Source organism: Balearica regulorum, chromosome 6 (genome assembly GCF_011004875.1).
Source record: "Balearica regulorum gibbericeps isolate bBalReg1 chromosome 6, bBalReg1.pri, whole genome shotgun sequence".
Taxonomy (NCBI): domain Eukaryota; kingdom Metazoa; phylum Chordata; class Aves; order Gruiformes; family Gruidae; genus Balearica; species Balearica regulorum.
Genome location: NC_046189.1, coordinates 3,245,002 through 3,306,912, shown reverse-complemented (window position 1 = coordinate 3,306,912; position 61,911 = coordinate 3,245,002). Strand labels below are relative to the sequence as shown.

Here is a 61,911-nt window from a genome sequence, read left to right as displayed (position 1 = left end):
CATGGACTAAAAGTGCAGTGCGGGAACCTCGGAGCTCGTAGTAGCTGCGTTTTAGGTGATATCTGCATATTGCCCGTAATCTTAGGAAACACGTGCTCATTCTCCGAGCAAGGAGAATTATAATTCTCCTCCCAAGGGAGGCTATTTCTTGAAAGAGGCCAAGTCAGAGCATCCTCACAGCCCAGCCCAAAAAGCCCCTTTTCGCCCACTTCCCAGCAGGACGGGGAGGATTAGCAGGGTTCGGCAGCCAAGGGCAAAAGCCTTGTTAGCGCTACAAATAATATCTGCTGTTTGGAAGAGCTTAACGAGCTCTGAAGGGCTCGGTATCGAAGCCAGCTTAATCCTGAAAGGGGGAGGCGAGAGAGGAAGCCAGGCGTCGTGCCTGCGTGGACTCGGTGACGGGGTTAACCCCGGATTAAAGACCCTGACTTGAGGGTTACCTCCCATTTTTAATACTTTTTCCCCCAATCTGACCAAACCTGTATCTGCCCCATTTTTTTTCCCCCCCCACCTCCAACAGGGGCCAGCCCCAGCTGCCTTGGGACAGGGGCGGGTGAGCGTAGGGAACGGGACGGTGACCCTTTCCACATTGGGCCTGCGGCACCCTGCGGCTCCGGGAACCAGCAACCATCCCTGGCACATCTCCGGTTAGCACCCCAGAGGGTGTGTTTTCCCCCAGTTAGGTGCCATTCAATAGCTTTTTTAATCCCTCTAAGGCATCCCTGGCCTATTTAGCACCACCCCCCCCCCCATCCAAAGCCCCCAGCGCGAGACCTCAGTTTTGCCCGTGGGCGTTTGAGCGTGGATTAGGAAGCGACGCAGGACAAACGGCACCTCATTTCCACCCCTCTGCTTCTGCCGCTGCAACAGGCAGCTGCTGGACCGCTGCCTCCTTTTCTTCTTTCTTTTGTGTTTTTTTGGGTGGTTTTTTTTTTTTTAAATTTTATTTTTGGGAATAAAAAAGGCATTTTTGTTTGTAGTCCTGAGCCAAACTCATTGCAAAAGAGCAAGCTGTTCTCTGGTCAGCCCCGCGCATCGTCCCTACAGCTGTGTTCCATCACGGGGCCATCTAATGCCGGTGGTCACGTAAAGATGGGGAGGAGAACAGCCCCCCTTGCAAATTTTCTTTGACAGCCGGGCCCTGTAAGCCGTAAGCTCAGCCCTCTTCCAAGGGGGCTCACGGATTTAGGGCACTCGCCCATGTCCCCGGCTCCCCTCCTCGCAGGTGTGGGCTCAAACCTTGACCCAGACGAGTTTCCCTTGGCAGGGGCAGCTCCTGAGTCGGGGCCTCATCCTGACTCGGTTTGCAAAGCCCCCCCACCAGCTCGCTGTTCGGGGGTGCTGCGTGCCTCGCAGCCGCGCGTCCCACCCGGCCGCGTGTGATGAGTTTCCCAGCCTCAGCGGCCGCGTCAGCCGCGCACCGCCAAAATCCACTGCCTCCTTTCATCGCGCCTGCGCTCCCTTGGCATTTCTCGGTCACGCACGGCGATCACCTGGGTGGTTGGGCGCTGGGGACAGCATCCCCTGCGCGGCAGGGAGCGGCGCGCACGGTGCACGGCACGGAGAGGTCCGAGCCCCCTCTGCAGCCCCCAGCCTGCCAGAGGCACAAAAGTAGCTACGAAAACACGGCCCAGCGGCAAATGCTTGAGGCTCCGTTCTGGTTTACCATGGGTTGAAGAACCCTTTTGCAGGTGCAGACCGGAGAGGGTGAGTGGAAAGGCTTTTGTTTTTTTTTTTTTTCCTGTAGAAAAGGCATCTCCTAAACTGCTGCCTCCTCCTCCTCCTCCCCAGCCCCAGCTCCGTACGTGTCTGTCTGGACCAGAAATCTCAGGAATTTCCACTGCACTGCTCTCAGGAAATCTCGGCATTTTTCACAGATGTGTCTACGAAGGGACACCGATTGCACAAGAAGGTCTGAGCGCTGGGGAAGAGAGAGTACAGAAGAAGAAAAGAGGGGGGGGGGGGGGAAGACAAAAATCCCGAGCAACGACTGCTCGGAAAAAGCAGTCAGAAGTTTGAAGCACATCCAGACCACTGCTCTGGAAATCAAGCTGAAAAATCTTGTGACATCAGGCTCTCTCAGGAGGTCGCTGCTATTTCCCAGCTGTAAAGCCCTGGGAACGTCGCTAGCGGCCCGTGGTGGATTTTGGAAGAGCTGGGAAGACGCTGCTGCGGTGCTCAAGCAACATCTTGCAGCAAGCTTCCCATGGAGCCCCACCGTAAGACTCTCGCAGCGCAGTATTGTAAGCACGAAACGCAAATAATTCTCCATCGGTCATTAATTTGCTCTGAAGGTCCAACACCTGGAAGCTGAACATGTGTCGGACTGGCTGGAGAAGGAGAGGGCATCTTCCAGGCTTCCTTCGGGTCATTTCTTTGCTTCAAAGAGCTCCCAAGGCTTGGAGACAACAGGGGGGCACATTTCTTAGAGTATTTTGAAATAAACCCAGAGCGGGTTTGTATTGCACAGAGACGAGGGCAGCAGGCAGGTCATCCAGACGTGGAGCAAGAGGTGCAGGAGAAGGACGGTCAGGTGGAAAAGGGGCTCAGAAGGGGTTTTCTTTGCCCTATTTTATGTACATGTTGCCGTGTATCGCTACATCTGCGCCTGAGCCAATCGCCCTCTCGCTCAAAGTACTGCAATTGGCATTTTTTTACAACAAGCACACACTATATTCCAAGAAATATTGCTCAAAATTTATGGGTATGTTGGAAAGTCACTTGGAAATTAGTTGAGATGGTTATCCTGAGGGAGAGCGAGCGCAATCCCCAATTTGTCGCTGATCGCATCCCCTAGCAATAACACCCAAAAGTGCCTTACTTTGGGGGTTGGCAACAGGAAAAAAGAAATTTTACATTAAAATATACAAGAGAGCTTTGTCCAGCCTGCTGAGCAGCTGGAGGATGATGGATACGCCACGGACGTGAGTGATAGGATGGAAATGGAGGAGAACACCATCAGCCAAGAAAGCAGTAAGCCTGGACCTCAAAGGGCGTCCAGCTTTTAGGTGGGCATGTCCCCCGCCGCGAGGCATTACGCTGCTGCCCGGCGCCTGTGAGATGCTCTGCGCCTCCCGCGAACCGCTGGGACCCCTCATTGCCCACTGCTGGCCCTGGTAGTCACGGTGGCGTGGCCACCTCAGACCTTGGTGGCCAGGAGGTCCTCTTGAATGTGAGGAGCTGCCCAACTCCTCCCTGGTTTGATTGTTTCGATTTTCTTTTTTTTTTTTAAAGTTTTTGTGAAGGGATGCTTGCTCGCGCAGTTAAAAGGCAGCTTACAGAGGAGAGAGCCGGTTTGCAAACAGCCGGGGCAGCGGGGCACACCGGAGCTGTTCTCTTCCCCGGGGTCCCCCCCCCGCTGTCACCCCACCCTCCCCTTTCTCCGGCAGCTCCCGTCACTTCCCCGGGCTGGCCATTTCGTGCCATCCTGTTACCGCCAGCCTGGCAGGAATTTGGGGAGGGGGGGTTACATCTCACTCAACGCCCTCCCACAGGCTTTACCTCCTCGCAACGGGGTGGGCTTGAGCCAGACCCCAGAGCCCATCACCTCGGCCTCGAGGCAGCCAGCCCCGCTCCCCTTTGCGGGGTGCGGCGATGCTTTTCCCTCGCGCTTCCAGCCAAACCAGCGCTTGGCTGTCTGGATCTGCCCCGGCTCTGATGGCACACGGCAGCCCCACGCTCGCCGGGCTGGGGCCGGACCCCGACCGCGGCCGGCACCGGGCTGAGCCACGGCCGAGCATCGTCTCGCTGCCTCCCACGCAGATCCGGGACCCAGCGGTGAGCTGCATTAGCTCATGGCTGGGGTGCTGCCAGCCTGGCCGAGGAGGGAAGGGAAAGAGGGAAAAGACAGCGCAAGAAAAAGGACTAAAAAGAAAAAAGGGAAGGGGAGGAAATAAAAAAAAAAGGGAAAAGGGAAAATAAAAATATATATGTATATAAAAAATAAATAAAAGCAAAAAGAAAAAAAGAAAAAGCAAAAAAAGGAAAAAGGAAAAAGGAAAAAGAAAAGAAAGAAAAAAGAAAAGAAAAGAAAAAAGAAAAAAGAAAAAAGTAAAAGAAAAAATTTAAAATTAAATAAAAATGACAAAAGAAAAAAGAAAAAAGAAAAAAGAAAAAAGATAAAAGAAAAAAGAAAAAAGAAAAAAGAAGAAAAAAGGAAAAAGGAAAAAGGAAAAAGGAAAAAGGAAAAAGGAAAAAGAAAAAAGAAAAAGAAAAAAGAAAAAGAAAAAAGAAAAAGAAAAAGAAAAAAGAAGAAAAAACCAGAAGAACAGAAGGAAAGAAGAAAAGGAAAGGAAAAAGAAAGAAAGACAATGATAAAAAAGAAAGGAGAAAGAAGAAAGATGAAAGAAGAAAGAAGGAAGATAAAAGGAAAAAGAAAAGAAGAAAAAAATTAAAAAGAAAAAGCCTGAGGCCAAGTCCAGCAAGTCCGGGAGGTGACGAGGGGTGGGACGGGGACCGGGACAGGCCACTGAGCCAAGGGAGCCCCTTCTCTGCCGAAAACAGCCTCCCCGTCAAACCCAGAAATGGGGGAAACTCCTATCAGCCCCAAAGCCTTTTCGGCCCCTGTGGAGCGCTTTGAGCCCCGCGCGTATTGAATACGTGTACGAGCAGGAGGAGGGGGGCACGGGGGGGGGACGGGGACGGCAGCACACGCTCGCGCGACGAGGGGTGCAAGCACATAACCCGCTGGCTGGAGAAACAAGTGTTTTTAAAGACCGTGCTTGGCCGGTCTCCTCTCCGAGCTCGTTAAGACAGGAGGATGATTTGTGGCCACGAATCCCCGCGTGAGATTTGGAAGAGGTCCCTTGTTGACGTTACGGCTGCCGTCTCTTGCTCTAAGGGCCAGACTGGTGGAAAAACAGGAGAATTCGGTCAACAGCCCCAACAACTTTAATATTTGCGCGATCGCCATCGTCTGCTCTGGCTCCTGCACGACCAGGACCATGACGTGGAGACAGGGTCCCGCGGGGCAGCCTGCGGGGCGGCTCGTCCCCTACCTCTGCCCCTCACAGCTGGTCCATCCGGTGAGAAATACCATTACGTTTTTGCAGGGAAAAAAAACCCGCACAAATTCTACAGAAATGTGCTTCAGCCACAGATGAACTCTATCACCCAAACCCTGAGTACTCCTCATGGCTCTGTTTGTGCACAACAGCTACTCCTCCCATCGTCTGGTACCATGGCCATGTGTTGTGCCATCCTTCATGACCTGCTTCCCCAAGTCAGCTTCCTGATGGAAGAAGCATCATTTATTCTGGTACCTCACCTGCACCTCGGATATCCCAGTACTCCTCACCGTGCTTTGTGATAAAGCACTGATAAAGCCTCCTAACCATCCTCTGGGAATCGTAGAAGCATCTACAAGACAGGATTTTATTTGTAATATCCCTGTGGGAGCCAGCGTGGAGGACATCCCCAGGCTGGTTCATCCCCAGCTCCGGGCAGAGCGCAGCGATGGAGGGGGGTTGTACGCCCAGACCCAGCAAACCATGCAAACAAAATTAATGATGCCAACATTACGGCCGTCCCACCTGAGCTGGGATTTTTCTGGAAGGGATTTTCTGAGCAAGGTAAGGCAGAAAAGGAACCTTTCCTCCCAACAGCGAACCCAGCCCCGCTAATCTCTTGAAAAAAGTGTGAAAAGCGAGCGAGGTTCAAGCATGATGGAAGCTGTTTCTCATTAGCGTGGGAACCAGAGGCGCGCTGCAGGGAGCTCAGGGTGGAGCAGGGGGGTCTGCTTCTCCGTGCATCCCCCAAGGAGATGCTACCCTGCCCCAAAACAGGGTGACCGGCGCACCCAGTCCCACCGGGACGGGGCTTTCCATCCTTGTGCAGTAGTGACCCTTCTCACCGCAGTGTCCTCCCCACGCCCGCGGGTCCGGCGGGGACACCCCGACCTCGCAACTCATCACCCGGGGCCGGAGGTGAAATATGGGATCCACAGGCAGCTTGTCATCACTGCCGGGGCTGGGAAGAGTCGAACCCCGTGCGCGGCAAAGGGTCAGGGCAGGACACTGGAGAAGGGAGTGGAGCGGAGATGTCTTGGAAGAGCAGAGAAGAGGAATGAGAAGCACGATATGAGAGCATCGGCCAGCTAACGAGGAAGGGAGACGCACGACCCGGCGCATCGGCCTGTTTGCAATCAGCCCAGAGCCGGCAGCAGCCCGGCCGATGGGGACACACACAGCGAGTTGGGAATCGGCTGGGAAAGGGCTGCAGGGAAAGGCTGACTCAGGAAAAGGTGTAAAACCGCAAACCTAATCCTCCTGACGATGAGTACCGGGTACCACAACCCAGGGAAGCATCACGGTCACGCCTGCACTCACCCCATGCTTGTGGGAGTTAAAAAAACCCCACTTCTCCTGCCTCGAAATCAAGGACAAACTCCAACAAAGAGCAGGGAAATCCCCTTCCTCCAGCGTGTTCCCAGTCCGCATGTAAAACCAGTAAATTACTCTCTGCACAGGAGCGGAGATGAATTAGATTGCAATTAAATTGCCGTGGGGGAGTTTTAGGTTAGGCTCGAGCAGAGGCAGCAGCTTTGCTGCAGTGCGCGTGGTCCCACGTTACAGTGTCGGGCTCCGCGGATGCGGTGCCTCCCTCCCGGGGACCACGTGTGGCACGTATAGATATATAAGAGAAACCCAGGGCTCATCTGTCTGCTGAGGTGTGTTCACAGACCGGGACCAGGCCTTTTACCACCTTCTTGGAAGTAAGAGTGAGGCAAACCACACCTCACAATTAACTCTATCCTTGCCAGAACCAGGACAGCCAGGGAGATGCCGAGGGCTGCACTAGCATCTCCTAAACCTTTCGTAGAGCGGAGCGGGATGAAGTCTGAGGGCAGGAACATCCCTCAGGCTCCGGCCGCAGCGAAGGGTGCGTGAGCCGGTCGTGGTTTTACGCATCAAGCTCCAAGGTTCACCAGAACGAAACCAGCCTGTGAGCCTAAAATAATTTGTTTCTCTATTCGACAGCGAGCAGTGGGAGAAGCGCAACCTCTCGCACAGCCCACGGGGCTGCAGCGAGAGGACAGGGAATCCCCTTTCCTTGGTGAAAAGCCCTTTCCCTGACAAACCAGATGCCGTGCAATGCAATTAGCCGTAATTAGCAGGCCACGGGCCAGTGGCAGGATGTTAGCGCTGCAAGTCACCGTGCCAGCTGCACCACTTCGCTGATGGGCCCAGCTGCCCGTTCTCAGCTCCCCTCTGCCGCGTGTTTATTTTTGTGGTCAGATGTCCTGGGGTTGGGAGAACTTTGAAAAATAATTATTCCACTGTTTAGGATAATAAATTGGTGTCGACAAGTCAGAGAGTAAAACTCACCCAACTCTTACCGACACAATCCTAGACCCAGGGTAAATTGTGTCTGGGTTTTTTTGTCTAATTTTAACAACCTTGCTAGGAATCAGAAGGCAGGAGCAGCTCAACAGTTCAAGTTCCAGCGAGTGCAGCAGGTCTGGGGACCGAGATCTTCCCGTGCCCAGATACCTGCCCTGCTCTGGGGCCAGAAATCCTCCAGGTCTCGGCTCCCATGCAGCCATATATGTGCGGCGATCGAGCAGTAGGAGTGCCACCTGCTGACACTACAGACTATATAGCATCACCTATACATTAATCCCTCCTCTGCTGAGGTCACCTCGCCTGTCTCCAAGGCAGAGCCATCCACCACGTCCAGCCAGCACTTGCCTTAGGGAAACACTGCCGGTGATGGTGATGGTGGTCCTCACCCTCCTGACAGGAGAGGACAACATCAGCTGCTCTGATTTCAGACCCTTTTACTCGTAGCTGGTGGCTTTGTATGTTTTTTGACAATACAGAGAGGCTGAGCGACTCTCTGGAGAGGCTCGAGGGCTCACGAGGCAGCGCTGAAACCCCATCAGCATCTCCCCGCAGAGCGGGGAGAGTAAAGCCTTGGTGGGGTGGGAGCAAGAGGAGGAACTCTGTTTAAAATGGAAAATACTTTCTGGCGCCTTCTTGTAAGGCCAGTTTCTCCTGGAGGCTCACTACGCTAAACCCTTCCTGCGGCCTTTTACAGCTTGAGTTTTTGGAGGGCGATGGCAGCAGCAAAGCCCCAGCCTGTTTGGACCCCAGTCACGGTCTGGTCCTTGCAGGGGCTCTTGGCAGCTGGGGGAGCTTTCGGGTGTCCAAATGCTGGGAAAGGGACGAGTGCTCGGGAGGTAGGAAACCTCCTCGGCCCCCCCATAAATCACGAGTGCCAAGACCCTCCTTGTCCAGCACCCCAAGGACACCCAGGAGATGCACCTTTTCCAGGGCAGCCCAAAGGTGCTTCTCTCTGACAAGAGAAAACTACACTAGGTTGGACTCCGAGCCACTCAGATGGCCATCACTTATTTTATCCAGCCACACGCTGCTTTCAGGAAGCTAATTGCAAAACCAACACACAGTCTTTTAACTCACGGTGCACTCAGACCACCCCAGGTCGTTACCTGAACCGCTAAATGAGCTTTGATACAGTCACACACACTGGATGCCCGATGCAGCCCTACCAACGTGGCTAATCCTCAGGAAACAGTAAAAATAAGCCAATAACCCATCCAGCCCTCGGCTTTGCCATTTTCCAGAAACTCAGGGGTTGCTACCGGCTGATCCAAGGCAAAATTTCTAGTAATTTTCTCCAATTAGTATCTTTTTCCTTGACTTCAGTTACACTACTTTCTGCAGAAAGCTTTAGCACAGCGTGTGGTTTCTCATGTTTTACAGGGACGGCCAAACAGCTTCTTGCAATAGCGACCGGCTGCCCAAGCTGGAGCTTAAAGAAACTCAGTGCTTTCTAGTAATAGGGGAAAAAAGCTTCGAGCTTTACTTTAACTTTGCTCCCCTCCGATTTCCTGGGGACTTTGCCGTATGGAGAGAGACACAGCAGAGCCCTTTGCTCATCCAAAATCCTCCTTCCACCTCCCAGCAGCATGGGGTTGACTGCTGGGCTGAAAACGTGTCCTCAAAAGCTTCGTTATTTGGCTGGTTTCCCCTCTTTTCTTTTTTTTTTTTTTTTTTTTTTCTTCAGGAGAAACGTCCAGGCGATATTTCGCAGCAAATAAAAGCCAGGCGTGAGAGCCTGACTTTCCTGGCAGCCACTCGGGGCGTGAAGCTGGCAGGTAACCGCACGCCACTGGGCTGGGCTGGAAAAAACGTCCCTGTCCCACTTCTGAACTGATTCAAAGCTGAAAACCTTAATCCTCCCTCCCTTAACCCTCTGGACAAGAGAAAGCAAGTTTTTCTATGAAACAGATTAAAAGCAAAAAAAAAAAAAAAATTGGTGAAAGCTTAAATATCCCACTCATTTCTCACAGGGGTAGGAAAAAGCCCAAACCCCGAGGAGAGGGGTACGATGCCGAGCTCCGTCCCCACCACAGCCACAGATAACAAGCAGGTAAACCCCAGCACCCAAGGGTGAAGTAGCCAAAGAGATTCTTGCTTAATTTTTAAAAAACTTCAGGTTTGCACAAAAACACCCTTTTTTGGAGGATTCATCTCTTTGCTACAATTTGCTGGGCTTGGCCAAACTGTACCCCGGCCGAAAGCCTTTTTGCAAGGGTGCACGGGGAGAGATGGATTTATTCATCCCTACAACGTGGAAACTCGACCGCAGGCTGACTCTGGTATCTCCCAAGGAGGGAGAAAAAGCAGAGAGCTGGCACGTGGGCAAAAGGCAATACAGCAAACGCAGTTGGGAAGGGGAGAGATCCGCACCCTCGGGAGCAGCCGGGTTTCCTACAGCTCACACCTGCAGCGAGATGCGGCTTCTTTGGGAAAGAGGACAGCGGGGGGACTTCAGAAGGCACGGCTGGAAACCGTCACCGTTGGTCTAAATATCACCCTAAAGGCAGGCCTCCCTTCCCAGCCTGTTTCATATCACTGCAAAACTGAGTTTGCATTCTCTGGGTTTTGGGACAGACTTAAGCTTGCTGAGCCCAGTTTTAATGTTATCAAGTGCGTAACAGAGCACAACAGTCCTGCAAAGTTCTTTAAAATTCACTAAAATCCTCCTCCCCCTCAGAGCCATGCAGGTGCTGCTGGGTGCCTACCAAGCCAGGGCTGACCAGTGTCACTGGAACACGTCAGGCTTCGACCCAAAATCCTGTGTGAGAGCCCAAGTCTCTCCCCTGACTCTTCTTTTTATCATCCCACTTCCCTATACACCAGCAGCCGCCCCTTCATATTCACTTACACTATCATCAAACAGCAGCAACAATAAAAAGAAATCTATTTCCGTGGGCAAGAGCCTGATGTTATTTTGGCAAGGGCAAAATCACCAGGATAAAAACCAAAGACCCCAGAGAAGTGGGGTGTTGGTCATCGAGGTGGTCGGCTGGAGCCAGAGTTTCCTCAGTGGTCTAAAATCCCTCTGCTGGGGTTTGGGACCCCCAAACCTGGGGTACATCGCTCTTGGGCACACAAGGAATGGGAAAATGAGTATCAGTCAGCCAGGCTGATCACCGAGAAGCCAGCCCACCATTTGCTGTGTATTTTTATTGTTGAGAGAAGTAGCTAGTCCCCATCCCCGTACGTACCCAGCAATGAGCCAGGGAACAAAGTCTGCAATGGAAAAGATTCAATTATTTAATTCAGTTCTTTAATACTCTGAAAATGAACACAGGCTGCCAAATCAAACAGAATTAGAACACTGGCACAAATGGGAGGGGAAAAAGTTAGGTGAACTTTTGATTTATATGCTAGCTGAAAGCCTCTCCCCAGAGACGCCTTTCACTTACGGCTTTTAACAGTTTGTCTCAGCAAGTGCAGACAATAACGACAGTGCTCAGGTGGTGGGGTTTTGGGGTTCCCCTCGGCCTTCTTGCTGGCACAGGACACCACAACCCTTGCTCACGCCAGTGGCGGAGGATCAGGCTCTTGTTCTTAGAGACAGGACAAAAAGAGAAGGAAAAGAGCAAAAAAAGCAAGATGTCCAAGTCTAGACTGACCTAAGCACACGGTGTCTCCTCCACATGGCTCTGTACCTCCGCTTAGACCCACGCAGGCGGCCTCTGCACTCTTGGCAGAAGAGGATGCTCTTTCCTCCTCTGTCCTGAGGCTTTTGGAGAGGTGTATAAATCCCTGCCTCAGGCTTTGCACCCTCCACCATCCCACTGCAGTGCAGCAATGTCAAGCCCTTGGTTTAAAATACCAGTACCTTAGGTACTAACTGCTGTTATAGCACCTTATGGCCCATTTGCTTTTTTCACTTCTTTTTCTTTGGAGATTAATGTTGGACTAAGACACGAGCTGATGCTCAGCCCCTCACTGGCCCGCTTTGCCTTCTCTTTCAGCAAAGCTAGGGAAGCTTTCTGCAGCATTTGCTGCGGCCTGAGCTCAGCTCAGCTAGAGCCAAGCCACTGGAAGCAGCAGAGGTGTGACCTGGTTTAACACGAAAGCCCCAGGACTGCATTTTTTACAAGCCTTCCATCAGTTTATAGGAAAAGAGGAAGAAAAGGCAGAGAGGTCCTGGGCCAGCACCAAGGACTGCTGGCGTGCACCACACGTGCCTCCAGGCATCTCCCAAAGGCCTTTGGAAGAGCTCAGGGGAACTCAGTCCTAGGAAAGCCATCAGGGTCCTGCCTGCAAGTGAGGACACACTTGTCTCAGTGCCTCAGCATTCCCCAGCATGCCTCTCCAGGTACAGCAAGGAGATCAGCAGCTTGGCTTCTCTCTGGGTACCCTATCCCACATGTGTGCATTACCAGGGAAAAAAGACAGCAGGGCATTTTTTTATTTTTCTTTTCAATGTTGCAGCTGGGCTAAGTCTGTCACAAGGGTCCAAGCACAGACTTAGACTGCAGATTTTTGCAGCAGGACTGTCATTCTGTCATTCAGGTTGGTTTCTGCACTGGGTTTGGGGTGCTTCAGTACTGCCCAAACAGCAACTCCCCATTTCCATCCCACGACAGAAAAGAAAACTACATACGGTGAGTGAAATTATACCCAAGGCCAAAACCAGCCTTATTAATAGAAGCAGAAGAAAAGAAAAAAATCAGCTCCACTGACAGCACTGAGACATGCTGTAAGGGAGAGTGATCACTATCAGTGCCTCTAGCAGGCAGCATGGTTTCTGAAAAGAATGTGTATAAGTGCTGTAATTTTTAAATACATATACATGTGTATATACAGAGTTTGTTGACCAAGCAGCTCTGAGAACACACAGCTGACCTGGGCACACTGTGCCAGTCCTTAAACAGCCACCCATCTGCATCTCCCGCGGCTGTCACCCTCCGGCGACGGGCCAGCTGGGGCCGACGGATCAGGGCAGAGGTTCTGGGCCAGCCCAGGAGAAAGGCTGCAAATTCCCTTTGCGTTTGCCCTTTGCTCTTGCTGCTGCTTCTGAACAATTCTGGAAAGCACTGGATGGTTTTCAGCCTGCTGAAGGGTAACAGCTTTTGCCTGAATTTTGCCTGAGGTTGCTCACTTTTTTCTGCAGCCTGATGTGCAAAAAACTCAATTTCAGATGTGATTCTTCAGCATTTTCTTCAGCCCCTGAACCTCTCACACGACTGTGCTGGCACCGAAGCCAGAAAAGTTTAGTCATGGCCTATGTCCCTCCTGTGCCAAGGAGGACAGAAATGAAAACAACCGCGTTCGAAGCTAGTTGATGGACTGAATCCCAGCCCAGAGCTAAAGAGCTAGACAGGCATTTACCCTGGAATTTACCCTAGGCAAGAAAGCATTAGCAACTCTGTCACCTTCTCAGTTAAATAAAAGGACCCTCCGATTCCAAAAAACTTAACCTGTCAGGCCAATAAGTGAACAGGAAAACCCAGAAGGTGAGGACTCTGAAAAGAAGTTTGTGTTATCAAGTATTTCCCAACCATGCAAGAGCTGAGCTCTGTCTCACAGAAATGATACTCCTTCCCCAGAGCAGCCAATGCTGGAGACCTTGTCTCCCCCTGCTCTCATACCCCAGCCTTGCCATCACCCCTCGGGAAGCTACGCTTCCATCTCTGGCTGTAGCCTTTCCAAAAAAAAAAAAAAAAAAAAAAAAAAAAAAAAAAAAAAAAAAAAGATTAGTCAAACCTCAGGAAAATCCTGATGTTACTTTAGAAGTTGGGATTTCTAAAGAAAAATTTGTGTCATCTTTATTTCACTCATTCCCATGGGTTTTAGGGGGTTTCATACTGAAGCTTACTTGTGAATCCTTCCCCAGGGGGACTGCAGACTCCCCACGAGCTGGGACTTCAGGGCAGACCCCAGACCTGCGAGCCGTGTATTAAAAGCAGGCAGCTCCACAATCCTAGTGACTGCTATGGCTTTCACCCTCATTTTTCCTATTTCTGAAAGAAAAAAAAAAAAAAAGCAAAGAAAAACCCATTAAGTGCTTCCCTTGTTTTTAAAGCAGAAATTCCTAGTTTGACTGCTGACACCATGTGAACCATCTGAACCAGCGGACGGAAGTCTGCCGTGGAGCAAGGGCAGCCGAAGTTCAGGTCTCCCAAAACTAAACCTCACTCCTCCCTCCAGCTCCATGCTCAGCTTGGCTGGGTGGTTGTGCTGGAAGACACTGCTGCAAATGTTCCTTGCATAAATCAGGGCAAGACTTTGCCCCTTTTGTCTGCTGAACAACCGCGCTGACTTTATATAATGTGTGCGTACGCATCTACATCTAGATACACATAACGTGTTAACTCATAATTTCAGTAATCAGGGTCGGATGTGCATGAATAACTCCACTGTGGGTTTTTTTTGCTGGACCAAATACCTGTCCCTGATTTTAAAATAAGAAGTGGAACAATAACGTGAAAACAGGCACGCGCTCTTTACTGATCCTTACCTCCCTGCTGCCGCTGCTTGCGTGCGTGCGCCCTGCTAGCAGCAGCCAGACCTGGATTAGATCTGCATCTCTTCTGATCTCCTTGTATTTTGGTCACGCATTCAGGACAGGAGCAAACGAGGACCGCGCAACAGAACGATGAAGCTCGGTGACTTGCTAACTAGCTCTGGTTTAGTTGCACAGCCATGCCCAACACCCCAGTGGGAACATCTGCACGGAAGCGTGACACACAGCTTTGGCTGCGCTGGTGCCAGATTTGGTTCTGAAATTAAGGTATGGAAGGAAGCTGTAGACTGGATGCAATTTTTATCAATTCTGCAGAAAAACTGATTTTTGCAGACCTTCTTTGAAGGTCTTGAAGATCTCCGCTGAGCCCTGTGGATGCAAGAGGTGGGTGATACAAAGCAGGCCAGAGCAGGGCTGACAAACACATGAAATGCCAAGCTGGGCTGGTTGCAGAGGCAACCAGTGAAACTCCGCATGATGCATCACAAGAGAGATGAGTTTTGCCAAAGGGCTCCAAGAAGCTGAGACAACAGGCCCACAGATACCGTAAAGGAGTTTTTGGGAGAGAAAATTCTGGAGACATGAGAGTTTGGGCAAAATCGTAATGGGGGAATGAATGTAGAGAGATGTTAACTACAAAATAAGAGCTTGTAGTGGTCAGATGGTTAAATTACGGGGAACTTCACAAGGAAGGACAAGCAATTCAAGTCCCCAGTCCTTAAATGGATAAAAATGCTCAGATACATTGGAAGCAACATCAAGACAAATGCAGTCCGCAAGCTCTCATGCAGTCTCTGCCTTGCCATTGATAGATAGCTGTGGGCAAGACGTTCTACCAGCTTCATGAACATCTGGAAGGAACTAGTGTCCAGAGCCACTGCTAAACAAATATGCTATCTGGCTAAATATGTTATCTGTAAATACCTTCATGATACAATCTTGCTGCAGCCATCTAAGGAAAAAATAAGAGACAAAACTGTGACAGCAGAACATGACTGGCACTTCGGGCCTCAGGTAGGTCAGGTTGCCCAAAGCCTTGGGAGGCAGGGCAAAAAATGGCGAGAATAGTTAAAACTAAAATCAGAACAGATCTGCAGCCTTGGGATCCCAAGCAGAGAGAGAGAGAGGATAGCTGCTCCTCTGGCCTCGATGGATTGTTCCCAGGGTGAGGAGTTCTATGGTATATTTGGGTTTTTTCCACTGTCACCTACCAGTCACGGACCCTTGACTGCTCTCCATCGTTAAAGAACAGTCTTTTGAGGCTAAACTGTGCAAATAAACTCCCAGTATAAGATTTTCCAAGTTCCCATTTTAATTTGTTGTACTAATAACATGTCCAAAACATTTGTTAAGCCCTAGGGAGTATCGGAGCAATGTGAGCAATGACAGATTAACCAGCAGAGGTTGGATCCCAGACAATAGTATCTTCTTTTCAAGAAAGATACACTATTTAGGTTAAACTTTATTTATTGGCAGGTAGAGTGAAATTAAGGGGATTTTATAGGGTGCAAAGTCCCCTGCTACTTATCAGATCTATGGCAAATAGTGCTGTTCTTCCCTTGAGCACCATGGGGGCCGGCAGTGGCAAGGGGCATGCTGCAGTCACTACCATCACCGCTTGCGGATCTTGCCCCCGAGAGTAGTCCTCTGCCAGGAACAACATATGGGGATATTTCCATTTTAGGAAGTGAGCTGTTATTTCACCACTTCTGGCCAACGCTGATTTATGCAATTTGACACAGATGAGGGACAGAGCCCTTACACAACGCACTCTACTGTCCACAGCAGATTTTCAGCAGATCTCTCCCCGTCTCCTTTGCACTCAGTGATGGATGCTTAGAGCAGTTACAAACAGAAAGGCAGACGCGAGGACTGATTTTGGAACAATCTTTTTCATAGTCAGAGCAAACAATTATTGCGAAGATGTGAAATACCGCTTTGAATCATTTACTTGCTGGTAAGCAGCATGGCTTTGTTCTGAGCTGCGTAACGTATCACCTAAGCAAGCAATCACAGGGCTCAGCATACAGAGAAACAGTCCTTCAACAGGGACACAAAACTCCCACCCATCCCACCAAAGGCTGAGGGACAGTAAATAACACAACGGCAGGGGTGTGTCGGGGCCACCACCAACATGGGCCTCCAGCGGAGGCACTTCTGCGGAGAGCAATAGCAAGCGGACACGCGACGGCAACGAGAGCGTCAGAGAAACGCTGCTTTTCTTCCCCTCAACAGGGAAGGAAAGATTGCTGCAGCACCAGAAATGGTCTAGCAGAGGATGTGGCTTCCAGGCCACCGGGACCATGAAGTATCTGAAGACTCACCTATCACTTCACACACCGATGGGCAGGCAGCCGTAACGAGCTCCAGAGAGCTCACGTTCAGCCCCAGGCCTATGAGGAAGGAAGAATAAAGGGCTGTAACCATAAAGATCAGGGCTGGTTTGAGGTAGGACATACCGACTTGGCCCAAAGCACACTCAAGAGAGCCGCTTTGATTTCTCTTTGAATGCATTAATGTGCAGAGCGGAAATATCTGGCGTTCAGCTGGGACAACATACAGCACAGCTGGGGACCCTGGAGGAATCTGAGGCTTTCTGAACTGCTTCGAACACTTCCTTCTTTTTCTTTTTTTCTTCCCTTTTCTTTTTTCCTCAAAAGTGTTTCTTTTCCCAGGGAGAGATATTAAGTTCGTGATGTAATAACTGTGGTGAGGGCTGTACTTTAAGTAAACAGGGATGTACGGTCACAGAAATATGAAAAATTATGGGAAAAATATCTTTGTTAAAATTAGCGTCCCCTCACTCAGCATTGTGGAAAACTGATCTTTAAACCCAAACTCTGCCTTCAGGTACACACAACATTAACCAAAATTTGCAAGCCTCATTCATATGCACCCAGATAATTTTGCCTGGCTTAAAGCCATAAGTTTTACATGTTTTACTCTATTCTTGTACAGCATTAAAGCACAAACCAGCTGCTCAGCAGCTAGGCGAGCTACTACCAACCCACAGACGTACCAGGGAAGCAGGGTCACTTTATCCTGCCTTGCCAGTGAGAAGACCCCCTAAGAGGTAAAGACATTGGCGCTTCTGGGACTTCTCACAGATACAACTGGGACTTTTTGCGGTGTAACTGAAGACTAAGTTTGGAGTTTCACAAACCAGGGAAGCACAGGCAGAGGCTCCCCCAGAGTGGGACGAGGGATGTCGAGCTTCCCTGAACACTCATCACCCATCCATTCACCCCAGCAGTGGCTCTTTTCTTTCCAACCTCACTCGCTGAGATCAGGAGCCTAAAAAGAGCCTGAGGAAGCTTCCAATGCTCTTTACTTCTCTGCGCATTGTGCTAAGCTGAGGCTACGGTTCAGTCTTTCTGAACATTCATTTGCTAAGCAAGTGCACCAAGCTCCTTTGAAAAGAGAAATTAAGATAATATAGCATCCTACAAAGTTCCTAGAAGTTAAATGCCCACCTAAGCATGCAGGACTCAGGCAGAGATAAGCAGCCATGCAGGGTGAGTCAGTCTGTCCAAAGATAGGTGGGAGGGATGTATATTTAAGCCAGCCTGCCGTTCCCATGGGAAAACAAACCCCACTTTGCAATTTTTTACATTTTATCTCAACAATACAGTAATTTCCAAATGACATTTGCCCTTTTTTGAAACACGTCCAATGTCTTTGGGAGCCTTCTGGAAGAAAGAGCCTCTACCCACGTAGGCCATGAGTCAGTTGGAAGAAAGGGAAACCCCTTGGACCTGGGGAAGTAACCAGTTCACAAGGGCTGCTCATATGTCTGCAAGAGCTGTAGGCGTCTGCAGGCACAGAAATCCACGCGGGGCTGGAAACAGTGACCAGTTAGGTCCTGAGCCAAACCAGGGCAAGACTTCTTGCTCTGTGAGAGTCTGATCATCACGTCTGTTAGCCGAGGGAGGAATGAGGCAAGAACATCACCAGGATGACAGTGATCTAAATTCCTAGCAAAAGGCACAGAGCCAAAGGAGAGGAAAGAAAGGAGAAAGTCCCCTCAGAGTATATCCCACGTACTATTCTCCCATCAGCAAGTATTCAACTGGACATTCAACAGGCTTGGGGTCAGCTCAGGTTTCCCAATATGCTCTTTTTTATCCCTGAAGAACGCTGCAGGCTTCTCTCAATTCAATCTCCCTTGGCAGAAATTGTAAGTTCAGGTTACATGGAAATAGCAGGATTTGAGGTTTCAGGGCACACAGAAGTTTGCACACAATATGTATTTTGCAGGGCTGACAGCCCACACAGTGCCCGTGCCAAGGTATTTCAGTTAGATACAAGACATTGAGACAAAGCCAAATTTGCAGAGGCGGGCTTTTTTTCCCCCACTAAAGTTCTCCCATTTCTGGATAACCTTGCTGGAGGCCTGAAAAACCTGCAAATGGTCCTGGCGAGGTCACTTCTGGACATTGGGAGCAGGCAGGAAGCAGCAGGGAGCAGTGAGCATTACAGGGGTGCTCTGGGGTTGTGGCTACATGAAATATATCTTTGCCAAGAATTAAGCACATGTCTCCACCACCACTGGTGGTCTCCACACTGACTGGTTATTGAATGACAAGAGGTGGAGAGAGAAACCACAGGGCTGGGTGGGCCATGTGAAATGAAATTTCAGCCACAGTCATCTTCCTTACCTCTGTTTTCCCATCGGGGTGAAAATAAGCATGTAACGGCATCAGCTAATGGCTTCCCACGATGTGCTGGATTAAGCAGGAGTGTGGCGGGTCATTGCTGCTGGGTTCAGATGGGTTCCGTTGCGTGCAGCTCTCCTCATCACTTAAGGCAGATGTCCATCTTGGTGCCACCCATCTGAAACTAGGACAGAGATACAGCTGGTGAAAACCTCGCAGAAGAGAGGAAGCCTGCCCAGTGGGTCAAGTCCTACCCGCTACCAATACACAGGGCAGACATCCCAAAGGCAGGCAGCAGCTCCTCCAGAGAAGAGCCTCACATGCGTGACTCCCATATAAAATGTCCGGGGCATAAGTTTTCTGCAAGACGTGGGGTATTTTGCACGCTGGCATTATCTCAGTTACGTGAAGGGGAGGGTGGAAAGTCAGCTAAAAGTACTGTGCAAAAGAAAGCGATATCATGGATTTCTCTCCGGGGGAAAAAAAAACCCAACAAAAACCCAGCAGATTTTAGAAACAGAGGTTCCTTCGGTAAAGATGTAAACGCTTCTTCCTCAGATTAAATACCTCAGACTCCATTCAGACGTGATATATGAACCTAAGAAACAACAGAAAAGGTCTAGGCCTGATGTACTGACTGACATTCACCTCTGTATGAAGCCACAGGTGCCACAAAAGATATCTCCATACTCTCTCAGAAGGCTGCCAGGTGAAAGTAGGCAGACTTCAGGAAGAACCAGTTTTCACCAGCTGAAGTTCTTTTCAATTCACTGAGTTTTCCTACTGCCCAGATGAGAGAGCTTGTATTACCTCAAGAGCTGTCCCATGTAAGTTTTTATTATGTGATAAATATAAACAGTGCCAATTCACCTCATGTTACAAATGATTCTGCTACTGACAGACTATGATGCTGCCACAAGTCTAGAGGACACCAAAGATCTAAATATACTGGTTTGGGGTTTATTTCTTTTGATGGAAAGTATATAAAAAAATAGAAGTTGTCCCTGGATACATTTGGGAGCACTGGAAAGATGAGGATAAATGTGCAATTCACTAGCATGAAGTAGTTCTTTCTGGTTCAAAGAGCAATCTCCAAGCTAAAACTAGTGTTTCTGTCAGGCTAAATTCCTCTTGGCTTTGAATAGGAGCTCCAAAGAGACTGAAAGGTCTATTTACTCACATCACTTGACCTCTCGTTTCTCCCGAGTTTTATTAACAGTATCCTGCTTTGATGGATTTGCTTTGTACGGCACATCAAAAGTGTTGTTAGTGTAGGAGTCAGAACTATATTTGGTTACAGGACCTTGTAACAGGAAACTTTTTTTTTCCTAGAAAGCTCACAGAATGCTAAAAAAAAAAAATACATAAAGAACAGAGCTGGCCTGGCCCAAACATTTGGTAGGTGAGATTTGAATGGAGCAGACCCCTGGCAAGCCGCATGCTATCACACTATCTTAACAGATTGTTTATTCTAAGCCTGGGTAACTGCAACACCATGAAAGGCTGGAGGCTGGACTGTATTTCTCATCTTGTAAACAAAACTAAAGGCAAACCCTTTCCTAAGATCTTTTACTTCAGCATTTGGTTTACATGTACCATCTAATATTTCTGAACAAAGGCAAGACATCACAAAGCATAATTCAGCCCAAAGCGTCCCCAGACTCCTGGATTTCCATGGGAATCTGGAATTTAAACTAGGAAAGCCTGAGGCAGGTTTCCTTGAAGAAATGAATAGCTGTTTAAAAGGCGATTAGAACACTTTGAAATCCATAAACCCCAACAAATCACACTGCAGGGTAGTCTGTCTCCAATCATCCTGTGTGTAAAGCTGTCCTAAAGTACTTGGGAGTGTTGTGCATCTACTGAGTAACGGCCTCTAATACCTTACACAGGACTGTAGGCAAATCTCCAGAGCAGGCAGTCTCCAGCGCTGCAGTCTCCGCTTCAAGCCAGACTCCACTGCACCGGATTCCTACTTCAGCATGACACAAATATTGCAACCCCAACCCTTGTGTTGCAATCTGACTGGCCGGTCCTCGCCATTTCATCCAGTTTCACCCAGATAGAGCAAAAAAGTTTGCTGGCAGTGAAATCAGGCTATCCTTTGGATGAACTGGATTAAAGGCCATACATACGGTGCAAAGATACACTTCTCTACCTGAGTAGGACCGTCAAACAGCAATAATCTGTTTAAGCACTTTATTACTCTCAAGTTTGGCTTTGAAGCTTGGAACAATGCCAGTAAGCCACTAAGTCTGAGCAAATTCAAAAACATGCATGTATTAACCATTGCTCTTGGGATAACCTTCAGAATAATATGAATTTTGGATGGGATGAAGCTGTTGAGAAAATTTTATGCAGGATCATATTGACTGATTTCCTGTGATGCTACAGCTGAAGATACCACAAGTTTCAAGAGAGGGAAGAAAACTGTTTCCTCAAGGACACAGCAAAGTTTTAAACAACAGGACAGAGTGGTTGCTCATGGAAGAGCTTTACAAGGTCTCTAACTACAGAAGGTTGGGATCTGGAGAAACCATCAGCAAGATAGAATGGGAAACACAGGTAGTACCTGCTGGGGGTCCTCTTGCTACCTGGGAGGCCTGGGAGTTCATGGTTTCATCTCCCTCTGACTCCCCGCACAACCATCAGAAAATAATTCATCTCTCCATTCCCAAATTCCCCAGATGTAAAATAGGAGGATTAACAATATATTTCTTGGCTATTTTATGCAATTACCCTAGGCAGGGAGTTAAAGCCCCTGGGTGCTGTTGTAATTCAGGTACATTTAATAACTGATATGAAAGCGGTAACATTAAATTACTGCAGGCTTTATTGCCAGATCACATGGATCATGAAATAGGTTTATAAAGGGACTCTCGCGCTAGTGAAATGAATGCATCCTTATCTCTGCAAAAAGAATCACGCTCAGGCAGGCTGGCAAGTGTAATTCTTTTTCTCTGGAAAGCCCCAATATTTTTACATAAGTTCCTAGAATAAATAAGGCAAATTAAATAAAAGTTGCATTGAATTATTAAAAACCCCAGAAATATCAATACAATTCGCTTTAGCACTGCTGATTTTTTTCCCTGATAACACAAAACCTCCCCTTTTCAATGATGTAGAAATACTTTGTCGCAATAACAGTAAAAGAAATAGAACAGACTATTAATATACTATAAAACCAACACTGTATAGAGCATACTGAAGTCATATTCTACCAAAAGGATCTCTATCAAAAAGGCAAAGTAGCACATAAAAATGAAATGTTTTGATAGTGGCAAGACAAAAGTTCTACTGTCAAAGCATAGGAAACCCACGCCAGCCTAGGAAAACTAAGTTCCCTTTCTTGGCTTCAAACGAAGCATCCAGTCATTTTTATCACAAGCCTTTTTGCCTCCCACTTGAGTCAGACTCCTGGTAACTGATTAAGGAACACAGCCTGATCCTGCCTGTCCCAGAGATGTCAACGGCTTCCTTGAGAACAGATGTTGATGGCCAGTTGCAAAATTGCACGAGCAGAGCACGTCACAGCCCACCCCCGAGCATGCACGGCTGCCTTGCGGGCAGTGGATGATTTGTACATGAGCACCTAACAGCAGCGCTAAGCGGTCTTGCCCCGTACCAGTGCTTCGCTAAGGCTTCAGGGGTGATGAAGTCCATGGAACCCCATACGCTCCTGGTAGGGCCCCGCTTCCTGTCTGGAGGCGAGTTCTTCCTAACCTCCGAAACACTCCTCAAAGGGACAGCATGAGTATCCCAAAGCAGAGTCATTCCACTGGCTTTGGGTCAGATTTGCAGAAAGCAATTGAAATCCAAGGCAAACCCTCGAGCATTTCTTGGAAGAATTCCCACTGGCTTCAGAGGGCTCTCATTTGGATTTTTGGGCTACAGCCCAAAACACCAAGACCTCCAGATAAGAGGTGGGTTTGGGTGACACAGCAACGCCTCCGAGATCCTCTGCTGCAGGCGGAGACAGTCCTATCCCCTGTCTGAGCAAGGAGCTGGAAGGCACCCCTGCGTGGCACACAAAGAAAGGGGTAGTCAACTATGTTTGATTTGCCTTTGTCATGCAAAGACACATCATGTCCCCAAGCGCTCAACAGCTTTAAACAGCTGTGCAGCTTCCTAATGCAAAACCACTGGAAGCCACTCCACTGTAATATTTCATAAAATACTACACCCTGGTCTGTTTTCTCACATATGTATGTATATTACTTGTTTATTCTACGCATTGTATGCTGCAGAAGTATTTTCTGTTTCCTGGCAATCCTGGAAATCATTAATGATCTCAGAGCATAACAGATGGTCTTGCCCTGCTTGTTTTTAAAAAAAAAAAGGAGCAAAATTTGCAACACCTGTTCAGAGTCCTATGGCCAGCTCAGCTAGTGAGAGCCCAGCGGTCCAGAGGGACCCAGCTGCTCAGCACACACACAGCCTGGACCAAGGCATGCTGTGGGCTGAGACACAATTTTCAGGGACCTCCCCCTCTGAGCAGACACTGCCCCATTTGTTGTTTTATTTTGCAAATGTGCCTGGCTAATTTGTGATGTGCAGCAACGCTGTTTAGACATATGTTGGAGAAACTACCGTGGTCCCCTCCAGCGCAGGCAATGGATTTGTGTGAAGTTCAGGGTTGCTTCACGCTGCTACAACACACACTGTGCTTTCACACTTGACAGCATGCACAATTTATTAGAGTCAAATCTTGTCTTCTTGACCCCGGTGCAACTGCTCTGATAGAAAACCCAAAGGGGAAGAACTGGCTGATCCCGAGCACAGAGAGAGGAGGAGATGTGCTCATTCCCCCTCATTAAAAAGGTTATCACAGGGGCAGCTACAGCCCAGACCAGGCATGCTAGATGTACACAAGCACAAGAAGGAACAGCCTCTGCCATAAAGAGTTTACAATCCAAACAGCTAAAGAGAAAAGTACTATCCCATTTAATTGCTGGAGAACTGAGAGAGAGGGGTTTAAAAGGCAGGCTTAGGATCACGTGGAAAAACCTCTGGCAAAGCAATGATCTCAACTCACTGTCCTGAAAGAAACCCAGCATCCCAGCCCTTCACACTATCTCTCTGCCTGACCCCCAGCACAACTCCTGCACCGGATCTCTCCTGCTAAGGGTGCCAGCAATGCTGGGGAAACATTTTGCTGCTGGACACGAAAATAAAGGGTGGGGTGAGATGAGACTGACTACAAGGGAATTGGGGATTATTATTATCATTGTGGGGTTTCAGACTTTTTTTTGGTGTCTCTCCATCTTCAGCTTTGCAGATGGAGAAGCTACAGCTATCATCGCTGAAAGTTTTCCCTGGCACTTTGACTGTTGCCCTGACTCTGACCCCTCTTAGAAGCAGAGTTGGCAAGAGAGAGGAGCCAGCAGCTGCGAGCAGCACAGCCATGCAGCTTCCTTAGCTGCAGCCCGGCAGCAGTCAGAGGCTAAGTGCCTCTTTCTCTGTACAATAGATAGAGGACTCTGCTGACAAGGATGCAGTCACCCTCAGTCCTAAGTTCTGGAGCAGATAAGCTCCTTTTCAACTCGTTAAAACCCTCCTTGGAGAGCCAGCTCCATCTGACAAGGCACCTAAAAGCAGCTAGAGGAGCCTGGCTTTCAGCACCCACATTCAACCAAACCTCCTGTTTCTTTTAGGATTTCAAACTTGCACCAGCCCCTTTAGTTCCATTTCTTATTCTTTTGTAAGCAGTAAGTTTCTTAGGGGCAACAGACCATCCCTTTGACCTTCCTCACATAACACTGGGTGCGGTGGGTGCTATTACTGCACAAATAACTCAAGGAATTTCACAACGGAGCCAACGTCTGCTCCCCCAGATACAGTCCTGCGAGACAGCAATGCCTGTCAGAGCTGCTGGTTGTTACGATTGCCGTAACATTTTAAGGCCTCACCACAGAACTCTTTTACCTCAGGGATGTCACATGTATTCAATCATCTCCTAGTAGCCACCCCCAGTTCTCCCAACAGCTGCACACAGAAGAAAATACCCACAGCCATGAGTCAAACAGCAATAACAGTTCAAAAGATCCCAAAGTCTAATTTTCTCTGTCATTTAGGGCTTTTTCCCAAGCCTGCTGACTGCCTGGGACTCTTCCCACTGGCCTAAAAGGTCAGAGATTGGGCAAATGCAACTAGGCAGGGACTGCACCCCCCACTGAAAAGCATCTGTCTGAAAGGTGAATGTCTTGGGCAGGGTGGACTGGACTAGCTTCTCTGAAAATGTTCACTTTTAAATTAGTTCCCTTCACACTGCTCCTTCTGCCTCTTGATCTCACCAATCGGTCTGTGAATGGGGTCTGTTACCGACATACCGAAACCTGCTTGCGTGTACAGGGTGCAGATCTGCACCCGTTTCACTGCCAGGGGCCTGAGCCCAGCCCTCCTACTGAACACAGCCGAGCTTGCTCAGGCCTGGCTGCCCTGTGGTCTCTGCTGCTGCTCAGCACGCTTCACACGTCTGCTCCTGACATGCTCCTCACCAAACAGCAGCGTCGGCTCAACCTGCTCACTCACCTCCTCTGCTCCAGGGAGCAGCCTCTGGGCAGGGCTTTCAGCAGGCAGTCTGTCCCAGCAGCCCCTCCAACTCCCAGGGCCACCTCTGTTTCTGTAAAACCAGCTCCTTTCTACGAGACCAAGAACTTCCTAAGAGGGAGCAGAAGAGCAAAGAGGTGAAATTCTGGTTTGGGTTAACTCCGTCCCTCCCACCTGCAGTCAGCACTGAGCTTTCATCTGCTTCCCCCAGGCTTTGCAGAGTGATCCTGGCAGTCCCTGCTCTACACTGGGCTCTGCTTACAACATGCCACAGAGTTAATCCCTGTTCTCCCTTCTCCTCCCCACCTTTCAGTCCACACTGCACAACCTAGTCCTCCTCCAAGGCATTAAACTTTTCCGGGGGTTTGGGTTAGAAAGAACCTCAGAAGATTCTTGGTGGTGTTTTGCCTTTTGGGTTTTTGTTTGGTTGTTCAGTTTTTTTTTTTCCCCCCAAAAAAAGAAAAGCCCTCTCACAGTCCTTCACTGCTTATTCTAGCACGGTCTACTCAGAAAGCTGACCGAGGGCAGACAAGCCAAACAGATAAGAGAAGCTGGATCCAAGCGGCAGGTCCTGCAGAGCAGGGGCATCTCGCACAAGGAGCCGCAGGGAGCTCAGCTCTTGATTAGAGGGGAGCCTGCCTTTGGCAACGACATTAAAGCCTGTCCTCAAGAGAGGTGATTTCAGCTCCTGGCTCCAACACGGGCCTCCTGCCTGACTTGGCCAACTCACTTAATCTTTTCCCCCTTTCTCCAATGGCAGCAATATTTCTTTTGCTCTGTCTTGTCTATATATATCACAAGTTTTTTGGAGGAAGGGTAGGGTTAGACATGTGCTTTCTGGGCTTTGCTGAACCATGGCTGTGATTTCCCAGATCTGCTGGGTACGATCCTAATGTCTGCCTTGCTGGCAAACTCTACGTGCCCTTTCAGCCCAAAGATGATCCTGACTCTGCTTAGGGGTTTTTTTTTTAAACCAATTACTTATTACAGACATGTTTCAGATATTAGCACATCATTAATCAACATATCACAAATACAGCAGCTTTTGTGCTGTTGCAGGCCCCTCTCCAAGAGGCTCTTCTAATTGTTGATGACTACTTCACCTATATTCTTGTGATGTGCTTTCTTGCTCTGTGTTTCTGGATGGAATTTTCTCCCACTTGCCTCATGAAAAATCTTGTTTTGTCAGAAAAAGGAAATGCGTTTTTATCAGAAAGGAATTTATCTATATCAGGGAACGGGTTTTCTTCAGGTCCAGGATAAGCTTCCTAGTTAGAAGGAGCACAGCCCAGCACATTCAGTGCTAACCTGAGGAGCAGCAGATTAAATTTTGCTTTATGCTTCTAATGAGATAGAGCAGCACTTTAAAGGAGGTTTTTCCAGATTCCACGAAGGGTTAGGATTGACTAGGGTATTGAGTGTTAGTCTCTGCCTCCATTCTCATTTGGGAGTAAAACAAACCTTTCCAGGAATATTTCTGAGATGGCTATTATTATCATGATATAGAAAAACTGTTCTACAGGCAAAGCATCGTTTGGTGTCAATTAGCATCGACTGTAACAGTACAATCAAGGTAGCATTGCCACTACTCAGAGCCAAAGGGTGCATCCACTCCTCAGAGCAGCTATTAGCATCCCTTCAGAGGGAGATGGCGGCCATCATACTGGGACTTGGGGCAGCAAAAGGAATTAAAGCAGCTGTCAGGAGTTCAGCTCTGTCTCCTCATTCTCTCATCTACTGAGGCTGCTTCTCTGGTTTTACAGTGGAAGCAGCATAAGGTATATTTTGGAAGCATGTTCCACAGCCAGTTTTTCCCACCTGCCTATTGCATCTCCCCTTTATGTTACATTTCAAGCAGGATGTCTGCAGCTTTGACCTCAGTTTCTCTATCCCAGCTGTGGGAAGGAAAGACAAGGATCTTGTTGATAAGTGTGACCTTACACCAAGCAAATCCTGCATCCTTTTCTTTGGAAAAAGAGATTTGGCCCACCAGTTTTCAAGCGGTTACTCCCCTAGTTTTTCAGCTTTTTCCTCCACTTCAGTGTTAAATATCTCATGGTAAATTTCAGCTGTGACCTAAAAAAGAAAAGGAACTACTTTTTTTTTTTTTAATTTATTTCCCTGCTCCTGAGCCAGCAAGCAAAGCTTTATGAGCTGATATTTTTCCCTCCCACCTCCCTCGTGCCCTGAAGGTTGCAATAAGCATTTGCCTCAGGATTTCATGCACTCGGCCCACGAGAGGTGCTTGGTCTCTTACGCTATGTGCATGATGCTGTCCAGGTCTGCACACTGTGATTCCCAAGAAGAGTGAAGCCAAGAATTGCATCTCAGCTGCTGATAGGCAATCAGTTCCCATCAGCTTTCCAGCTTGCATCCCCAGAGAGTGATTCAGGGCTTGAAAACGGACACTAAAAGCCAACGGCTCAAGACAGACAGGAAACAGAGCAGTTTCTATTTAACAAAGAGAACACTCCTGAGACAGGCTGGGATGAGGAGGAGGAGGAGGGAAGGGCCTTTACAAGACTACCATGGAAAAGGAGGAAGCCTTGGTGTTAATAGAGCTGCCTTTCGTCTCCGTCCTCCTTGATTTCTGCAGGTCCTTTTAAGAGAGATGAATGTATGCGACAGAGCCGAAGGCTCTCTGCAGGTTTTGCTGCCCTCATATTTCCGATTCCATCACCATAATCCCAAGGAAATCCAGATTAGCACCTTTTCAGAAGTATATATATTTATAACAGGACCCTTGAGACACAATGCTGCTTCTGCCGTAAAAAACAAGTGTCAGCTTAAGAACAGTTAATTCTATTGACTAGAAGGGAGTAACAGCACTTATTTTTTGTTCGCTGGCAATATCTAACCCTTTAAACGATATCAGATGGGCATGAGTCAACAACCTAGCCCTGAATAATGTGCCGCTCAGACTGCCTATAAATAGATTTTACTTTCCCTCTCACATATAAAGCTAGCTCCTGCAACAGCTAGGCACAGCCAAGGGGTCTGCTGGGGACAGACAGACGCCTGGAACAAGGGGCTATTGAAGTAGCTCCATTCCCTCTAATCTCTTCCTGCCAGAGGGGCCACTAAAAATACAGTAGCCACCGAGTTGTTCTAGCTCTCATTATGGCTGGGTGGTGCAGGAGCAGAGAACAGCAGCCAAATTCTTCGTATCTCCTTAGTCTCGGCTGAAAAAAAGCTCCAAAGCAGATGATAATTAAGCCGTTAATATTTCCAATAGATTTAAAATATTGCTATTTTTACCACCCAGACGTGCGGAGCCAGGAACACACACTGCACACACACAGGGAGCGGCAGCTCTACTCTGCCTGCTTAGACAGCTGGAGTTGTTACAGCGGTACATCTAGGAGATGGAGAACTTAAAGAAAAGTTGGCTTTAATGGAGTTTTCACTCCAACTTCAGTGTTTTGCCAAGCCAGGTGATATTGAGGATACTGAATTATTTTAATCAGCTACAGGAAAAAACTGTATTACATCTTTTTGAGGGGACACAACATTTTCTAGTTGGGACTCAAGGAACAGGCCCCAGGAGCAGTGAAACTAAAGTTCAGTCTTTCTCCAAGAACTAGGTCCAGTCAAACATGCCTAACGGCCCTCTGGGCTAGCTGAGTCAGCCTGGGGTGAATTCTGGTGGGAGTCTAGACCACAGGTTGTAGATACCAGAACCACCGAACTGGTGAATAATCCACCGAAACTACACCAATACTGACCTGTGCTCTATCTAACTCTACAGCCCAATGACAGATCTGAGGGCCAGGGTGGTTACCAGGGATAATTGTAGGGGAAGCAGGTTTCTGCTATAACTAACATCACGTTCTCTACTTTAGGGCAGAGGCCATTCACAAAAAGCCCTTCAAGGCCAAGTTTCATTTAACTCAAGACTACACATTCATCTATCTATCTGACAAGTTCATCAACTTATGTTCAAATTAATTTTTACGTCTGTTTTGCAGAATAAACAGAGGCAGGAACATCCAGGCAACTCCATAAGAGCTCTCCGCTCCTATGCTTTATGCTGAAATGAATGGGGAAAGCTTCATGTTTATTTAGGGTCTCTTGTTGGGATTTTGTCTCTTGTCTCTAAAAAGACTTCCAAGATGGTGAATGCCGAAATCTTGGCTGCATCTGCGGGAGTTTACAAAACTCCTATTGTTCTTACCTTGACCCACAGAAAATCAAGATCATTCACAGCTAATTTCAAGAGAAGTGGAGTTCATAGGGCAAGTGCTTTGGAAAAATCCCATCTTACATCTCACAGCTGCTAAGGGTTTATGAAAAATCTTGTCCCCCATTGCAGGCCATACGTGAGAGATGAGACGTTTGGAAAAATGTCTCATGGAACCCGAGAACGATAAGGAAGAGACTGAGATCATGCAATTAGGTTAGAAACTGCCCATTCCTCATCACATATTAGAAAGCAACGAAGGTCTACCTCGCACCACAGGGCACAGCAGAGAATAGAAGCTGTCAGGGAATTAACAGGACATGATTTTTACAACACACAACAAAACAAGCCCCAGTGAGCCAGCAGAAATCAATCTTTATGTCAAATACTGTATGTACTGGGGCAAGGTGACCAACTCAGCTGGGAGTCTGCGTTTGGTGACTGAGTCATCTCTCAGCCTGTTCAATGGGACTCAAAGGTTTTCCCACTTGGTTTGACAGAAATAGATAGACATAACTGATTGCAAGGCAAATTTCCTTCTCTTGCAGCAGGCAGGGCCAGGTGGCACCACAGAATATTTATCAGTCACAAATTACAGACTGCAGGATTTAAAGAGGTATGGTCATATTTCTTTACATATGTGCTTTTTTCCTGCCTACAGACTGAGTCTGAAAGGCATTTAAGATTTTCTCCATTAGTCAAGGACTTCAGAAAGTATCTGACAAACCTGCACAATGGTGAATGGCGGTTCAGTGAAATCCAGCTCTCGGAGGGCTGTATATATGCCATACAATTAATTCCTGCATCGACAGTAGGTCCGAGCCTTCCACCAGAGGAGACTCATTGCTGCCTGAATGTGCTAGGAAATCCCAGAGCAAGCAGCAGCCACCCCAGGAAGGGGAACCCCCCACATTGCTGGAGATCATCTGGTGCAGCCAAGAAATCCCCAGGGAGGTGCGGTTGGCACAAAATTTCTCACTATTGTCAGCCCTAATAACACAGCTAAAAATGAATGAGCATAGTCCGCTTGTGCAATAGTGTAATGTAACATCACTCACGCAATAACGGTGCTCTGAGACACTGTGGATACCACATGGCGCTCCCACCTGGACCAGATTATCCCACCCTGCTATAGTCTCTCTCCTGCAATTCAGTGCTACATTCTTCCTTGTCCTCCACACTTAGCTACTTTCCACTAGGCACTGCGTGGCCTTCAGTTATAAATTCAGAGACTAAGGCCAGAAGGAAGCATCACATTACCTCAACCAAACACTGGTTTTAATCCAATTATCCTTCATCACGCCTATTTTTCAATCTTATTCTAAAGTCCACGAGGGGTTAAGAATGTACCATTTGGTGAAAAGTAAAAAAACCCAAACTATACACAGTCCAAAGAGTCAAATGCAAATGAAAAGTCAGTGGAAACATCTTGTTTTACTCTGGAGCAAAATCTCCGTCCTTCCAGAATATTATAAACGCACAATTACTTAGGAAGCTGGTAATGCCTGACTGAGATCCACCGACAATCACATACCTAAATAAAGGCAAGGCGTCTTTCAAGTACCTAAGCAAAGGAGAAAGCCTAAAGGAAGACGCAGGAGGTATGCCTGTATAAGGAGGAAGACAGACAGAGCTTTCGGGGCACAGAGCCTGCTGAAGAGAGTTGAGATTTCTGACAAGGAAACTGTTTGTTTCTTTTGAGATCATAGCAACAGGACATCACGTACATGGTAAGTAAATCATGATTTTTCCACAAACACCTCTCTCCAAATAGTATAATCAATTTCACCTCTTAATGGAAAAAACCAACCTATTCGAACCTGCCAGGCCAGAGGGACAACACTACCCTCATCCAGCACATCTTCTGTTTTTCCAAAAGCATTTCCCAGCTTTAATTCCAAGGTGGTGAGTCCTCTCATCCAGATAGTTCAGCAGCCTATTCATGAGATACATAAATCACAGATAAGGAGGTGTCCTAGCCAGTTCTTGGAAACAATACAAATCCCATGTTTGTTTGCTTTCAGCTGCTTCCTCCAGGCCATCCCCATGACTGCTGCTGGGCACTGATCCACCAGTTTCTGACCTGTTTGCAGCTGAGACACAAGCCATTCTCCCACAGCAGCTTTGCAGGTAGCAGTTACCTTTACTCTGGTCTCCCTTACCTGTTACAGTCCAGCAACCCCCTCTAAGCCCAGATTAAAGACGGGGAATTTCAAGAGACTGGGAACTCTCCTCCAGTTGTTGGCTGGTTTCAGTTTCAGGCACACATCATTGGAAAGCATCCCAGGTTACTTCCCATCTTGTAGTAAGGAATGCGTTTCTTCTCTTTGACCATCTTTTCTCCCTGCACAGCACAATTGAAAGTTACTTACATCATAGTATATCTGGATTGCACAAAACTGAAACGCTTCAAACCTGTGTGTTACTTGTGTAAGACAGAAAACATGGCCTTCTCCAACACTAGCAGCAAGGTGGACAAGTAATTGCTCCATGCAAGTGTTTTGTCCTACTAATTAGCGCCTTCATTGATTAGCAATTTCAGCACTGGCTCAAAAGAAACAAAAGCAGAGACTAACCGTAAAACCAAAGATGAGTTGATGAATTGGTGTAAACTGGCACGATTTCTTTGCTATCAGTCCTTCGCTACTGATTGCCAAGGTTCTCACTCATTGTGTTGAATCCAGTGAAGGGCTGGTGTACACAAGGAACAAGAGGCATCACCAGCTATCCTGAAGCGGGCCGACAGCAGAAAACTTCCCAACATGAAGAACAACGGTCACACTCCTGTACACTTCCGTTTGTGCTCCTTTTTTTCCCCAGCTTCTTTTGGCCTTGCAAACAGGAAGAAATCAATGTTATAGCTATTACATTCTTTTTCTTTGTATCATTTCAAGTAGTTCACTTCAAGGGCTTCTACAGAAATCCTTAGAGGTGTAATTCCCCTTACAGACTAAGCAGCTGTGACCCTGCTACATTCCATTATTCCGTACACCAGTGTTTAGCAGCAATAGAGCTACACAGCAACAGAGCTAGGGTGAAACTCTTCATCCTGGGACAATGCATACTAAGTGGTGCCTCGGGTTTTATTATTATTATTTGACTTTTCCTTTTGTTATTTAGAAGTGATTTAAAACACTAAAAAGTTAGTGGCAAATGAATCGGGTCTGTACAGATGTGTCTTTCCAAAGATTCCAATGTCTGAAAGCAGAGGAGTTTTTCCTTAAATTAACTCTCAAGGGGCTATAATTTTTCCAAAGTTGAAGACTATAATGAGATAAAAGGAGGGTGTTAAAAAGATGAGGCTATTTGAGAGCACTAGAAATTTTTTTTTTTAAATTTCTGAAAAAAATTGACAGAAAAACTTTCTATTTCACTTTACAAATACTAATTAAGGAACTGATGCCAACAAAGTCAAGCATGAGTGATGCATTGCAAACTCAGGGCCAGGCACACAGTTTACTCTGTTTCTTTGCCCCCTGATACTTAAGGAAAAGGGCATGCCACAATGCTGGTTTAAGTGCACATTGAACAGACATTGCTCTCTACTTGATTTGTTTGACACGCGCGTGATGGTTGTGAATCAATTGTAGAAGGAGCAATTAGGGACTGAAAAGCGCACACAATTTAACATCCCTAAAGCAATGCAATCTTAACAATATACTTAAATTCAACGTCAGTTTAATTCTTACCTCATCTTCCATCCAAATCCAAAAAAAAATGTAGTTTAGTGGAGAAAGCCTGGATGATTATGTTAAAAACAGACTTCAAAAAGTTTTTTGTTGAAGGTTTCCATACTGTATCCAGATGCTTTCATGACTTTATAAACATGGCAAAACTATGCATGGAGCCTCATCTCTGAACACTCTGTTCTTAAAATAAAAACTTTGAGGAAAGCATCATCTTAAAGAAAATCTTGATTGCTCTTGCAATATCAATGGAGACTTTTTTTGCTTTAACTTTCAAAACTTCAGGTTCTGAAAATCAGAACATACATACCTCAGTAGATAAAGTATTCTTCTAACTAAACATACTGATAAGAACGCATTCAGAAAAGCCAGAAACATTTAGAAGGACTTTTTAATGGCTGCAGTTGCTTTGGGAAGTTAATTTCTTTGAGCCCATTTGTTCATAAACACAGCAACTTGACACAAACTCTCCATCCCCATCCTTGTATTCAAATGATTTTGAAAAAACCTGCATGCTGTCCATTTCAGTGTATCTGTTACTATTTAGGTGCAATCACAGAAAAAAATGACACTTTTGAGTGTATAAAAATAACTGCAGCAAGCGCAAACATTACAGGAGCAGGTTGAAATGATCAACTACGTTAGTAGTCAACACAAATCATTTTAAAAGGGGAAGGCAGGGTTCAGTTGTAAAGAACTTAAGTCTAAGATGAAAACTATCTCTGCACGGGAAAGCTTGATCAGGAACTCACCCTCCTTTAACTCTCATCCACAGATTACAACAGTAGGCTGCTCAAACTTATACCTAACCTTAAACACAGGGTCATTGGGCCCAAGACCAAGATTGCTGCCTTGAGGTATGTGCTTAAATGTCTTGTTAAACTCAAAGGAAAGCTTCACGAAGGGAACTTCTTCTATCGCCCTACCAGCCAGCTGACTCCACCCTGGACCTTTACAGCATCCCATGTTCAGCTCCTTCACTGTGCTTCAGCTGCAGCCATATGAAAACTCAGCATTAACATCGGACGATACCTAATGACTGCAGGTGCCTTTCTTTTCTTTTTGGCTCAGGATCCAGCCTTGTTATTTGGTCTGCTCTTATTCAGCATTCCCATTACCTGTGCAAGGCTAGAGAAGAAGAGAGTTAGCTCTTCCTGCAGCATTACTCAGAGGGTCATTGGTGTCTGAGTCACAGCTGGTTTGGGACTACGGTCCGGGCGTGATTACTCACTGGAATTTGGTGGGAGGCTATATTTAATAGTCCCCTTCACTCCAGAGAAACAGGGAGCCAGAGAATCTTTAAGGACCACAGATGCATTATAAACTCTTTCCACAACCGCAGAAACGTAGCCAGCAAGACGACAGCCAAATTAGCAATAAAGCATATATGTAGGCGGGAGGGCCGTACTGTTGTACCCCTATTCTGTAATATGAGCAGAGTTTTAGCCAAGTACCAGATCTCCCGGCCAGCATCTTCAGCAGCACTGCTGCCCTCTCTCTGTAGGACCACTTACAAGGGACCCTGCAGGCACCGCACACCCTCACCGCCTTCGGTGCCAGACATACTGGTATGAGACACAATCAGATCAGCATCAGAATGGATGTGGAATATATGCCGTTCAGCTGAAGCTCTCCCTGCTCACCGCTCTGTCACCAAAACACAACATAAGTCTAGAGACTCCTACCTCAGTGCTTTGGAAAATTAAATAAAAAGGCAAAGAAAGCAAGAAGTGAAGAGCATGCTGTCAGCATAGCATCAGGACTAAACATCAAAACAGAAAAATGCCTAAAAATCATAACCATGAAACTATGTATCAGTAGGAAGGGAGAGAAGTCACACATGAACACAGGCTCTACTTGCTATTCCAGCACATCTGGATCTAAAGCATCTTTGCTTCCCTTTCTCCCTGACCACCAGCAAACACTTTTGCTAAAAAAGTAAGGGTCTTGCAGCAAACTCAACTAATGCCAAACCTCTGCTTTCCTCTAGCGCTGTCACCAGCTTCCCCCAAGTCATTCCAAGCTAAACAGATGAGGATTATTGTCTGTTCACAATCCAGTTTTCCCATCTGAAAGAGGAGGATAACTGTTACAACTTTTTGCTCCACGGGGGCCACTGAAGACGTAGCTAATAATATTTGGAGATGCTCAGACATAAGACATAGATTGGCCCTTGGCCAAGAGTTACCACAGTCAAAGGAAGACTTCAGTGGACTCAGTGCTTTTAGACCTGAAGATGAGAAAAAGAGATTGGCATCACCAGTCATAGGATTGACGCTTCATAGGAGCTTGATGTCACAGAAGACATGTCCCAGCGATGAAGCTTCTTCAATATTTTAAACAAATTTGAAATGTGTTTAGTCTGGAAGCAATTATTTTGCTTATTTGGATGCATTTGATGTTTGGCCACACACTGCAAATATGGTCAGCTGGCCCAGTTCCAACCATGGAAAAAGAGATCACAGCACCATAACCAAAAGTGCATTACATAGGACTGAATAATATATCCCCACCATAATTAAAATCCCACAATTTAAACTGTGGAGCCAATGTTTTATGGTGGCTAGGATGAGCATGATACATGTTCTCCATTTTCAAATACTGCAGTGTTTTAGGATACATGGGAAAGCAGATGTTTTTAATAGTCTGAACCCTTAAAACAAGCTTATTCTTCCAAACTAACTGCATGCAGTCAGGAGTGAGACACTGCTGCAGGAATGGGTCAAAACATTCAATCTGTCTTTACTCCAGGGGAAAATGTTTATTCTGAGCAACAGATATTTTCACATTGAGACTATTTTCCTCCAAAGCAGTCAGATTATCAATTGGATGCAATTAAAAAAAAAATCTATTTCCTCTTTTGTTTTTATTTATTAAATCTAAAGGTTTTCAAATAACAGTTCTTAAAAAAAAAAGAGATGTGGGGGAAAAAAATTACCCAAATCCTACATTCTCCATCAGTACTTTCCCCTCCTCACTCATCTGATTACAATACAAAGCTGCATATCCCTACTGATACCTTTATCACTCAACATTTATCATACAGTTACCACCTACTATGCCTCCATCCTTTTGCCGTCCTTACCGACACAAAATAAATCCACGGATGCTGCTTAGCTCTGCACCCACCGTGGTGTCACCTGAGGTGGCAGAACCACGACAGACGTATGGAGAACCCACGGACCTCCTGCGTACTAACTTAAATCAGTTTGAGAGAGTCGCTGTATGCGCCCACTGACACGGAGGGCTTTTCTTCGCGTGCAGGCTGGAAGAAACAGTGGACAGGTTAAACCTGAGGAAAAAAAAAAATCAAATCTGAATGTAACGTTTTCTCTGTGGGCTTACATTAAAGGCTTGCTTTCTTTTCCAGCCCGCTGCAGGCATATGGCCCTCAGCTGACTACGTGCTAAAGTCACACATGACACTGCGTGCTGCTCAGGCATCAGTCATCCTAACAGCTGCGAGAGGTTCACGCAAACGTAAGGCTACCAATGAGGATGTGTTACAGCAAACCTAGAAGCATAACTGGAGAGTATCAACCACTAAAGAAAGTGCAGAAGACTATTATGAGCAAGGATCTCAGGAAGCACAGCTTTACAGGCAGGACCACAAGCATTCAACACAGGAAAGCTTTCAAAATAAATGTGGCATGGGCTTAGACCAGAAACTATAAAGCACAGCTGCCCTGATCATCTTACACTATTAAGAGGGAAGGGAAAGACATCTGTTGAAGTATGGCCCCTCCTTGTCACCCAGAGGATACAGGCTGTGCTGAGGATCCTCCCCTCCTGCCCAGCACAGAAGGCAGTGACCCCTCTAGTTAAGCCAAGAGTCATCTCAAGAGCAAGCAACCAGGAAACCATTTCCAAACAACAAGTTAGCTACTCAGAGACCTCTCTGTCCATATCTTCCACTGTGTCAGACCACTGAGACGCCCACCCCCAGCTCCCTGTGCCAGTCAAAAGCCCTACTAGGTGAAGATGCTTACATACTGCTTGCTCTGATATTTTCCTCAAGATCCTGTTTTTCACTGGAGGGGGTTTAAACACACATGGTAGGAGCATGCAGTAGGTACCAGGCAACAGGCTACGAAGGGGGCAGGAAGGCTGCTCTTGGTGCTTTCTCATGCAAATGTATAGAATTCTTATAAAGTCCCTTTGCTGGAGCAGGAGCCCTGCCTTCCAACCAGGCAGGCATTTGAGGTGCAGGGCTGAGCTCTCCCTGCCTCCTGCACACAGCAAATGTTGGGCTGGAAGAGCTAAAGCTGCTCTGCAGTCCATCTGGACACACTCCCAGTGACAGAAGGTTTGAGCAGCGAAGAAAAAAGGCCTGCCTCCATCTCTGAATAAGCTAGCCACCTAATAATGGGAGGATGCTGCCTTCTCTAATGTAGATTTGGTGGAAGACCTCAGCCATAAGGTAAATCCTGTGCTCTGGGCTTGCCTTATTGGGTCCAGTGAGGGATGGAGCCAGGTTGTAGAGGTTTGGGACCTCTTCCGCCACAGCTGCATCCAAATCCTTAAACACTGGCCTCCTTTCCTAGCAGCCGCCGTGCTGGGCACATGCCACAGCAGACAGAAGAGTTATAATGGTACAACATGGAAAGTATTGCAGTCAGCCCATGCTTCTGACATGAGGCAGCTGCTGAACAGGAGGACTTGACAAGGATCTCAGTTTTGTATTCAGTCACTGAAGACTGTGCTCCAAACATTGCAAGCTGCTTGCTGGTAAACCCAGTGCTCCTATGAATGGCAGCTCAGCCACACTTAGGAGGTGTGTTTTCCAGGCATTCGTAGGAGTTGCACAGCTTAGGTGACACAGGATATCTGTACTCCTAAGTGCTGAGAGGATTACACATTCAATTAGGCATCAGGGGGTACTACCAGGTTACAGAGACAGCAGAGAGAGAGTGGGGAGCACTAACAGAGAGCAAATCCTATTTCTCCCCTTTCACAGGTTCCCATCGAGCTGCCCAGTGCCACACCAGATAGGTGCTGCCACAGGTCAGCTCCTTTGTTTCCTTAGGCCAGGGGCTTTGATCCGGAGCAAAGCGTGGCCGGATTACGTAGGCAGACAGCAAGCCGCATGTGGACCTCAGGGGCCATCTGCATCGGATGCAAGACAGATATCAGCAAGGCATCTGTCTACCAAACCTCAAGAAAGATGCAATTGCATTAAGTGAAATCCCTTCAAACGAATTCCCTTGCTTTCCTTTGCAGTGACAGCAAGGAGGGAGGAACTGGCAGGGTCCCTGCTCCCAGCTGCACACTTCTAGTCCAGCTGAATTTTTTGCCATCTTGATTCCCGGAAACATTTGCTGTGGAATAAGCCAAGCCTTTTGCTGCTTCCAACTCCTAAGATGTTTCTTCTGCATCATCCATTTTCTATCAGCTGTTTGAGCTCATGACCAGAGTCAGACCAGAAGCAATACGGGAGAACTACAGGACCTTGACTCCCTTTGCTGCACAAGCAAGCCTTGATGGAGTACAGGCTGCCTCCCAGGTACTTTGACCTTGCCCTCCTTCTCCACACTGATCAAAACTCCTGCCTTTCTCTTTTGGGTACCTCTTCCAGCCCTCAGACATCAGCCAAACTGCTCTGAGTTTCCCAGCAAAGCCCTGGCTTCCCAGAAAAGTCCCAGTGGGCCTCCAGCTCGGAAATACGCTTCCCTCGCCCTGCCTATAGCACACCAGCATGGGGGAGCATCACCTCACCCTCGGATGGTCAGAACTGCACAGCAAGATCTGTCCTTTTCTTCAGCAACATATGCTATTGTAGATAAACTGAGCACTACCATGGGCAAAAGTGTCTTCAAACTTGGTTCATGAGCCCTGCTTGGTTTCAAAATAGATGATACACACCAGGAATGGGGTACTGTAACAGGGACGAGGGACCTAGAGTCACCTTGTAACTCAGGCTATGAGCAACTGGCCAAGCAAATGTAAAGGTAGACAGACCCTCAGGAGATGTGGGCTCTCTTCTCCACATTGCCACTTGCCCAATGAAAGGGCTTACAGAGAAATCAGCACCTTTCTCAGGGCTTCTCCTTCCTTCTCTCTTTTGTTGACATTTCTCATCTGTTTAGCCATCTTTGAGCCAGGACCTAGTTCTCACAGGAGGCAAGATCTTCAGAGCGCTGTCCTCCCAGCTCTTTCCATAACAAAGAGGGCACAAAAGAGAGAACCTCAGGCTTCTCAGGCAGTGATATATCCAGCCAGCTCTCTGGCACACAGACCAGGCATCCCCAAGCTGCTGATGTTACATTCACTAGGAAATAGTGGCAATTACTTTGGATAACGAATTGGAGCTGCTGGGGAAGGACACACACCACTGCTGCTCTGCAGGAAGCAGTGACCTCCCTACAGCAAAACAAAGCAAAGACACACTCTTGCCTACATGATCTGAAAACCAGGAAAACAGACCTGTTCCCCTATCTCCCAGCTACTCACCCCCATTTGCTAAATGAAACCTGAAGTGCCAAGTCGTATTTTCCAGCCCTGCGAACCTAGCTAACCAAAACCAAATAATAAAGGTATGAATTATTTTGTTCCCCCCAGCCCTCACTCCTGAATTTCCACCCCACAGCTCCTCATCAGGCCTGAGGTGCTAATTAGAACAGGCTGTGAAGTTCACTACATCTGTGCAAAACAGCAAGGGTGGACAGACACATGACATGAGCTGTTGTGAAACCTTCAGGTTTCAAAGAACTGACCCATATAATGCTAACCATCTTCAGTCACTTCTTTTTGAGGAACTGCACGATATTTATCTTCCCATGAAGCTTACTAAAATGAAAGAAAAAAAAAAGAGGAGCTTTCAAAAAGATACCCTCCTCCCCTTCAAAAGGAGGTTATTTTGTTCGAAGGCCTTCCATTAATAATCTCCTTAATAAGGGGTTTTATTTGTTTGTAAATGTTCCCTTTCACTCAGTCATTTGATGGCATCCTTGGCAGCGACAGCCCATAATTCTTCATAGCATATGTGTACGTCTGCTGCTTGAAGCAGACCTAATTAAAGCAAGGCTTGTGGTTGAGGCTCTAGCATTTAGTTCAGTGCACAAAAAGGAAATAAGGGCAGCAATCTAAGGTAACAGTATTCCTGTTAGCGTGGTAGCTCACCAAGATGCAGAAAAATCCCAAAAGATTAAAGTCACCCATTCTGCAAAGTAGTTACTCTAATCTTCCTGGAACCACCCCAGAAAACATACAGCACGCACTTGAGTACTGGATTCAAACTCTGACCATAAGACCTTTCTATCCATTCAGATTTGCATCTTTATCCACTCTTCCTAAGCAATAAAACAACTCTAAATTGATACTGGGAAGTAAATACTGCAGTACCTCTTAGAGGCAGATAAACAGAGCAATAAATAGAGCTGATGTCACAGTGATTACACTGGAAAAAGAGTGGGAACCATACCTGAAGCTCCTTGCATATCACAGTTTGGATAGTGAGGAAAAGCATGCCTTTCTACATGGATCCCGCTGACCCCAGTGTGATGCACTGAAACTAGTAAACTGCATCTTAGACACTCGTTGCTTTGGTGCTCAGACTCTCTCTCTCTGGTCTTGCAAAGCCACAGTGGAAACTTCATGGTACAAACAGGGTTGGAAGCTGTAGGACTCTGGACCAGCTCCTGAAGTCCCTCCTGTTCTCTTGGCATGGCTACCTAGGAGGAGAACTCTCTCTCTTCTGGAGAACAGCATCAGGACCCTAGATTAATATTCTCAGGAAAAAAAATTGAGTAGGAGGCTTGGCAAGTTAGTTTTCACTCTCCCTGTGATTCACGAGGAAACCAGACAAGGAATGTCTCCATCAGCAGACAAATGGGCTAGGCTTAGTGGCATCTTTAATGGTGACATATTTCTTTACTAACTGCCAGTAAGTTACTGGAACAGCTTCAGTACAGAACAAGAGTGACTTCTAGTGCAGTCCAGGGATATGGCAAGGGTTATTGCTTGGCATCATCCCTACATGTGTTTGACTTCAGCCTGTGATGCCTAATGTAATTAGACTTGGTCTGAAGCGCCTGTAAAAGTACAGGGGATGTCACTGCCCTGGGGAAAGCCAAAGCCTAGTCATGTTCCATCCTATGGTCATGGAAAGGCAGGGCATCCAAGGTAACTTCACAAAGAGACAGCACACACATGGCTGCTTGTGACAGCAGTAAACTGGATATCCTAACTTAAGAGCTAATTCAGCCTCTGCAGAGAGCAGTCTTTTCAATTAGAAGTGATAGATGTAATCGCAGCCTAAGTTTCCTTACTTACCAGTTCAAGAGCCAAGCATGCTGCCCTCTCCCTGCCTGATATTCCTGAAGCATCCCCTCACCCACCCCACCGACCCTTCAGACCCGCACTGCACCACAGGCAGGACCTGGAGGCAGCCTGGCACCTCCTACACCCCGTGATAACAAGCTGTCTTCACAATCAGGCTGCCAGGCAAACTACAGCCTTGCAGGGAGGAAGAACAGCCAGACCAAGCCGACCTGCATGCAGAACAACCGCTTAACTGTCCTGCACGCAGGAGGTCGTGCAGTGTTCAGGCAAGCTAGTTTACACTGCTGCTTCCACAACCCAGGACCCTCTGCAATTCCCTCTGCTGAAAAAGAACATAAATATTTTCTGAAATCAAAATGAGAATGAATAAACACAAAGAAATCATCTCTGGCTCAGGAAGCCTCCCAGCCACAATTGCTGGAGATTTGGAGAGTATCCGGGAGAAGTGCTGTTACATACATGCTTTATTTTTACGCTCTTTCCAGGCCTCTACCTGGGGTCTGTGCTAGGAATGAGATGCCGAGTCAGGCAGAGCTGTGACCTGACCCAGTAGAGCCATTCTTACGCTCTTAAATGTAGAAAAGCTTCTGCTTTCTCATATTATTGGTTCACATTAATTTTGCTTTGCCATTTTTGAGTCTGAGTAATGGAGTTCACACACAGCCTTTGCAAGCTAATACTTTAATCTAGCCTTGGCCAAGCTGTGATCTGCAGACCTTCCACTGATATCTCACCATTGGTACCCAGAAAAAGTTAGATGACATCAGCCTTGTTGGTTTAAAGACTTTAAGAATCATAATCTATCATCCCCAGCACCACCTTTCAGAGTCCTGCCCTCTCTGCTTGTACACTTAGAGTGTTATGCTGTTTTCAACTAACAGCAAGCCAAAACAAAACCCCAGCACGCTTCTGTTCAGTGTTTTACATAAAACACTAAACAGAGGAAGAGAAGAGAGTAAAATCAGAAGATCAGAGAAAAAGAATGAAGGAACTGGTTAATGCAGTTGCTACTTGGTGTTGCCTTCGTGATGTCAGCTGAAGACTACTGGCAAGTGAAACCAAGAGGGATGCATCTCAGCCGAACAGCGTATACTCACTGGGAAGCAGAACACGTAAGTTGACCATAACCGCATGTGGCTGTCCTGTTTGTACAAGATCAAATTCTTTCCTGTGCACGTAGCGACCTTTTAAGAATCACAGTCCGTGACGTCACCCAGAAGGCACAGTGCCGGATGTCTTCCTTGTGGCTTTTAACACACAGAACCCCCAAAAGAACTGGATGGAATAAAAACATCACGCCTAGCCACTGTCAGTAAAAAACCCCAGGTGCACAGATATCAATGGTGACGTTCTCATCACTTCAGCAAGCCAGGATTTCACAGGGAGATGATGACATCACGCTTGTCTAGGGATCTAACACCACCAGCCAGAATCTCTCTCCACTCACTTGATGTGGACGGAGACCACTCCAGAGGGCAAGGCACAGCAGAAACCTACTCTAGATGCTCCAAACTGCCCTAGCCAGGAACCTTTCCCCACACTGGCCTGAAGTACCTTGGGTACCTGAGGATGACCGATGGGAAAGTTTGATCAAGTTCTGATACCCAAGAGTATTCAAAGCATGGCAGCAATTTCCTGTGATGTTTATATAGCCAGTAATTTAAAAACAGAAGGAAAAAAAACACCAAGCATTGAGCCTGGTCTCTTCAGTCTTGAGTATATAGTATCACCCAGCAGATCAGAATGACTGAGTGGGGCTTTGAACTTTTAAGCGCTCATTAATGCAAGTATACCTCCACGTACCTTCTCCTTTCATCGAAAACATTCTTTGAATCACAGTTGGTTTGAATGCAGGTTTGAATGCAAGACCTGACACTTTTTTAGGGGTGTAAGAGTTACTTAAGAATATTTCACTAAAACGTTGGAGCAAATAGAGACCTCATTAAAAATGAAAACATTCATAGGAAAGAGTTATTCCAGATGAGTGTTAAGTTTCAAATTTCTCAAGATGTTTCGCTGTAACATTTTTCAAGGGAAAAGTTCCAAGTTTAGAGCCTGAAATGGCTTCAATTTCAAACAATGTTTCTTTCTTCTACAGATTTTTTTCCAAGCTCAGCTGTTGAAGCTGAACTGAACTATAAGAAATTTTTCATGTCCTCAACAGTTCCAGTAACATACTTTTTTTTTGTTATACATGTGATTTCTACCCCCTCAGATTTCAAATGGAAAAAGAAATGAGAGCTCATCTTTCTTCGTTCCTATTAAACACCTCTTCCCCTCCCAGACACAGTAAAGATAAAAAAAAGTTTGTACTAGGTGTGTTTATACCTCTGTCTCCCAGATAAGAAAACTGAGTGCCTCCTTCCTTCTTTAATTCAAGTGCCTAAGCTGCCTGACTTTGCCTGGAGCACATTCAGCTTAGGGAACAGAGAGGGTTCAGAGATTTCAGGCAATGGCTAACGAGTGGCTGGTTTGGTTCAGAGCATTTACAGCATTCCCCCATGGCCTTGGTGAGTTCTCTGCTCCCAGGAAGCCTCCAGCAATCGTTGCAAGACAGACCCAAAGCTTTTCCTGCAACGGTAGTAAGTAATGCATTACATCCCACACCCAACATAAGTACTTGCTGTATGTTCCAGGCTGCTGCCAAGGCCATGACTCTGTTTTTCCTGCATCTTTAGCTCTTGGGCAAAGTTACATTTCTAATTTGTACATAGTGTTCAGCTCGATCTCTCGTAGTTTACGGACTTTAACACAGAAGCAATTCTCATTGCCACTGGAAGGAGTCAATCTCCCCTTGTTGCTTGCAAAAAGAAAAACTCTGTCAAGGCAGACAGTCTAGTCTAGCCTTCTTTTCGTAGAAGACAAGGAAAACAAAGCACCTTGAGAACTGCCTTACAGTGATGACAACCAAGTCTCTGGAAACATGGGGTTTATTTCTGGCTCTGCCACATGTTCCCAGTGTGAACTTCTGCAGATTCTTGAAGACCTGACTCTGGCTGAACCAACTCTTTAAAGCCCGAGTAGCCCATCACATTAAATAAAGCTGTGAGCAAAACAAAATGCTGCTCTGTGGTTGAGAAAGAGGCCGAACCACATCCTGAAATTCTCTGTATCTCGGTCTTGAACAAAATAACCATCTTGACTCTGTTTTCTAATGCCAAATTTCTTTCCAAAACAAAGGTTCCTAATGCTTAGTGCCAGCCAAACTTGTCAATGGTTTATCATCGGGTTAGGGAGAAGCTGCCTCACCATGGCCAAGATTCAACCCAGCAAACTGCAGGCATTGAGCTCCACTCCCAGTTTACTCAAGCTCTCTACATGGTCAGACTACATCGCAAGGCAGTTCAGATGTTGATATAGCTGAGTCACCCCCTTTCTGTAACCTGAACACCCTGGAGACTATTAGGCATGACCATAAAGAAAATAACCACCATCTTGGGGGCCAAGGCCAACTGCTTATCCGTCAGTCACTGGAAGGCCACGCTAACCAGCAAGCTCACAGTGGTTGGCTCACTGCTGTGTTTTATTAAAGACCTGAACACAAGCAGAAGCGCAAGGATGTTTCTATGCCTGAAGCCTCAGCCAGAGCCAACGCAGCTAAAATTTCCATGGAAAGCTTTAGCTTGAGGGAGGGGAACAGGGTGGAGGTAATAGTATCAGTCACTTATTTAGTGACAAACTCCTGCCTGGCATTGCCTCCTCAAAGCATGAGGCAGCTGCAGTCACTCTTACCAGCCTTCAACATCAACCACCAACTGAAGTGGCCCTATTCACATTTGAGCAATACTTCCTTTAGCTAGCAGATTCAGCCCTGGGAATCTCTCTGAGGACAAGATGTGCCTAGTGGGATCTGGCCAGTTAACATCCATTCATTTCACTGTGTATCCAAACACCAACTCAAAGTACAGGACAAATACCCTTCCATTACATCTGGGAAGATTAACATGCAAGCAGACCATCTTTAAGTGACAGAAAGAAAAAGGCAGTGGCAACACCACTCTTAGCACCCCAACACATGGGAGAAATGGTTATCAATATCTATACCTTCATGATTAACATTGCAACAACAGGGTTGTTTGTTTCCACCACTTCACACCAGCAAGAAAAACACAATCTTTTCCTTTCCAGGCTCTGCTAATGTCATAAGATCATGAGAGCTTCAGGTGTTCCCTGACACACCCAGGTTCTTCAAATGCTCTGTGCCAGTAATAACACCATTACCTGACTTTTCTCTACACAGTGAGCCCATAAATAGTTACGGAGAGAAGAGAATATCTGACTTGATGCTCCCTTTTTTCTGAGGCTGAGCTTCCAGCCCATGAAATGTCATGGATTCAGACTGGTGCCATGTTCTGACATTGACCCTGTGCCAGAACATACTTCATGTCTAGCCCAGCAGAAGGGTTCGGGTCCACCTTTGTAGCTTCAGACTTGGTGTTTCTAGATTGTGGGTCTCCACACGTCTTGCCTCTAACGCAGATCTTGTACTGCTGCCTCAAATCTCAGTGGTACAAACAGCACCCACCTCACCCCCTCCAATTGCCAAGGGGACACAGAAGAAGTTATCTGACTTGCTTGCTGCACGCTATACAGCTTCACTTCCAACAGTCAGCTCTGTGCAGATCCAGGAAGCACTTTCCTCTCAGACTTGTCCTATGTTTAAGAAACCTGGATTTTAACCACTCACATCAGCAGCACAAACACAATACGATCTGTTACACTGAGTACAATTTTTGTAGCATCTAAGAGTTCAGACAAATGATTGAATGGGTCCTGTCTGGCATCAACACGCATGAATCTTAAAATTAAGCCATTTTAGAGTGCCAGTCAGCACAGGCTTTAAGGTGCCTAAAATAGGCCATACTGCAACAAATCCCTGTTACTACAGGAAATATTTCCTCCTGGGTCTTTATCTTTCCGGCTTACTATCAAATATACATCCAGTGAAGGACTAGCACAGTCCCACTGAAAGCTAGCAGAGCTGAGAAAGCTTCTGAAAGCACCCACTTAAATTGATACTGCTTCTTGTCAAGCCGCAAGATATTTCTACGGCCAAATTGATGGGTAACTCAATCCTCTTTCTGCTGTCACCTCTGTGTTGGTGATGGCAGCTCACAGCAGAAACAGATGAGAACAGAAGTCACTAAGGTAACTGAAATGTCTGATGCAGGCACACACGTATTTATTGCTTCAGGTCAACCATCTGTCTTTTCAGCGAAGCCCCAGAGTGTCTCATCTCCTTTATGCATGACAGCCTATAGCATGGATGGAAAAGATTCTGGAGTAAAGGTGGTATCTGGTGTCTGAGTAAGGGTGAAAGTATTTTGGCTGGGAATTAGCGGGTATGCGAGGGCGTGGGAGTTGTGATTCACAAAATGCTTCCCTTCCCCAGCAGTTCCCCACCTTGCAAAGCGCAAACAGTTGGCGCTCGAGAGCGGTAACTCAGTGGCGAGGCATTTGGCAGCAGCGTTTCTGGAGCAAGCGCCAAGGCTTGAGCTGCGTGTCAGCCAGAGCGTCTCCTCAGAGCAACTCTGATGGAGCATCACTAGGAACAAAACAACATTTCCTGAAACTACTGCAGAGGAAGATAGAAGATTCATCCAGCCCTTGATCCAAGAGGGCCTAAAACACAGGAGGATCATGCTTTCTTTTCAGTTCCAAATAAAATCCCCAGTATAGAAGTGCTGAATAGTCCCGAGGAACAAATTCAGCAGTAGCTAGGCCTGAAACCATTAGAAAACTAGAGTGCAAATTGAGCTGCAGCAGCACAGGATTTATTTCTCCCAGACATTGTGGGCTATCATAGCTATACATGCCCTCAGCATAAGACTGGAAATAATCTCTCCCAAGCACACCGGTGCTTGTCCTGACCACAGTATCCCTGCTAGGGAATGCATGTGTAAGGGGGATGCTCAATGTGCTCCACAGAGAGCCTAGATTTGAAATGCTGGAAAGCTCATAGCAGAGCCATCCCACCTGCCTGAACTTCAGCCCAGGTACGTACTTCTTGTGCAGACAACCTGAGGATGAGCACATCAACATTTTAATCGGACTCTGAGCAATATTCAACATCACTGAATGCTTAGAAATTGGCACAGGGAGCAATAAACCAACAGCATCCCACACAATCAACATTGTCAACTTTTGCAATACCTAATATTTTACTCAAGATGCTGCTCTGGCAGCCATCCTACTTTGTGAGAAAAAAAACCCAGTTAGCTAACTGTTACAGTTCAGGAAGGCCTTGGGAATGGGAACTAACAAGCCCCAAACGATTTAGAAACAGAAGATGTAGAAAAAAGGAATTTTGTTTTAATTTTTCAGTCCTTGAAGTTCTGACTTATGGTTTCTAATCCACTAGGGACCAATAATACTCAAGACCTTGTCTGATTAGACAAGTATCAAAGGCAATGTCAAAGTTAAAGTATCAGGAATCAGCTTTAATTGTTCCTAAGGGGAAACTTCAAGGCTGGGAGGAAAAAAAAAATAGCTCCTTATTAATTGAGGGAATTATCCCATTAAACATCAGTAACTGTGTAGATCACGAAGCAGTGAAACCAAGCAGTCTGAATTGGGAATGATACATGATATGCGCTACTTTGCGCTATTTGAAGTGTAGTCTGTATTTGACTAGACTTTGAGAACTGACAAGTCGTAAATGCAATGTTCTCCTGCTTGCCTTTGGAAGGAAACACGTATCCACTGCTCTATAAAGAAACAAGATTTCTGCAAAACAAGAGTTCACATCCATGTACAAATATTAAGTTCCATTCTCCTGAGCCACTGGCAAAAGGACTAACCTTCCATACCCAAATTACACATTTCCCCTACTGTGCACTCTTACAGTCTAGCACATAAGCAGGAAAGCCACGGACTCAGAGTCAAAAGCAGAACCCAAAGATTTATCTGTGGAAATTACAGCTCCTGTCACCATTATCTGGGAACCAATTCATCTTTGGCATACTTTACTCCTGCAAGGATCTCTGTTGTACAGAGCAAAGGGAGCCTGTGCAGCTTGTGCTGCGCAAAAGACACGTCTAAGAAGAGGGAACAGTACCGCTCTTCCCTGAGCCATGAAGCTATGAGCTATTGAGGCAATCTTCCTTCCTAGGATTCTGGCAAAGCAAGTGCAAGAGCAATCACAGATGCGTCCTGAGCACAGGGCACTCCTGTGACTGGCACTACTCTTCGCCAAAATATTACTAATGCAAGTGTGCTGAGCAACCACAAGCCTTTGCTGGGATTGATTCATGGGTGGGCAGATGCTGGAGGAAACATTCGTCTACATCTATGCAGGGTGGAAAAACCAACAGAAATGTCAATAAGAGCAGGGAAGATCAAACAGGAGAAAAAGTACTTAGATTATTCATTGCTGCTTTTTTTTTTTTTTTGGCCTCCATTTAGAGTTAGGCTGCTAAAGCCAGAAGAAAGATCTCATAGGAAAAGAATCTATAGATTTTAGCATCTGTCCTTCTCTTTCCTCCGAAACACTAACGCAAGATTTTGCTGAATAATAAAGTATTTATGTATAAAATAGGGTTAAATGCCATTATGACCATCACAGGGAAAAAAATAGAGCAGATGGATCTAAATGAAGCATCCTAGGGAATTTGAGGCTGGTTGAGAGACCAGAGAGGGGATGGAGGTGCAGCCCTCCCTTCCCCTCCTCTTGTGATTAGGAAGTCCACGTGACATGGGAAACCTCAGATGCAAACTCTTCCTCAACCTGATATAAAACTGAACTTCAGGTGGAATCTTGTGTGTCCTAGAAGGGCTGTTCACACATCTGATATTCTGGCCTGGGCCTCTCTTCTACAGCTCCTGGTCCTACACAATATAAAAATCCATAAATAAAGATTTGGAAACTCCCATACCCCAGGATTATATTTAGCTAGGAGGTTAAAGAGCAGTGGCACCTTCTTTCATGAATTATGGGCTTTGTTTTTAGCTGAACACACTCTCAAAATGGCTAAGTGATCCATTTTAGCTGCTATGGGAAGAATTTCTTTTAGTTCAGTCACCATACAAAACTTCCAGTCATTTACACTACCTGCTCCTCATCACCAACAGCTTTGCACACAGTCACAAGCCAGTTGATGGGTTATTGGTCTCCAATATGACCATAAACAGGACCATTAAAAAAAATCCCATTGCCCTGCCCTGTTTCCTCTCCTGCTCTTAACCTACAGAAATGGCTAGAAGAAAGCAAGCTTGTCAGTGAATTCATTGTAATATCAGGGCAACTGCTAGGAAATGGGCCTAATAAGACCACCACAGTCATTGGCAATCAACATTGGGGTAGATTTCATCCTCTCTCTTCTGAAGCCACTGGGTAGATGGCTCACAGTACACTGGTGTTGCAAGCTTATAGGGGTAGAGCTTCCCACTGCTCAGCAGATTGTGCACCCAGAGCCAAACACCACACACTAATGGATCTTTCCACATGCTGAAACCCAAGAGTTTGGAGGAGCTGTTAAGGCCTCTAGAAATAGAAAGCTTTATTACCTGCCTTGGAAAACCTTGCTCTGTGCTCTACAGTACAGTCCTACCCATGTTTGTGAGGACATTTGAGGTCACGAATGAAAAACATCAGTGCGCATTTTTGTTATATTCTGCGAGGAAGGAAACAGCAATGTTTAAAGCAGACCTGGGATAAGGGTATCCTGCAATCCCTGTGACAATCATACCAGGGCAGAGTACTTCCTATGGGGTAAGATGTACAGAATATATTCAGCATGTGAACAGCTTGACCAAAGATTGCCACAACTCAGCAATCACAAAACAACTCCTCTGTGTGCGTCGCCAAGTTAAGAGTGGCTCATGTTTTAAGTGGCTGAAGTTTTAAGTGATAGCAGATGTTGGCAGCATGCTCCAGACCTTTGTTTCATGGATTCCCAGATAACTGCTGCTTTTGTGCTAGTACTTTTCTAGTAATAACAATAATTAAGTGCCATTTATATAAGGTCTTCTATTGAACAATCCCAAAGTGCTCAATAAATTTAACAAACCATTAATACTCAACAGATGTATCACTTTACATTTTTAAAGGGGCTGCGTACATCTCAAGTAATCCTCCACTTTCCCACAAATGGTAGGTACCATAATTACCTTCAGTTTGCAGATAGAGAAGCAGAATTAGGGAATGCCAAAGTCCACAGTGCACTCTGCTAATAACAAAGGGATTTAAACAGAGTTCCTGGCTCTTAATTCTGTTCCCATTGCAAGCAGGAAACCACCCTGCCTCCAGAAATTCACACGCACTGATAACTTCAGTGTTTTATCCAGAACGCTGAACTGAAAAGCAAGGATGCGTTCCCAAAGTACATGAAAAACACACTGGTTAAAGTGAGTCAAGCCCAATCAAAACAACAAGAATTTTTTCACTAGCACAGCTTTAGCTAGAATTGAATTTAGTGGCCCAAGCAGGACTTTGGAGAGGAAACCAACAGTCACCAAGTAACAGTAATCTTGCTCGTACATCCCACTGGAGGGCAGAACAGCAGAATTCCCCCTAGGCATACACATCACAAGAGGCATTGCTGGGAAGAATCAGCCTTGCGAAAACAGCAATGCCATCTTTACACCACCTAGATTTCATTCCCATTAGCTCATAATATACCCAAAATGCAGCCAGGCAGTTGTTCCTGGTGATGAGAACCAACAGCACAAAACGAAGCAAGTACCCGATTGCCACCAATACTTTGGATTCAGACAAGGACAGACTTTACCGTGCCTGTCCACATCACGTGGCTAATACAAGGGTAATACCTATCTATGAGCCAGTAGCCAGAGCACAGCACTATCGCCCAGGCTCCCCAGACTATCTTCTCAGCTACAAACTGGCTGCTCTTCTGACTTTCTGCAAGGGCCAAGGAGATAGGGTAGTCAAGCTGGCATTCCTGCTCACTCAACGCTTCATCAGTATCGGCCCAAGCAAAACTAGCATCCTCTGAAGCTTGAAAGCCTTCTTTGCAAGTCTACATCCATGAAGTTATTCCTGACACAAAACCTTCTGACAGGCAGTAGCTGGACTATTCCAGCTAGTTAGCTACTGTATTAACTAGGTCATACTTCCATCTCATCAAAATGGCATCACTTGGGACATCCTACTATTCAGTGTCCAAACAATCCAGTTACGCCGTCTCAACAACTTACCTGTTGTCCACCAGCAAAGCCACAGCAGCTGAGCATCCATGCCCAGACTGCACAAAGCACAAGTAACAGGTTTCAGCTATGGCACAGGACAACTCACAATTATCAACTGCTACGGTGTGCAAAAGCAGCAGCAATTCCTTCAGCTGTCTGAGCCCTAACAAAGCAAAACATTCCTTATTTGTTCTTGTCAGATTCTGTTTACCTTTTACTCATACTATGCTGCTTCTACCAAAGGCAGTTCATATTTGAGACAATGTAGAAGCATTTGCAGAAATCTCAGATGGTGTGAGACCACGGCTCATCTATGGTCACAGCAACATAAACTGTAATTTAACTGTGTTATCTCAGTTCATAAGTGCAATAATTAGAAACATTTTTTCCTAAGCTTTACCTACTTACGTAGAAAACTGCACAGACACATTGCAATCACTTTGTAACTGGTCATGCAATAAAACCTGGTCCTTAACTAGTGCATCTTATGCTGGACACAGAACGTGAGAATACTCACATCCTCTCCTAAGCTTCCTTGCCTCTCATTATCTGGTACTACTCCTGTTGATATCTTACACTTTTGCTCTGCACCTGAAACAGGAATTAGAAGTGGGAACCACAGCTATTGGAAGTGCTTCTTCTCTAGTTTCTACCACGCATACCTTGGACAACTGATCAGCAGCACAACCAGCTGACAACACAACCAAGTGGAGACATGGCCAAGCTCTTTGCAGCTGAATTAAAATAACAGCAAATAAGTAACATGGATTGTATTTAGAAAGTCACAAGACTAGTGCTTGGCCCTGACTGGGGGTGAGGGAAAAGGCCCATCCAAGGTGACACCCAATTCTTTTCAGCTGAAATAAACTGAATTTCTACCAAGGGGAGCCAGGTTTCATAACCTATAATAGAGAAAGCGTTCACTGGACAGAGATTGTGTGAGTGCATGAGAGAGGCTAGACTGGAGCCCGTTTTTTTCATCATGCAGAAATATAACAGCTTTTTATTTCGTTTTATGACTCAGTGTTCCCAATGGAAAGAGCACACACATCATGGGTTTGGCACTGCGCACCACTCAATTTCCTACCAGCCCCATCCTGCAATGAATCCAACACAGCCATTTCTTTAACCTCTTCAAGGAGGGGTTTGTGCCAGCAGCAGTCTCCGGGAGCAGGAGGGGTGCAAGGCAGAGATGTGTCAGAGGAAGATGCTCTCTACTTGCAGTCCATGCAGCATAAACCACCACTAAGAAAAACAAGTGAGCCCAAGAGACAGCCAGGGAAAACTAGAGAAAGGTCTCCTCCTGGCATGAGTCAACACAGCTCTGAAATAGTTGAAAGACCTATTCTGTTCTGCACTGGGTAAAAATTGTTCACCATAACCTATTACAGCTCTCCTCCCCACTGATTCATTCCCCAACATGCTACTGGGCTACACAGACACAAGGATGCCACAGGTAATCAAACTCAGCATGCAGGCTACAGTCACCCCTCTCTCTCTCTCTCTACCTGAACACAAGCACAATCAAGTTTTAAATAGCAGGTTGCCGTTCATGTTTCTTCATGTGTTGCAAGCACAGCAAAGCATCCCTGAGCTGCTAAACTGCGAGGAATTTCTATTTGGTCCACAGTGTACACCTGGGAGGGTTGCAAAACTGCAACAATCCTCATGACCCAGTTAAAAAAAAGCAACCAGCTCTAATCCAAACCTCAAACTTAATGCAAGCCTTTGCTGAGTTAATAACCTTGCCAAGAGATTTTTGGGTCCATACTGTCTTACCGTCTTCCAAACTCTGAGCTCCTTTCCCAGGATCTTTTGGCTAAATCCATCTCACCTATCATCTCAGGTGCCTCCTTCCACAGGGTCCAGAGCAGTTATGCACACAAAAACATGCTATATCACATTAAAAAAGCAGGGAGGAGGGGAATGTGGGGGAAGTGCTCTAAAATACAGGATTTCTTAACATCATCATCTGCCTCTTTCCCCCAGTCACATACTTAAGTTATGAATGTAATACTAAGTGTCACAGCTCATCCTCAAAGTCCCAATCTCTTTGCCTTTGTCTGCAACTACTACTTTTTATGAATTTTAATTAATTTGGGCTACCTGAAAGAGTGATTTGCCAGGCCAAAATACCATATAATGCTTTAAAGGTGATGAGGACTGATTTCCCCAGTTATTCCTCCTACTGACTGATTTTGCTGCTATAGATCTAACTACTCCAACACATGCGTTACAACACAAATGTTGCAAGTGGCAAGGGACGGCATCAGCTCCACCAAACAGCATACAAACAGCTAAAAACCATTGGGTTTCAAACATGCATGTTGGAAGATGTCAGAGCAGCATGTCAAATTCTATTACAAATGCCACAGGCACAAGAAGCTAAGAGTTTTTGTTTGCCAACTGCATCTGTGACATACAAGGAGAGTCCTCCAGTAGCTGAGTAGGAAGACTTTCCTTGTAGTCAAGAGCTTTTAAGTCACCCCTCCCACTGCATGACTACTGCCCAAGAAGGCAATTACTAGGAAAAACATCATTTGCCACTGTGTTGGATACGATACAGCAGGGAAGAAAGTGATCTTGTGGTGTGCTGTGAAAATGATCGGACTCTGGATATGCCAGTATTTCTGGAGTTCAGCCTCCCCCACTTAATATTCTTGGTGCCTACATCAGGGAAATTTACTCATTTAGTAGAACTTAAGTTCTACAGTAGGTGCCTAAAGCAGCACAAAATTTAGAGGCAAAGGGGAAAGGAGCACTGTCTTCTCCCTCACATGGAAGATAGAGAAAAACAGAGAAATAAATTTGAATCAAAGGTTAAACATGTCCGTATCTATTTTTCCTTCCCCCTTTCCCTCTGCTGTTTTGTATGCTTTAGGCATGCTTGTTCTCAGTGGCTTCCAAGCAGAGCCTGCAAAGTTCTTTACCACAGTTCTCCTCTTGTCATCTGGCCAGATGTGTTCTCTGGACATTGCACCAGACTTTAGGTGGGATCCTTGTCCTCTCTGAAGTCAGTGGGAGATTCCCCATGGGCTTCAGTGCAAACAGAACTCCATCTTTTGTCTCACATGTTCTTGAAGATATATTGTTCCTACTATCTGCTTGTGTCTCAAAATATAAATGGTGAGGCCAACTCCCAATTCCTATTCTCTTCCCAAAAAGACAGGCACAATAAAGCACATCTATTACAATCCTAGCATAAGGAAACATTGGATTGTTTTTCTAAAGCATTGATGCTAGGTATCCAAACAGTTAAATACGTATTTCTTCATTCCTGTCTAGGACAAATAGGATTTAGTTTATATCCATACATCAATCAGGACACTGCCCCTTACACTCACCTTGATTATGTTGATGCCTTTTGTTTCTTTTTTTTTTAAAAAACCTTTGAGCTGAAGTTTCTTGACTTTTGTTTATAATAGCCTAGATCACTAAAATAGTCTGGAGAAGATCCATGTTTCTAACAGGACACATCTTACAAAAGTCTGGGAACTCTTAACCACAGGAAAAATGACAAGGCTTCAGAATGACTCATTGTCGATATTTGCAAAAATGTTGGAAGAAACTGGGTAACAGACTAGTCACTTCAATGCACTTTCCCCCCCTCTTTTGTAGATGCCCATCTGCTCCACCTCATTTTGAGGACCTCAGCGTGCACATAAGCACGCTCTTCTGCTTGTAGACAGGCTGCATACCAAGGACCGGTGCCACTGTCACTTCTTTTCTTTACCAGGGTGGTACTGTGAAATCAAAGCAGCCGTGGGTCACAGGGAGATGGGGATGCCCGCCCATCTGCTACAGGCGTTGCACCCAAGGTACCTCAGTGCCTTCCAGGACAGGCACTAGGGCACACTTGGGGTCACAGCTTACAAACAGACCTTCCTCTTTGAACTCTTTTAAACATAACCCCTTGCTAGATGCAATGCACTCCCACCATAATTGTGTCTTTCTGGCCTCAAGACACAGGCACAGCAACCTGTGGAGCACCTGAAGAGCAGGACAGAGCCAGACGCAAGAGCCATCTACCCAGAGCACACTGGCTTGAGATCTACATACCCTCCAGCTACCTCCTACTGAATCCACAGCCACTCTACAATGTAAGTTGTCTGGTTTGCATACTTTACCACTTAGTGGCATACGAGTTAAAGCTTATAGGTGAATGCTGGAAATGAGAAAGGATTTTTTTTTTCAGTGCTGATGGATATAAAGCAGCAGGGACATTCAGATACGTGGATTTTAGCTCATCTTAGAGACCCTCTCTGCTCACCAGACAGGCTACACCACTTCCTGAGGCTTTCCCACCTTCTTCAGATAGCTCAGCTACTGCAGTGAACTTCCTACAGTCTGGTATTCTGAGTACTAACTATGGAAGGTAGATAAATATAAAATAAACTGGAAATTCTTTCTAAATGGCTTTTTCTTGAGATAAGAACATTTCCTACAAATCCTGCAAAGAGTCATGTTCTAGTGAAGAATCAGTTAGGGCTTCATTAAAAGCTCTTCATATACCAAAGACCCAAAAATTGGATAAGTACAAGTTACAGTAAGAATTTTCTAAAAGGGAAAATACTTCTCTCAGCTTGACTAGAGTCCCACATCCTTCCTAGCTCGTCAGCTCTGGAGCAGCGCCTCAGTGGGATCATTGAACTCATCCTCAAATGTTTTTTCCTAAAGAAAGTGAACCAGTGAAGTTGCTTATTAAAAAAATACAGCATTGTGGTAAAATTTATACCCTTCTATGGGGAAAAAAAACAGGGAAGTTTTAGTTTCCCAGTGGACTAAACCAAGTATTGAGAATCTGATCATCTGTCACTTCTAATGACAATGAAATGCCAACAGTGAAACTTGAAGTTTCAGAGTCAACATTACTGCTCATCTTTGCAGCAGCTGGAAGAAAAAAAAAATCTGTTTTACTTGTAGTAGCAAAGCCTGCATGGCCCTTGTTTTGAAGTGTTAATTAGTCAGTTCTACTAAACTCTTCCAAAATTGCGTTATCTTCATCCAAATCAACTTGCACTGAAGTCAGAAAACTTGTAACTGACTACAGTGGGAACTGGATGAAACTCTACGAGATAAACTGAACGGGAAATGGTTTTTAAAGAGAGACCTCTTGCCCCCAAGGCGAGACAGTCCTAGGAAACTACAGAAACACATTGTTCTCTTACGGCCTTTTGCTGAGGCCAAAAGATTTAAAACAAACATGGATCTAAGACAGCAAAGACTTCCATTCCTCCCCCAGACATTAGCTCAGTTGACATTTTTGATATCACTGCAGAGTATTTTCAGCTTCAGCTAATAATACAGAAATGAAAACTTGTATTTTGCAGCATGTCTGGGAATGAAATCCCTAACGCTCTATGCAAACCAGTTATTCACAAAAAGGCTTTCAAATCTCTCAAACGGCCACTCTGCACTTGCACTACATTGTGGGGAATTATCTTCGCTTCAGAAAAACTGAAAGACTTCTAAGCTTGCAAGAACAAAAATTGGAGGGTTTCCATCAACACAGTGGCAACAAAACCTCCAAGTAAATATTAAGGGATCTCAAAATGGAAGTAAAAGCCAGGTGAGCTTGCAGATCTGAATACAAATCTCAAGAAAAACAAGCATCCAACATACTGACTCTCAACAAGGCAAGCACGTGAAGCTGCTCACCAAAGAAGTCCGGAAAGATTGCCTATTAACTCTACTGATCTGAATCTCAAAGCAGATAATAAATTCTTACAGGACTCTGCCCTCCTACCTGCAGAGGAATAGGGAGAATTTCAGCAAGTGACATTTCCCTATGCTAACATAGGAGAAAAATCCCTACATAGAACTAGTTGCTCTGAACGTAGCCAAGCTAGGTCTTGTTTCTACAAATTAACTGCATTCCCAGAACCACGCTAGAACCCACTGATTTGCTGTTCTGCCTTTTGCTACGCAACACTTGGCATTCGAGGCCAGATCTCCCTCCGTCTCCTCAAGCTGGGCATAGTTTTCTTGTGTATCAACATCTCTCCTTGCAGTGTGAATACACAGGCTGCAGGATAGATGAGGACTCAGATCTGGTTGCCACTAAGATTTCTCACGGGGAAAGGATAAGTCAGGTCCTTGCGGTAAACTCGCCACCATCCAACCAAGGGTTCAGACCTGACTCCTTGCCTAGGCAAATATCTGGGTACCTGTTCTCCACAGAGCTGAACGAAACTACTCTGAAAAGGGTTGCTTGAGGGAACAAGCAGAATTTTGAACAAGACAATAGATTCAATTCACTCTCTCCCCGTCCACAAGTATATAGATTGTCTTATGTTTTTCCCTTTTCAGATTCACCAGCTGTACCATGACTTTTCTCCTTCAGCAGTATCCAGATGGAAACAATGAACTCCCTACCGCCATGAAATTCCTTTTTATTATTCTAATCTTGCTATCTTGGCTCTTATACTTGGCTCCAGAAAGTCTTGTCAGCTTGCAACTCCCACCCATACCTTTTTCTGCACATCCTTTCCATCCACGTCTGCAGATCCAGGAACTAACAGGATTAGAAAAAGGTCTGCTGTAGTGCTTATACTCTCACAATCATCCAGCATGTTCTGTAATGAAAGAAAGAGTCTAAAAAGGGAGAAAATACTCCCTGACAGCTTGTCTTCACAGATATTCAGAGAAGATATTTTGGCTGCTGATAGCAATCCTCCCAGTTCACAAAAAAATTATCACTGCTTGCGTAACAAAGAGCCACCACGGAACCTTCTCCCATGTCCTGCTCGTACATTAAGCAGGAATGGATACTAGGCTTGACAGCAAAAAATGAAGCCTTAACTATAAAACTACTGACTGCAGCTATCAAAAAACCCAACTTTGCAGGAAGGGGAAAATGAGTAGTGAGTGTACATTCTCACTTCCACAAGCACATGGATAAACATCTGCTGAGACTACACTCAAACATCCAGTATAAACCAGTACCTGAGGAAACCAAATTTAGAGCGTGACCTGAACAATAGCTTTAGTGATACAGCGGTGTGACCACATTATCACCCAAAGATAATTTTTTTTATATTGGAGTAATACTCATTTACAGAGGTGATACCATGGCACTTGTCAGTCATCTGTGGTTTCCGATTATGCAAGCACCTACGCTCACTCAGATCTCAAAGATAAGAAAAAGAGTTATGCTGTATCCTGAGGAGGTACAAACAGCTCGAGATCCCAACAAATCAGAGCCAAGAGCCTATCTCCTTCTGGCATATATCATTTTCTGCACCAGCAGACACATTCACTGATCTCATCCTCAGGTAAATACTCAAAACTCACAGCTCTGTTTGTTGTTTTAAAAGCCAACATACTCTGAGTCAACTAACTAGACCAAACTTAGAGGGAGGTTGCAGATATCTCACATCTTCACATTACCAGATGCCCTCCAACAGAAATAGTGCTGTTGCCCAAGTTCCTCATCCTTTACTCTGTCACCTCCCATTGAGAACATACAACGGCATCTCTAACACTCAGGAGGGAAGGACCTCCTGTCCCATCATGAGCATCTGCAGTTCAACAACTACAGAGAACCTAAACTTCATTCCACCTCTCCTTTCCTCACCCTTGAGCTCTCACTCCTTTGAAAAGGAAGCGGGTGGTACTAAACTTTGCAAGCCATGGTTTGCATCACTCTGCCACATCACACTGTACACGCCTTGCTTCATCATCGCTTAAAAATAACCCATCGCCACCCTGAGATGTCTGCGTACGTTCTCTGCAAATTCAAGGAAATGCTGCTTAAAGGTAATGTTGATTCAAGAGAAAGCCTGAAGTTCCCTTCAAAGAGCAGCAGACTAGCTGATGTTATTTATAGCGCTTAGCTGGCATACGTCTGCAACCTCCCGTAAATCAAGGAAGGGGACTCCCTCTGCGCAACGGGTAGCATGCTGCAGAAAGACACGAGAGAGCAGTTAAGGCACATAACGTCCATTTGCTTCATGCACACAGCCAGTCTCTCCAAGGCCATCTGGGAGTGATCCATCAAGGCAGGTGGTTAACCACTCCACAGCTAGCCCTTGTGTGAGGAGGAAATAGCATGTTCTCACCATCTAACAAAAAAAATTGGGCAAGGGTAAAAACCTCAAGAAAGCACTCACAAAGCTATTGGTAAAATCACCTGGCACTTCACTGGGGCCAGTGGATTTATTTGCAGACCATACAGGCTCACTTGCTACTAGAAGAATGCTGATTCTTTTCCTTTCCCCAGGTTTTGCAGTCACAGACACTGACCCACAAGGCAATTTGAAAGGATATCATTTAGTGCAACCCTACCAGGTTTTATTTCTCAGCCAAGAAGAACTTGAGCTCCTTCAGTTTTTTTGCAGCAAGCACTGAAGATCACCCATCTTTCAGGTTCACAAATTCAAACTGAAGTTTGCTGAGTTTTGAAAACCTTGGCTGAATTATGGCACATGGGCAGGTCAGGAAGATGCTAAGAGCTACCTGTTTTGCATTATTTTAACCCCCAAATCAAGCAAAACTTGGCAGTGTTTGGTTTTCAAGGTTTTTTCCAATCACCATTTCTAGTAACAAAAAAGCTCTCAAGGGATGAAAGTTTACTTAGCATTTAGTACAAAAGCACTCCATACTGAAATAAGTATATTGCAAAAACATTACTCTCTGGTGCAAAGGTATCTGACTGGCCAATAAACTACAGCTCTCCTCTCTTCTTTCCTGGCTGAGAATCAATACTGCTAACAGAAAAAGTAAAGTCATAGATCATCTTTCTGCACTTCATAACCAAAGCTGTGGAAAAGCTACAGGTGCTGCCTTCAACCCAATCAAATTTCAGCCTAGGCTTCTCACCTTCCAGAGATCTGTAAAGCACATTTCCCTTCCCAGGTCAGACTTCCTACAAACTGCTCAAGTGCTCATAGTAACAAGCTATCTTTACTGTCATCCGCCTCTTCCCTGCTGGCAGGCCAATTTCAGTGTCTTTTAAACTCCAAGTAGGCACCAAGGTGCTAGTTAGGAGATAAGACACATGTATCATCACTGTAGTAAGGCAAACATCACTGACTAAACTTTGGGGAAAACTAAGCCATCCAGTAACCACGTAAGACAAATACATCTCTCCCTCTCTACGTAGCAAGGATGTATGTGAACTGAAATACAGATCAAAAACACACACCAACAGAGTATCCATGTTAATAACCCTCCAAGATTTATTCTCCAAATCAGAGTCCTAAAACTTTCACTCTAGTGAAACTTTTCACTTCTAGTACTGCTGGTGGCCTTAGCAGCTTTTCTGGCATGTGCTTAAAGGCAGTAAGGCAAATCCCGTTCTTGTTGAATGAGAAACAAGTTTCCCCTCAAAGTTGTGAAAGAGCACAATCACCTCCTCACTTAATCCTACTTCAGGCAACTTCAGACCATCAACTAGCTGACAATCTAGTTTCAAAATTATGCATCATCTACCCAGCTCTCAGGCCATTCCTACTGCAATCTCCAAGCTAGCATTTGTACATTAAAAATTAAAACTCTTCTCTATTCCCAGAGGTGTGCTCACCTCCAGCATCCAAACAAGTCTCACCACAATCAATTAACAGCTCAGCTGTGCTCTGTTAAATCCTTAAACCAGCTGAGACTTGGACAGGCAGCCAAAAAGCATGAAAAAATGAGTCTAGATACCCTTCCTCAGATGACTGGCATTTAAGGCTGTCCCATGGAAATCAACTATTGCAAAATCAAGTAACAAATGCATATGTAACACATGGTTTGGATGAGTCACTGAGCAGCAGGGGAAAAGATCAAAAATTTTTTGGCATATCAGACAATTCTTCCCACTCCCAATTCCACTCTCATGTGCTTCTTCACTTTTGACAAAGTGTTCAATGGCACCTAAGCAGCCCAGGAGTCAACTACATTTTGCTATACACCAGGTGCTGTACACACATACTATAAGATGGCCCATTCCCAGGACACACCATTAAAAAAAAAAAGAGGAGTGGGAGAAAGCAAGAGAAAGGAGGAACCGGTAACCCCTGTCAAACAGCCCAAAAACTGTATGGCAAAAGGTTAAATAATTTCCTGTGGTCACAGAGTTTTCCCCAATGCTAGGACTTAACAGCGACACTCCAAACCTTTGGACAGTATCCGAGCAATTCCCTTTGACCTAAATTTTCCTCTCAAATTTCCAAAGTAGCATACAAAAGGTTCTCACGCTGACCGTACTTGACATTACACAAAATATTCTGCGGTAATGAGACTGGGCTGGAAATTTAAACCAAGATAAGACCTTCAGTGTGGATCCAAACTGTTAATAGGAGTAGGATCTTCCCTCATAATTAGACATTTTTCTTGTAATCAAATTAGCTAGTATTTTAACATGAAAGCAGAATTTGCTCTTCAGGACCTCATGGGAGCATTTGCTAATCCTCAGCTTTACTCACCAGATGTTAAAGGGCCATGAACCTGTGAGGGGTTCAAGGGAGGCAAAGTGCTGAGCTAAAATGTGCCACGCAAATCAGGGAACATTCATGCCCTTTGGGTCTGAATGTTCTAAACTAAGCTTTTCATCCGTTGACTGCTTGGACATGTAGCAAGATGATGCTTTTTGCCTAAAATTTACAAAATAACCTCCATTCTGCTTAGAAAACACAGGAAGTTCTCGG

The 61,911-nt window shown here is 45.9% G+C and overlaps 1 long non-coding RNA gene across 13 annotated transcripts; it reads right to left on the bottom strand.

Moving 5' to 3' along the window:
* Positions 1–13,064: 13,064 nt before the first annotated feature.
* LOC142602307 (uncharacterized) lies at positions 13,065–60,931 on the bottom strand. Of its 13 annotated transcripts, XR_012835972.1 has the most exons (16): positions 60,807–60,931; positions 57,754–57,858; positions 55,857–55,954; positions 54,214–54,436; positions 39,571–39,643; positions 35,944–36,123; positions 34,833–35,088; positions 32,862–33,146; positions 31,757–32,003; positions 31,335–31,516; positions 30,983–31,108; positions 27,250–29,339; positions 26,983–27,068; positions 24,975–25,103; positions 18,447–18,627; positions 13,065–13,285 (listed from the first exon to the last, which is right to left on the bottom strand). It is a non-coding gene; the product is annotated as an uncharacterized LOC142602307 (long non-coding RNA). The 13 variants fall into 13 exon arrangements; XR_012835970.1 differs by lacking the exon at positions 57,754–57,858; XR_012835977.1 differs by lacking the exons at positions 54,214–54,436; positions 55,857–55,954; positions 57,754–57,858; positions 60,807–60,931 and adding exons at positions 39,147–39,217; positions 53,063–53,283.
* Between the last annotated feature and the right edge of the window lie 980 nt (positions 60,932–61,911).